Below are 72,089 nucleotides of genomic sequence, written 5' to 3' on the forward strand. Positions count from 1 at the left end.
GGTTATTTATCTGCTGGATGCTGGCCTAAATTATAATTCCAAGGCTGAATGTTTGAATACTTTCACATTAAGGGATCTTGGTCTCTGCTGGTAGTTCTGGTTATCCTCTTAAACATGGTACTGCTACATAAGCCTTCAAGTTACTAAGTTCAACCATGTATTTTAGTTTTTAGAATGTGTGAGGGTTCTCTGAATGTAGACTTAATCAGTTTTTGCAGTCAGCATTTTCAACCTATCAGCATATGAAATGCTGGTAATTTTCTGGGACTCTTTTCCTTAACTTTATAGTCCTTTGAAAGATCAAAGTTGTATTTTTCTTAAGAGTGAGCTTGGGAAGTCCAACTTGTTTGGTAGAAGAGGCCCCAAAATAATTTACCTAGTTTACTTTTCCTGAGGGTTCTGTTCCAATTCACCCTGCTCAATTTGTTAGCGTTTAAGAATTTCTTCAAAAATAGTTCTTCCTGTGTTTCAGACTACTGTATGAAAGTAGATAAGAATGGTTGTGGAGGGAAAACTGTGGCTCATTGCTAATCTATAGGCATTCTGATTTTCATAAGCCTATAGAAATTCTCTGTTGGCCTGAGCCTCCACTTCTCATTGATTGTGCCTTATGCTGTTCTTTCCTACCAGTGAAGTGCTTGTAAAAGGTAATGTGTGCATTTTCTGCCTCTGCTGAACAATTTAACTTCCATGTGATTTTTGCACAAAGTGACTACCTCTTCCAATTTGTCTGTCTTACCCTGCCTGCTTTTGTAAGTTTCACTTTCTCATTTTACTGCTTTAGATGCTGCCAGTTGGCAGTGAATGAAAATACTACTGGTCTGGTTTTTTTTTTACTACATCCCTACAAAAAGCTAACCTCAACTCTTCTCCTTTTATTACTAACCTTTTCAGTTGGTTTCTGAAGTCCTATTTTGTTTTTGCAGCTACTGAATAAAATCTGATGGTATCGCACCCTTTAAAAAAATTGCCAACTGATTAATTCAGGTGCATAGCTTCAGTTCTTAAAGGCTTGAATCCAGTGCGTTTGATCAGTGAGTTGATGAGATAGACCAATCTGATACTACTGCTACAGGTGCCAGTCTGCTAACCGTACTGTAGATTCTTAAACTGAACATCCCTTAGTCTTTCATAAAACTTTCACAGACTCCCTGCATCAGCTTTGATTTTGTGATTTCTGCATTGATGGTACTGAAATCAAGCCTTTGCTGGAAGGTGGAAACTTAATCGTTTTAAAGTAACTCATTTGAAAAGTGTTAGGAACCAGGATACTTCTATCTCCATAAAATCTTTCATAAAATGTGGTTTATATAATAGTGTAATGTGACAATGTATGTAACCTTATTTAATTATATAAAATATACCTAAATATTCCCTTACAGTATTTTCACTGATTCAGCATATCTCCCTGTGAAACTGAGTGGAGGTTCACATGCTTATAAGGTACTGAACCTTCTAGCTCCATCATGGACATCAGAGCATTGTTTGAATAGCTTAGTTCTCAATCTGAGGTCTAATGCTTTGCACTTTTGGTTTTGCTTCTGTTGTGTGGCAAGCTACAGGCCTTTTAGTGATTTTACAACTCGTAAACATTTACAGAACAGCTGTTGAACTTCAGTTGGATCATAGAAATTGTAGTAATAGGTCTTTCAGTTCAGGTTTAGCACAATAAGACACTCCACACTGACTATTAATGGAATTGATTAACCATTTTATACAATTAAGTTGATCTTTGTGCTTTCCATTTCAAGGCTTGATCTCTGAAATGATTTTCAGTGAAAAGTGTCGATTTGATGCATAGGTTAACTTACTAGATATCGCCTTCACCTGCAGTGTACTGAATGTGCACTGAAGCTAGTGGCAGTAGTGCAGACCAACACCATTGCAAGCATTGTGTGACTTTTTGGGGGTAGCAATTTGGGATGAATGTATAATTCACACTGCAATATGTAGTTTCGTTTTTGCACCCCATTTAATGCGTGCAGTTGTGTAAAATATGACATAGAGATGTGGATAATTGCTTAACTTACTGTATGTAGCGTTTTTCTGGACATCACAGGTAATGGGAATTCCTCTCCAGCACCACCAATGTGCAGCATCCACCTGGATGATGCAATGGCAGCCATAGTGCGTCAGAATGCTCACTATACACCAGCTATCAGAGGGGAGAAGAGCAGAGTCATGAAGCCAATTCATAGATGGGGATTGTTAGACTATGGACAATGGGAAATTTGGCCAGGGTAACACCCCGGCTCTTTTTGAGAAACTCCCTGGGATTTTTAATGACCACAGAGTCAGGACCTCGGTTTTATATCTCATCTAAAGGACGGTACCTTTTTACAGTATAGTGTCCCCGTCACTGTACTGGGGCATCAGGACCCACACAGACCGCAGGGTGAGAGCATCCTGCTGGTTCTACTAACTACTTCCAGAAGCAACCTTAGTTTCCCCCCCCCCGCCCCGAGGAGGTCTCCCATCCAGGTACTGACCAGGCTTACACCTGCTTAGCTTCAGTGGGTTGCCAGTTGAGTTGCAGGGTGATATGGCTACTGGTTATCGGCAACCAGGGTATCGGCAATGACTATAATGGACCCATAACATAATATTGGCACATTTCAGGTGGATATAGACTTCAGGTGGATATAAAAGGTTGTAAATTGACCATTAGACTTAATTTCTCAATGGTTGCTTTTCATGAGTGTTAGCTGTGATTCGGTGTTGATCATTTTTTAAGGTTTACCCAACTTAACTTAATTGTGCACCATGATCTTGTTGCCAGTCAGTGGTCAGTTGATGTTGTGCGTCTTCAGCTAGTTGGCTGCTTTTAATGCAGTCTTAGCAAGGAACACAACTCAAAAACCCTTGATAAGCTAAAGCCATAGGTGAGTTTTGCCCACATTTCCTGTAATTGTTAGCATGTTTTTGTTAAAGTATAGTTTATTATAAATAATGGGTTGAGCTGCTTTGAAATCTACATTCCTACAACTAGTAAATGCAGCTTCTTTTCTGTTGTGATTGGGAAGTTTGAATTTACTTTGCTAATGAGCAGAAATCAGGTAATGGTTTTCCATTTTTGCAGATAAAATGTAATCTAATGGTTGTATAGGGCAATGATGTATTGTTTGAAAGGCAAAGCTGACATCTATACAACAGGACATTCAAGAGTCTAAATTTCCATCTTGGACCTCCAGGAATCCAGTTTCTTCATCCCTGATGTGAACTGGGGAGGTATTCCAAAAACCAGCATCTCATGGCTTTTACCAGCTGCCAAAGGAACAAGCAATAGGTATACATTGTTCCTAAGTAATGAAATATTGAGTAACTTGCTCTGAGGTAGAAAGCCTTGGTTGGCGAAAGGCAGTTTTGTAGGGGAAAGTGGTTGGGTGGCAGAGTAGAGCGTCTGTTCTGAAAATGTAATTTGAGATTTTACTTAAGCAGGTTAAAGTCAATCTGAAGTGTTTAAAAGATTGGTATCTTAATACAACATTTTGCACACTGCAAAAATAGAGAGCTTGTTTAGAACACTTACTGAGAACTTAACATAAGAATGAGTTAATCATACCTTATGTAGCAGCGGACATATCCAAGGACTATGGACAGTTCCATTTACAAGACTGGATTACTTTAAAAGAAAATTCTGCTAATGAGGGTGAGCTTCCACCCTGTCCCCTCTGATAGTCCCAGGCAGTTGACTAGTCATGATCCATTCTCAGAACTCAGAAGCCTGGGTCATAAAGCTCAGTGTGTGATCGGGCAAGTAAATTTAAAGAAGTTCTGATTCTCAGGAGTAATGTTCTACATTACTTTAGTAAAAAGCCAATAAAGTTTAGCATTGCACCCTATTGTTGGTCTTTCCATACAGGTGGCTACATTGTGTGTACTGGATATGGATTTTTCTAGCTGTAGCATGTGCAGTTTTAAACTACCAAAAAGCTGAACACATTTGTTTTAATTCAGTTTGGTTTAATAGGTCTCTTTTATATCTATATTGCAAGACTGCTTATCTTGTTTAATTGATGGTCATTTTATTTACAAAATTCTGGAATTAACTGTAGAAATGCCTTGTTTTTATTACATTTTGCTTATCAAAACTTTTTCATTTGTCCTGCATAATTTACTGAAATCATCAATACATACCTTAAATAGCTTAGTTTTCAGTTTGGTCAGTGAGTTACCTGATGCTGATTTAACAGTAACTAGAAATCCCGACTTTAAGGTTTAAAACTGATCATTAGAACAATTTAAGGGTTTTAACACTGAAAAATGTCTTGAGGGAAACTAAAATTCCTAATGTAAAGTTTTATTCTTGGTCTAGAACTTCAAACCCAAGAAATATACATTGCTTAATTCAGCTGTCATGATTCTGCTGACTTAATGTGTACTTTCAGTACAGAAAGTAAAATTCTCAGTTGACCCCATGTGAAAAAGGTCGTTCTTTCATCAAGAACAAAAGCATGCTGAATAAAAAGCCTTAATCTAATGCTTCCTTGAGTTAGCATTGTTTTTATAACTTTTAGTGTAATTAAATGTATCTTTTAAAAAGTTCATGTACTTTCTATTGACAAGAGCTTTATCACATCTTGGCTGTTTTTTCAGTAGATTGTAGGTTTGATCTTGATTAAGGATTATTAAATTTGCTTGGGGTAAATGGGCAAGAGGACTTAGATCTTAAAATATAAAAAGTTGCCCCTAAGGTATTAAATGAATATCCTGAAGCTTTCTGTTGTAAGTGAAATTTCTCACAAAGAAAATGTCATTTCTGGGGTTATTGATCAGTCCTTTTCATCACAGAATAAACCTTTATTTCTTGATTTTAATCATTTATCAGATTGTATTCATTTTATCACGCATTACTAGTTTGCTTTGTCCTTGACAAATTCATATTTTAATTGCATTTGTGCTGAAAAATCTGAAGTGGCTTATTTGAGAAACAAATCTAACTAGCAGTAGGACTGAAGTGTAAACATACAGTACATACCTCAAGTTTCTCTTCATGTGGATAAGGTTAAGAGATTAAATATTGCTCCATTACTTGTATAAGTTCGCGTTTTAGTTTTTGTTAGGGCAATATGCATGATTGTCTGGTTTACATTCCAGTGTGAAAGCTTGTTTTTGGTTTTATAATTAGTTATTTCTGGTTGTCTTTGCTATAAAGCACACTTTAAGAAAAGTGTTATGTATTTATAGTAGTATAGTTACTGTACAAAAGTATTACTATTGCCATAAATACTAGCTGTGGTGACCTGAAACCAGTGCTTCTTTAAACCACCCTGCAGTTTTATTGGGTTTGCAGCATTGGAATGCTTTCTTATATCTTAGTATATTTAAATTGAGTTTTTCCCAGTATTTATAAATTTCATGGTAATTCACACTAGTCTTTTCATCTAACTTTGCCGCCTACTAGAGTTTAGAGTCCTTCCCTCTCCTTTTTGATGTTAACAAAGGCCCTTTTTTGTAATCACAGTATGAACCTAATGTCTAATTGCCCATTCCTGCTATTTTCTATACTTGTATTCTACTTGATTTCCCTTGAAAGGCAGGGGTGTTAAACTGCAATGCCTTTTTTTTAATTTAAATTTTCATAGGGGAAATAGAGCTTGAAGGGTTTGCTTCATAGACTTGCTCAGATAGCTTTAACTTTAAATTGGCTAATTCATTATAAAATTCCAGCATGAGTTAATATTAAAGACCAGGTTCTATTTTGCTCAAATACTTGGAATGCATGTATTTACTTTTAAATGATTTTGTGGTATTCCTAGTATTTTTTTCTGTTGCAGTTACTTTTTTTAATATAGTATTGTAACAAGTTATCGTTGAGTAATTAAAGAAAAGGGGTTAAAAGTCTTTTGTCTCTTAATGTTTGTTCTCTTTCGGGTGAGATGTTGCTGCTGGAAGTGCTGTTAGTGGGGTCAGCAGGGGGCACTCACCCTGTGGTCTATTTGGGTCCTAATGCCACAGTAGAGTGACAGGGATACTAATCTATAAAATGGCACCATCCTTCAGATGAGACGTAAAACCGAGGTCCTAACTGATTATTAAAAATCCCAGGGTGTTTCTCAAAGAGTAGGGGTGTTAACATAGCATCCTGGCTAAAGTTCCCGTTAGCCTTTACCAATCATGGTGGTAATCCCCATTTATGAATTGGCTTCATCACTCTGTTCTCCTCCACACTGATAGCTGGTGTGTGGTATACTGCGCACATTATGGCTGGTGTGTCATCATCCAGGTGGGTGCTGCACATTGGTGGTGGAGGGGGAGTCCCTATTACTTGTGAAGCACTTTGAATGGAGAAAACCACTATATAGTGTAAGCAATTATCCAGACCAACTTAGACTGCTTTGATTTTGACTCTGAAGTAATCCGTAAAGTAGTTTAAGAAGTGGAGTTGGATTATCAAACCAGTGCCTCAGGTATTTCTGTACCCTTGGGCCCTTTGTCAAGTGTGTGTATGGTATTTTGGTTTGTATGGTTTGATTGTGCTTTTCTTTAAAAACAGGTCCACATTTGTTTTTGTTTATAATTACAAATAAACCATTTTCACTTCCATAATTTATGGGTTTAAGTTCAGTTTTTAAAGTTGTATTGAAATCATATTATGGGTCGGTAATGGTTACTGGTATTGAAAATGTTTGAAAATGCCTTTATTGATGCACTACTGCTGATGAGCAGTTATCACTCTCTTACAAAGTTGTTTCCATTTATCCATATGTCTGTTGATTGTACATGGCCTTTTCAGATTAAAATTTGATTTGGTTTTTGGAATTTTAAAGTCTTAAACTTTTGGAGAAAATGACACCACAAAGTTACAAATGAAGTATAAGTTTTCTAGACTGACATGATGTGCGCTTGGCAGCATTTTTCTATGAATTTTGGCTTGTGACTCGGAAGATACTAAATCTCTTAATGTAGGCATTGAAACATTTCTAGATGCCTTAAATACTGTATACAGTAGCTTATTAGAAATTGCTTTGCAAAAGCACCAATTATGTTGGTGTTGGTACTAATCAGATTTTAACTTTGTTGAAAATTCCTATTCCCAGTTAATTCCCATTTCCAGTTAAAATCATATACTGAACTGTAGACATGCATATTTAATCAACAACTATTATCTGTCGAACAACCTGGAGACCTTATTACAACAGGCTGACCGAGCTGAAGGTGAGGCTGTTTAATTTTCTGAATTAGGCCCTCTAGTAAATACTCATAAGTAATGGGATTTGATTAATTTTGGAGAAGCGTGGATTACATTTGTAACCCCTGCATTTAACTCTATCTGTATTACTTCTCTGCTAATGAGTATGAAGTACTCCACAATATTTTAATCAAGAGACCCAGCTATAGTGGCATCAGCGACTGCACTTGTTTAAATAAAGCACATGTTGATTGCTGAAAAGTGGCAGGGTGCTGGAGGAAGTGGGTTGCGTTCCTGTGCTGCTTTCAGATAGCACAGATTGAAGGACTGTACTGTGAAAGCATATTAGCAAGCAATTTAACTTGGTTTCAAATGAACCCGAGTGTAGCACACTTAAATCAGTAGTGCCTCACTGTAGTACCTGTATTCATCAGGGGTTTGAAGTAAATCTGAGCAGAAAGAGTTCTTAAATTAGAAAATGACTTCAGAATTCTGAAATAAGAGCTGTGCAGGTGATGTAGCCACTGTAGTCTCGCCAGGTGGGTTAGACATTGTGGTGTGAAGAGGTGACCCTTTGCGAAATTGGTCAACTTACGAACTCATGCGAATGGGAAGTACATTAGTTCCCATTCTTTACTTTTGCATGAACAATTCAGACTGTGGACGCCATGAGAAGAGAGAGGACACACCCAAATATATATCCATTCCTTTTGACTAATATGGCTTGCATGTGCCCTCTGGTGGACAGTGATAGTGTCTGAGGGAATGTTTCATTTCCATCAAGACGGATTCCTGAGCAGAAAACACTTGAATGGGTTTTTTTTTTTCCTCCAGTGAGCTGCATAATTAAACTTTCACTGTAAACCTGACTGCAGAGAGCCCCTTTTTCTGTTTAAGAGGAAAGGTTTTTGGCTGCGAGATGGTTGATCTGATCCATGTGAGCCTGGGTGCCTGTAATTGGTTTCATCGGGGTTCCCAATTCATTAGAGACATTTAAAAGGGCCAGAAATGCAATGATTCGCAAGAATGGCTACTCGGAATACTTAATGAAAATGTTTCAAAATCTAAATAAGGGAGCTTCAAGTGTTTCAGCATTAATTGATCTGAAAAAGTTTATTGGGCAATCAGTACCTTCATAATTGTAATCAATCTTCATAATTGATTTGAGTGGTATTCCAACTGAATGTTTTTTGGTTTTGCTTCAAACTAAGTGAAACCTAGTTTTCATCTCTGTTCAATTCGAAGTGAATTTAGAACGTTCATTTTTATTTTGCTCAAATTATTCCTTTTTTTAACATTGGGCCAATCATTAAATGAAGCAGGTTACTATAAGGTAGGATTTTATCCAACTGTATAACTGTACTTTCCATCCATACATACGGTGCCTGGGCTGTAGCTAATCTGCTTTATCTTGTAGCAGAGAACTGAACCTTTCTTCTCCTTCAGTTTGATATTAAGTAATCTATGAAGATATTATCCTTTTCCCCACATGCAAAGTTCCCAAGTTATCAGCTATTTTAAACAATTTCTGATTACTCATTTATTTATCATGCTTAACTTACATTCTTAAAACGTAGGAATTACTGAACTTAATTTTCAAAAATCATTCACCTGTACACTGCATGTGACAATCTGCAGTCCAATGTCTTAATTGTGCTTAAATTCTTAATTTAAACCAGTTGGTTTCATAAACTCTTATCTAAAATGTGTAACTTTTTTTAATTTAGTTTTTATTCAGCTGCAAGTAACTGCCTTACAAGGTTTTTGAATTCACTAGTCAACTATAATTAGGCATTTACAATATATATGTGTTATGTACAAATTGTATAAACTTGAGTATTGAACTACTATAAATCCTGTCCTGTAAAGTCTGCCATGACTGTAGGTACAATATAAATGTTTCTTTATAAATCAACACTTTCCAGAATATCTCCAGGGATTTAACTCTTCATATTGCTTCATTTGCTGTGTATACATTTTACATTTAATACACATGATGCAAAATGGAACTGCGTAAAGTTCTTATTTAAACAAATACAATTATTTATTCAGTGTATACAGCTGACTAAAGATGCCATCTTGAATAGATGGCATGAATTGCATGCAGGTGAACATTCAGGTACTGAGGTATTTGTAGCATTCCTTTCTGGGTGCATTTTGTGATTAATATTAAAAGCCTGTCCCTGACCTCAAAATAGGCATTCTGTAGTATTGGAGGATACACTATAACTGATTTCCAGGGGTGTTTCTTTGTATATAAAGAAGTGGAGTTAAAGGAGTTATGTTCAAGAACCATAAACCATGAGTTTTTGCAAATTACTTTGACAAACTTTTTAAGCTTAAAATGGAACAACACATTAGCACTCAATTCCCACCAAGAATCTTCAGTATATTCAGTAGCACTTATTCACTTCAGTAAAACAATTTTTACATAATGCTTTTAAACAGTGGCAATGGCCAAATGGGCTAGTAAGGCATATGGAATTAATAGCAATACACAATATGAAATGTAATGTGTTTACATTAAAAACAATTTGCTAAGATACCCAAGTTAAACTTTTTTACCATTTTTGTGTAATTATGCATTACATCATCCAAAGTCAATTTAATTGGGATTAAGGAAAGACTTTTTTTTGCAATTTGTGAACTTAACTTCAAGCCCTGTTGTGATACAAAATGGAATGGAATGACAAGTGCGTCAGGTCCATCAAAATAAACATCCTTTTTTAATTTGATATTGACTTTTCTTTTGTACACTTTTTAAATTTACATAAGTATGTATAAGTATCTTCTTCGCATTTTCCCACTTATGTGGGGTCTGCTTGTTTGCACCGATTTTTCCCACTTCGTACGTGAGCATACATTAGTATGTATACGTATATGTATATAAGTATATTCTATGTATATTTACATGCATACAGCCACACATACAGTACACAGTGCCTGGTAAGCATTTGGGGTATGCTTGCTTTACCTACTGTAACACACTGACAGGAATATTCAGTTTTGTTTCCCAACTTCATTTTTAGAGCATTTTGATTGGTAGAGTAAGTTTTATGTATGGATATTTAAGTATGCTGCTTATAAACTCCATTTAGCTGTTTTTACGGGGAGACTAGTGACACCTAAGCCTAAAAGTTTTGATTCTCATGTGGGTGTACCAATTTCTCAGTTCCACTCCCACTGTTGCCACAACAAATGGACACTTTCTGATCTAAAGTGCATATAAATCTGGAAACTGTTTTTGATAATCCACTGCTTTTCAGTGAAAGAACTTGGCTTCTTCAGTAAAAGTACATGTGATTAGATTCCACATCTTGGCTCTATGCTTAATTTCTATACACTGCCAAGTGCAGGACTTAATTAAATGTATTTACTATGGCAAACTACTCTTTTTTTTAATGTACCAACAGTTTAAAACCATTAAACTTCCTTCATTGCAAATGTACTCCTACAGCTAATTTTAATTCATGCCTCATTTTTGGTGATTTTATGGAGGTTTTGGATATACCATAGTGTTTTAATCATTTCTTGTGATCAGGTTTCCTAGAAAGTGACGTACTCTATTTCATAATTTAGGCAATTTTAATTTGTGCAGTTTTGCTTTTTTAGACCTCAAGCATATGATTTAGGATCCTACTTGCTTTCACTTCAATGTGCTGTACTTGGGTGCAGTCAGTAATAAGTACATTGGCAGTGTTCAAGATATGCAACTGGGTAAGATGTTACATACTGGGATGAATAAGATCGCATTGATGATGGCCATCAAATTTAGTTGGTTATTCCAGCCACTAATGTATTTAAAAAAGTAAAAGGATGAAATGTGGTTGAACAGTTTAGATTTACATTACCCATGGATAAGGTTCCTTCACATTCACAAGGGTGTTCTGGAATGATGCCACACTTTCCTCCTCCAACAATGTGAGTGAATTTTCTGATGAAAGAATGGCGCTGCTCCTCTTCTACAGAGATCCAGACACTTGTCTATTGCAGAGCATATTGGCCATATTGACCCAATGCTCTATTATGTGATTTTACATGTCTATTTGTCTGCTACCTGTATGACACCATAGTACACTAAAGCTGTTGTGCTATGGTATTGCAGCTTACCTTTCTACTTTTTATCTGATTTTTGCAGTGGGGCTGCTTTTGCTTCTACTGTGCAGTTTTTCATGTCTCTTTAACATCCTGTCCAGTTGACCATCTCTTCATGCTCAAATATTCTTGTCTGCTGAACCAAGTCTCCTGTTTTATGTTTTAGCAGATGAGTTTTTCTTTTCAGAGTTGATATTTTCAGCAGAGACTGCTGTGCTAGTGGTATTTTATGGTGAAGAATAAAAGGTGGAAGTTATTATATTCAGTAAACTATTTTGTAAAAGTTTTTAGCATCAAGTCAGCTAAATGCTGCAGCACATAAATTTAACAATTTATAGGGAACATCTTACAAGCTGATACTATGTATATATTGCTTTTGGGGTTGTTCATGAAATGCACCCTTGGTAAATGCAATGCCAAATGTGTAATGTGTAAATGAATGTGGAGCTTATCTGTTTAACCATTATTGCCTCTCTGGCTTGTTCATTTTGTTCTGATCACACTGTTACTTGTTTGAGGTGATTGCTGTCAGATGTTAAACAGTGTGAATAGTAAAACATTTTTAAGTGTGTAAGCCTGCTTAATGCATAATGACCTGTTTCTCTTATAGCTGTAACAGTGATTACAACTTTCTTGATCTGAGAATTACACTAGGTGCTTCATTGCTTTTGCAGTATTAAGTAAATATTCAATTCAGTTTTTTATATAGTGCTTTTCACAACAAGGTTGCCCCACGGTGCTTAAAATACAATACTTTCCAGCATGAGCTGGGCTGGGTTGTACATAAAGCTTCAGCTTTCTGCATGGGTACTTGTAAGGGTCAGATCAGTACTCCAGTGTTGTTCTGACTTGCCCTATAGGCCTCAGAGGAGATGCACACAGACCTTTGGCTACTGTGGTTAACCTTCACTACATTTTTCTGATGGGTACAGCAATTTGGTGGTCTTGACAAGTTAGTTTTTCCATGGGTATGGATGGACTCCAGAGCTAGAAAATTAAGATTACTTGTCAAATTAGTGCCTTTTTACTCAACACTCCTTTGTAGTGAGGTACCAAGCCGGTATCATGTTGAACTGTATTGTTTTTAGAAAATGCACAATGGAAGCGTCTTTTGCTACAAAGTTTATCCTGTTTCTACATTTTTCATGCAGTTACACTAAACTATTTGTTCTTTACACCATTTGGCAAGATTTCAAGCTAAATATACTTCATGCTAAGTATTTCTGAGAAAATGCTGATCTTGAAATATATGCTAGGTACTCAGACCTAGTTTTTGTTTCTTTAATATAGGTCACAGAGCCTTAACTGTATCCAAGCCAAAGACAACAGTTATAAAATAGTTTTGTCACATGATAATATGTATATTACATAATATGTATATTAATTTTTCTGTTACTTTGTCCCATCTTATTTCGAGTGATTTTGCTAAGGTTTGGGACTGGGCGCCAAACAGTTTTTCCGTTCGATTTTGATGTAGCACAACCTTCTGCTGCAGCGAAATGTTTGGGTTAAATGCTAACCTTCAGAATGACTTTCAAGCCGATTATGCAGTGTGTGCCAAATGCTGTGTTAATAATATCACTGCCTTAAATTGTGTATGAATAAAGGAAGTGTGTGGAAAGCTGTGTGCAGTAATGTACCACCATGCGATAGCAAGTGTCAAATGCTTATTATTCCAGATCACTGGGTTGCTCTTCTGTCACACCATTAAAGCTACAATGCAGTGTCCTTGCTGTGCTCTAGTAGGTTTTTTTTATAAATTTGAAGGATGTACAGATGCAGTCATTTGACTTAAAAAATCCTCCATCTGGCAAAACGAGCCATTTCCTTAAACTTGAGTAAACATTATTGCTTCATCCTGAGCATCTTTTGATTTTAGTATTCTGATATTTTTCTGCCTTTGTAAGCTTGATTTACCAACTTGGAAAGATGACCATTTTTTCTTGTTTAGATATTGTTGGCAGTGACCTTGAAAATTTTTAACCTGGCAATGGTTTACGTTTTGTGCTGGTCTTATAAGCTTGATTCCTTATTGTAAGCCATGTGTTAATAATTGGCAGCCTTTTTGATTTTGATCAAAAAGTGTTTTAGTAGGTAGTCATTGTGAGCTTTAAAACAAATGTGTTGTAGTAATAGTGTTATAGTTCCAACCAGATGTAATCGTGCTTTTAAAGAGCAAATATTATAGTATTCTCCAGAAAGGCTCCTTTTGAAAGTTTGCTAATCTTATGAAAATTGGTTAACTTGTTTATTCTGGTAGTTTTAAATTTTTTTTCCTTGATTTTAATCATTTTACTTGGCCTTTTCTGCTTAATCTGATTGCTTTCATACATGTCTGGGTGAGTGTGTGCTTTTAAAATTCATCTGATAGGATTAGATTGGAATTGGCCTCTACCGGGTTAGCCAAGCTGCATGGACGTGCTCTGAATAGACAATAAAATTGCTTAAAATTGACTGTTGCTTTACTTTTTTTGTCCATCTAACATACAGTACTTTTTGTGTCCATATTGCAGACGGCAACACCAAACTAACATGGCAGTCAGACTGTGTGATGTGGCTTCTCTTCTTAGAAGTGGCTCGTGGGCAGCAGAGCCTTGGACTGGGGTCTGTGGGACTTTTCTTAAATTCTGTAGGCTTTTATTAATCATTTAATGTTCAGGCCATACCAAATACACTATCCTTTAATTTATAACCAAAGTTCAAATTGTCTGAATGTGTATACAGCTTAGTTTTACCAAGACTTAATTTGATATGTAATCATAATTTTAATTTCCATTGTTTTGGTATGGTCTAACTGAATTTCACTGTATAACAGGTAGCCTGCAGTCTATAGTTTTGTACAAATTTTGCAAGGACACATTTCTTAAAGGGTTATTTTAGGGCTGTTTTTCTTTCCCTGTACTGTTTTAAAAGATTTCTCATAAGGAGGCCTCACGTTAACACTAATCAATATTAACAGTTAAAAAAGGATGCTTCTTTTTACACAGCCAGTGTCACATACAAAGGGAGGTTTCAGAAAAGAAGGCCCAAAGAATTTACCATGTTCAAAACCTTGTTTTTTTTTTAGAGCGGGGGTGGAGGTGGGTTAGCATGCAGACTTATGTATCTTAATATTTTTGCACTAACCCTTTAAAAACCGCTGCAACATCTTTTGACTTTTGTTTCTGCCCATTAGGAGCATTGGTACCCATTCACTGATTTATCTGCAAGTCTTGCATATTAACATTAAGAATCAATTCAGAGCAGATGGTTCCATGGATGGGAAATGCTGTAATTTACCAGCACATATACTGCTGCAGCTGTTCACTTGAATTTTGGCTAAGAATATCATTTCTGCCACCTGGACTTGAAAGTAAATGTGCAATTAAGTGTGATTGTTTGTTGTCTTTCCCTGATCCTGCTAATTTCCAAAAAAGAACAGTTTGTTAAACAGTTTCTGCTGCCTGCTTAACTGTACCAGTTAAACTGCACCCCTGCCAGCATTTAACATTTGGAGCTTCTTGGTTCTCGAATTGACAGGAATGTCACACAGCACTTTCTTAATCTTTGTCCTTGTGTGGCTTATTTGCTGGTGTTTGCGTGCTCACCTTCAAACTGAAGACTAGTTAAATTGCCACTTATGTGAAATTGCAGAATTTTCTCTTTTGACATTTAAGGTGAGCTCTAGATAATCTAATTCCTTTTTCCTTATTAACCCCTTAGATGGCAAACGTTGTATGAGAATGTTGCAATAACTTTTCTGTAGTTTCATATTAGGAATTACAGTCAACACTTGAATATGAGCAAATGAACCCAGTCTTGGGGAGAAGCCATGCCCTGCATGTATCTTATAGACAATGTGTTCTGTGAGCCCTGCATGTGCTGTCAGGTGAGGTAATTGTCTGTGGGCCAGAAAGGAGCTGTGCCAAGTATGTCAAGGTCATAAAAGGGGGATCTGTGATTTTACTGGTAAGGTTTACTCTTTCAAGGTAATGGGTGTCCAGCTTTTTGCCCCACAATTTACTATGTAAATTCTTTGCCATTTTAAAAACAAGTTAACTAGTGGTTTTTGGATATTTTACCTGTTATTTTTATAATGTATTCCTTGATGTTTTTAACTTGACATGTTTCAACAGGTGGGATATGAATAACTGAATAAAAGCATAATACAGCATTTTAGTGCACTTATAGCCTACTTTTAGATAACTATTGGGCATTATTTTAAATCAGATTTTTGTTTCTTGCACAGAATGCCAGGTATTTTTAAAACTTTAAACTAGTTTGGAATTACAGGAATTGTAAGAACTATAGTGAGATCTCTGTAAAGGTGGAAACTTTTTAAAACGAAAATGGTAAAAAGAGCACAGAGGACTATCCAGAATTGTGCACAATCTGGTGTTAAGCCTTTACTGTATCTTTTCTAATGCAAAATATCTTCAACATGAAGAAATCTGTTTTTGAAAGTCCAGAAGGAGGGTATCTTTCCTCTACAGTAATGTGTTCTAAAATAATGCATTTTAATGAAGTTCACACAACCTTAATTTGCATAAATTTCTGCAAATACAATTAAATTGCCACTGATATAACTGCTTAATTGACGACGAGCATCCTTATTTAACTGTACAATTAGATTTAAAAAGTTGCTAACATCGATTTTAAAGCATTAGGCCTGACCTTTTTTTTCTTTTTTAGCAGGTAATTGCTGCCATGGAAACACAGCTGTCCAATGGACCCTCGTGTAACAACACCACCAATGGCCCCACCACAATTTCAAACAACTGCTCCTCGCCAGTAGAATCAGGAAGCATAGAGGACAGTAAAACTAACTTGATAGTCAACTACCTTCCTCAGAATATGACACAGGAAGAGCTGAAGAGTTTGTTTGGAAGTGTGGGTGAAATAGAGTCCTGTAAATTAGTACGAGACAAAATAACAGGTACTGTATGAAAAATCACTTTTTGTTAAAGTATGGCTCAATTTGAAATATGGGTTGCACATTGTCATTTTCAACTATTTTCAAAGTCTTGTTGTGTAGGAAATAGCAGATTTCTGGGGCATCTTAATCCTTTTTGAAGGTTTTATCACTTGGTTTCATTTCAAGTTTTTTTCAGGGATATCAAGGGCAACCTCATGTTACATCTTGGCCCTTTTAGTGGTTTGCTGTTATGTGGTCACCCTCAGTACTGTTATGCAATCACAGCCTCAAAATAGCACCTACATGTTTCTTATGATAGTTTGTGGTGATTCACATTCTGAACTTTTTGAATATCACGTTTATTAGCATCTTTAAAAAATAACCAGGACTCTCTAGTCTTCATATGCTCATGGTTTTCTGACTTTATTTGTAGATCTTTTGTAAAAAGATTTTGTCTTGATCTCTTTGATCTATGGTGTCATGAATTATGGAACTCATCTTTTTACCCCCCAATTAAAGCATAAGGCTTGCAATTTAAGATGGTTACTGAGGCAAAAAGACGTTTTAACAGAGCAAAATACTCTAATTATATGCCATTTCTAAGTGAAAACTATAATAAAACTTACCCAGCAGCGAGACCAATTTGTTATACTCCATTAAATACTCATTTATTTGTTAAATATCAGTGGTTTTAATTTGTATTTTTTAAACTACTTGTTCTAATCATTTTACCATGCCCTGAGCAAAATTGTAAATTTAACCCAAGGGGAATTTGCAGTGCTATGTGACAATCCTTATTTTTATGGTCTATGCCAGTGGGTTCTTGAGTACTTTTAGTGGGCACTGTTGGGTCCTTTCTTGGTTTTGGACTTCACTACAGTTCGTCCACACTAGATTGTCACAAGTCCCACAATAGGATGATTGAGGAGGAAATTGGGATTTGTGCCTGGGATGGTGGTCACCCATAATTGGCGAACAATATCTGTTATGAATGAAACGGACACCTGATGTTTTCAAAGATTTAGGATACTATTGAAATTGCCCTGGGTGTTAAGTGTTCAGAAATCTGTGCTGAACTTCTGGTTCATAACTTTCTAGTAGAGTAGAATTCACCAAGTCTGAAGGATGGGTTTTGAGCACATGGTCAGAACCAGGTACAGTATTTGATAGTACAGTTGTGTGCAAAAGTTTGGGCATTTCAATTAGAAAAGTACATGTTTTGTTCATTTTCTAATTGAAATGAAATTAACACAACCTCTGCAGCGAACAAACTTAAACTTGACATCTTTCTGCAAATTTTAATGCACAATTACTATGTATTTGCTGAATTTAACTGAATAGAAAAAATAAAACTGTAAATGTGGCATGTGCAAAAGTTTGGGCACCCTTCTTGATCAGCTAGGGTCTCGGAACTTAACTTTTTAATCCAAGTCGGGTGATGATTCCAGAGCTTAATAAATTCTCGAATTCTTCGAACCTCTCAGGGTGTTGTGCTTATAGTCAACCATGGGCTACTCTAAGCAGCTGACTGAGGATCAGAAAATAAAGATTAATTGACTCTTACAAAGCAGGGAAAGGCTATAAAAAGATATCTAAATGCTTCCTGCTTGCAATTTCCACTGTCTGAAATGTCATTAAGAAATGGCAGTTAAGGGGGACTGTTGAAGACAAGACCAAGAAAAATCTCCGTTAGAACTGCTCATAGACTGGTCAGGAATGCAAAGCAAAACCCCCAAATCACTGCAAACGAGCTGCAGGAAGGTTTAGCTGGTACAGGAGTAGTGGTGCACTTGTCCATTGTGCAGCATTGCTTGCACAAACATGATCTGTATGGAAGAGTCATCAGAAGGAAACCTTATCTGCAATCTCATAAAAGTCAAAGTCTGAAGTATGCAACACAACACTCGGATAAGCCAGAGGTGTTTTGGAACCAAGTGCTGTGGTTTGCTAAAGTAAAAATTTAACTCTTTGGCAACAATCACCAAAAGTACGTTGGGAGAAAAATAATCATTTGAAGAAAAGAACACCTTGCCAACTGCTTTGGGGTTGTGTGGCAGTCAGTGGCACAGGAAACATTGTGCGGGTAGAGGGAAGAATGGATTCTACTAAATATCAACAAATCCTGAAAGCTAATGTCCTACAGTTGGTGAAGAAACTGAAGCTGAAAAGGTTAGACATTACAAGACAGTGATCCAAAACATACCTAAAAATCAACCATGAAATACTTAAAGAAACAAAAGATTAAAGTTTTGAAATGGCTTTCACAGTCCCCAGACTTGAATATTATATTTGCACATGCCATTTTTACCGTTTTTATTTTTTCAATCTGCACATGTAATTTGATCGGGGGTGCCCAAACTTTTGCATACAACTGTACAGAAGCAAATGTGAGCAACTTGGTTCGATCCGTAGCATCTGTTAGCAGTGGGTGATTTAAAATAGTTTAGGTGCATTAGACGATATTAAAATGTTACCCGTGTTCCAATATGGAATGCTGTCTTATAGGTGGATATGAAGTATGGCTCTTCAGAAATTTTTTGGTTTGGTTTCACACTGTGGTGATGGAATGTGAAACTGCTTGACCTTTTTATATGTAATGCATTTGTCAGTAGCATTGATTACTGTATTTTTTTTTTGTTTTGATTTTTTCATTCACTGAGGAAAAACAGTTCTTACCCATATGGAACCAAGGGTGTACATAAGTACCAATGGTTAGAAATAGTTCAGTAATTCTACCCTACACATGAGCTACCATTGCAAAACACCCCTGACCATGTGATTTGCAACTGTTTATATTATGCATTGTCTGCATGCTGTATTTTTTTTCCATGTGCCATCACAGTTGTAAGCCAGAGAAGGGAAGCAGGCTGATTGTGTCCCATGTGAAATACTTCTGGATCTGTTGCTGGATGAAACAATCGTGCTTGAGAGTAGATAACTTTTTATTGCATGACCTTCCTTTCAATTTGATGTCTTAAATTGAGATCGGGAACTAGTGACTTGTGGTAAAGTAGACTGTAGTGATTATCTGATCCATGAAAATAAACATCTTTTATTGATGAGGTTTTAAAACTGGCCTGATTCAAACTCAAACAGTGTACTCCACTAGGTTGTTTACCTTGACCTAGTTTTTGTTAAACAGATTGATTTTATTAAATATCTGGCAATCTCTTAAACATTTTGCTGTTTTTGTTTTAACAACACGGAGTGAACATTGTGGACTTCGAAAGCATGAATGAAAAGCATGTTCAATGTTCTGGGCATTAGTATTTTTTTTAGACATGCAAATCCTAGCTTTTTTAATTGCAGGTTCCTGGAGCTTGAAAGGTGTTGAATTTTTTTTTGGGGGGGATTATGAATTTACTGCTTTTGTTTAGATCCAAGTGTCTGCATCATTTATATGATGACCTAAGGACTACCCTAGAGCCCTAGGTGAGCCAACACTTGGAATATTACCTTGCACTTAAGTACAGTGTTTGCAGAAGTATTTAAATCATTGCATGTTTTCTGTTTTGTTGCTTTTAAAGCTTATGACACTTAGGAACTCTGCCCCTAGATACATTCAAAGCAAAAAAGTTAGTGATAAAATGCAAAAGTAATGTTTGAAAACATTCAACCATTTGCTGTGGGGAAAACCTAAATTTAGGTGCACAATTACTTTAACAAAGCATACTAAGATGAATGGCCTGTGTGTACAGTGATGGTGATTCACATGCTTTCAGAATAAATATACCCATCACTGTAAGGTCCCTTAGTCCTGTAGTGAATTTCAAGGATTCTGCTGTAGACTAAAGAGCTTTTGGGGATAATGGTGTGTAAAGGTACAGATCAGAAGAGCAGTATAAAGCATTTCAAAGACCCTTATGTCTTTGAGCACTGTGAAATCCTTCATTAGGAAAAGGAAGGTACTCGCACTGCCTGGGACATGGGGGGGGGGGGGGGGGAGGAACCACATCACTAGGGATGCATCTTCTGTATAAGGTCAACTGGCTTAGAGAGAGTTTAGCGGCTCAGACAGGACAAAATATCCTATTTGTTCCACAAAGGTGGCTTATCAAAAAAGGCTGTGGAAACTTTGTGGGGGGGGGGTTTACAAAAAGCATTTAATTGGTACTGCAAACATTGCAAAAGGTTTTGTGGTCATGGACAAAATTGGAAGTTTACTCTAAATGCAAAGCGTTTCATCTAATGCAAACCCAACAGCTTACTCTGTCAACACAATTCTTGTCGTTAAGTGTTGCGTTTGCAGCATTGTTCTGCAACCTACTGTCCTTGAGTGGCGCCCAAACTGATTGGGTCAATCCCATTGAGATTCTTTAAAAAAGACTTGTCAACTACTGTCCACAAGCAATCACCAAGCAGCTTGAGAGAACTTGAGCGAATTGGCAACTTTGCTCACTTCTAGGTAAGAAGGTTGTGGCTGTAATTTTTGCCAGTGTTCCTTTCACCAAGTCATTTTTTTCTTGTTCTTGCTGACATTTTGATTTAAGAAGGTAAATTTGGTTAAGTAGAAAGTTTAAATTTAAGTTTTAAGAAATGTATGCATCATTGTGTAATTTCACTGACACCATAATTGTCTGAATAACCATTTAGAAAATGTTATCCCGTACTTCAGTTTTTATTAGAAGGGTTTACTGCTGATATTTGCTGTAAGACCTATTAGTTGTTGGAAACTAACATCTCTTGCCCCACAATCTTTGTATCCCTCTTCTGACCAGATTACTTTGCTCTCCACTTCCCAGAAATAACCAGTTTCCAATACACTGGATGTACAGTATGTGTAACATTTAGATGTCTTTGTTTCATTTTTAAGACTCATTTCCTCAAAGATGTCTAACTTCAAAGTTGAATTTCAGCCCTTTATTTACTTTTGATTTAGTGTTCTTTGTTCATTTTAACTGACGATTGTTCTTGCATCTGTGTAAGGCTGCCCTTAGTGAACCTTTTTGTTTCCAGAGAAATTTTCAAGTATGTGGGTTAAAAAATAAACCTCCCATACTATAAATGAAATAGTTTGACATTTAAAAAAGAGACTTTAAGAGACCTGAAGGGGTATGGTGGCATTTATGTAAAATTGTAGGTGGGAACACAGTGCTCATTGTACTGTAATTTTTCTGTCCTTTGCTTATCACAGTCACCGTAAGTATTCCATAGTTAATTCAGTTTTTGGTATATCATTCAATATGGGGTAAGTCTTTCCATATTTTAGGTGGTTATAAACATGAGGAATCCCTTACACTTATAGCCTCTTTAGCAGCTAGTAGCAAATTGATCCAAGGATCTCACCCAGCTGTTTCTTGACGGAAGCCAAGGTATTGGCTACAGCAACATGACTAGCCGGGATGCTGTATACTTAGTCCTTTTTGTAAAACGCCATTTGTTCTTGGTTTCAAGTACACTTCACAATTTTCTTATCCTCCATTTTGTGTTTCACCCTTTTCATGCATTGGGTTGAAATTAATCTGTACCTTTGAGGATGTTGAATGCAGTCCCCTGTGGCTTAAACGATTTTTCTTAAATCACTTGGCAAGCGAACATGTAGGTGAGCTGAGTTGAAATGAGCAACTTTTGCTGGTGTCAAATTACCCCGGACCTTAACGAAAACACTTACCGAAACAAAGTGCAGGCTTATCTGAAATGTTTGAAGTTTCTAGTCTTAATGCTAGTGGCGAGTTTGATTTTGACCATTGCAGATTCATTCTTCCATTGCAAAGTAGGTTTCATTTCCTGAGAGCTTTAGGCTTTTGCATCACTCAAAGCAACATGAATATTGAAATATGGCGATGCTTGTACAGTAGGAAGGGAACTTTTTTCCCCTATAGAAATTAATTTTATACAAATTATTTTTTTACACATGGTATCTTAAAGTTGACACCAGTATATCAGAATTTAAATATTTTCTGACCCGTTAAAAGGTAAAAAAAGACTAATTTGTAATGCATCCACAGTGGGCCAAGGAAAGTACTGTTTAATCTGAGTTTTTTTCACTGTGCTGTATTGGTTCACATTTGTAATGATCCTTTTCATAACCCTAGATAAGATGGGTTTTTAGTTTTCACTAAAATGCACTTTATTGTATGCTTAAGCTTTGCTGTTCGTTTTGTGGACTTTGATAGTGTAGCATTGACATCTTTAATTTGCGGTATGTACTTTGAAAGTTAGGCATACTTTTATGGAATGTTTTTAGCTGGTGCCTGGTGAGGTATTAATGAACATTAAAATTTACATACTTGTTTGTGGGACTGTGGATTAGCAGGTACCCTTGATATGTTTTACTTTATAAAGGTGCTATCCTGTAGCTGCTTGCTTTGGGTTTTTCGTGCTGTTTCTGCAGTAGAGCAGGGTCAGCATTATGTCAACTTGTGCATTTAAGTAATAACTATAAGCCAAGTATTGTACAAGCATAAGTTTCATTATTTAAAAAGAAAATGGCAATCCAAGGGAAACATTGAATGGCTACTTTTGAAAGCAAAAGTGGCCAGTAATGGTCCTAGAGAGCTGGCCATTTGTCTGCAGGTTTCTAGCAGTGGTGTGTGCAGAACTGGAAGAAGTTAAAGAATTAACCAGGTGGTTAAGCTCTTAAGAGCTATAGGAATGAAAACCCACAGACCAACCAGGATCAGGATTGGACACCTCTGCCCTAAAGTAATGCATTGTGAGCTTCTGACATTCAAGGTTTAAGTGGAAACATCATCCCCTCACAAATATTACTGCTAGGAGAATAACCTTTATTAGAGTAGTAAAGTGATTTTGATTTTTTTCATTGCTTTTCTGCTGAAATAATCACCTAATGCCCTAGGTAAGCCAGCACTTGTTAAATTGCACCATCTAAAGAAGTGCTGGCTAGCTTTGATTGGCTTAAGATTGTGATTTTAAGATTTTGCAATGACCCTGTTATGGATTGGCATCCTATCCATCGGCAATTTTGTGCTCCGGGTCCCATCTACAACTCTTTCTTAAACACGAAGCTGGAGTTCAATTAATTTTACACTACCAAATGCAAATTACAGAAACATGTAAGTGTTCTAGTTGACGCAGGAAAAGCTTATTTTACCACCCCTTATGTATTTTGATTCCATCCTGCTTTGCATCACCGCTGTCACTAGCTTACAGACCATCTTTAAGAAAGTGTCCTTATACCTTTTGTCGAGTAAGTTTGATTTAGATCAGTACTGTAAAGGCACTAATTTTTATTAATTTTAACCTGGTTTCTTTTGAGATCATGCATTAAATGCCAGCTCAAACAAGAATTAAACTGCAGTTTGAATGTATAAAGACTTTGATGGACATACCCTGTAGGAAAGTTCTATTTTTTCCCCCCATAACACTTGGTACAATGTAATGCTGAAACAAATGTCACGTAAAAAACAAATGGCTTATGCATGTTATGTCACTTGCACATCTCCATTTAAATCATTGCATATTTTGTTGACATCTTCTGTAGCTGTTATGGTGAGACTATGCAGCAACATTCAAATAAAGCATTACTGAAATGTAATTGAAATGCCCACTCTTTAGTGCTACAGTATCTGCAGACCACTCGTAGGAAGCACATAGGAGATGGTAAATCCAGGAAGAACAAGCAGTTTGCAAGTTTTATAGCAAGGCAGCCTCTAATAATGGAGAAGTAGGCAGGCAGTTGTTGGCGGCCTCAGTTGTATGTGGAGGCAAGCAGTCTGAAGCTGCAGCAGCATAATGGTTTCAAACCCCATGTCTAAGCACAATCCAGATTGAATAAGTGATACTTGACCATATGTATGGCCCTTTTAAAATAGAATAAGTAACCAAATGAAATTTTCCAATGCAGATGAGACCTCAATGTTGTAATCGATGCACTTAAGTTCCCTAGTTGGACCACACATGTCGGCGCAAGGCCTTGCTTTCATACATTCTTGTATGAGATGGGTTCCTCATATGTACTTTGTACCTAATAAAATACTTTCCCATTTACTTTTACACTGCTTTCCCATTTGTATGCTGGCACTTCTTATTGCCTTTTTCCTCCTGTAAATTAAGTTAATTTGCTTGCTACAAGCATTAAGCAAATGGCTAGTATAGAATGGTATTTTAAAATTCTTTGAAAAGTTGCCAAGCTTTACTGTGCCAAAAATGAATTAATAATTTATGCTGTACAGTCTAGAATAACCTGGTAAATTGTAGTGTAATTTAATTTTCATAGTGTGCCTCAAGCAAATGCTTTGCATTTATTGTGCCCATCTACTCTTGTATAATCTTGTAAGCTAGTGTTTTAAATTATAGAACAATTTTGTTCCCTTTGGACTGTTTTTAACATGGGACATTTTGAAATATGCACTGGTACACAGTGCTTGGAAAATCATAGGTTGTGTATATTACTGAATAGTCACAATGTGCATGTTGTTCAGCAGTGTTTGTACAGATCAGTGGCCAGTTGCATATCCACTGCCCAGTTGTTCAATGGCATTTAATTTACAGAGCAGTTCTGAAGGTGGGGTAAAATTATAAACTTGGAAATCTTATAGTTAAAACTTGAAAAGGTATTGCACTGTGAAAATTTAAATGCACAGTGCTTTCCTGTATGACTTTTTTCTTTGCTTGGAACTGTAGAGATGCAAAGAGTCAAAGTGCAGTCTAGTGAACGTTTGAGATGAGGTTTAATTTGTGATGAAAGGTCATTTCCAGAGAACACTGGAAGAAGATGCACACATCCCGCACGGTGTCCTGAAACTGTTTTATAGTCAATGAACAGCCATGGCCACCATCACCAATGTATTGCAATCATAGAAAATATTTCCACTTGTGGCATAGTGGCTTTTCCTAATGTTATCCTGTTTTTCAGTCATTACTGTGATGTGCACACCATTTGTCATGTACAGCAGGTGTCCATTTTAAAATGCGCTCAAGCCAGGTCAAGGGTAATAACCCGAGGCCAGTGTCGCATTTCTACAGATGCTGTTTTTTAACGTTTATTTTTTTTAATTAGTTCTAGCTTTTGTCACTTTTCAAGTCCTGCAGTATCACAGGAGTGGTATAATTTCCCAAAATTTGAGGGAAGTGAGTTCTGATCTAAAACTTCAAATTGCTTTTTGTAAGATTATGTATGAGAAGTTTAAGGTGTTTGTTAAATTTCTCATTTAAACGTGTTACATTTCCAGCATCTCAGTGCAGCTCTTCATTTACAAGAATTTTCCATCTGTTAAATCTATAGCACAGCCTTGATGTGTTAAGTCTTGAAAATGTATTAAGGAATGCAAGTTAAGTTTAATTAGCACTTTTGCTACGGTATCAAAAGGCATTGAAATGTCTTCTGGCTGCACAAAGTAAAACTGGTAATTTTAGGAGTTAAACCAATAAAATCTGAAATCCAGACATGCATCAAATCCATTGCAACAGGATGTCGGAGTTTTCTTGTTAAATATGGCCTCTAAATCGAAGGAGAGAGCTTGCTTTGCCTGTGCATCACAACAGTTTGCCATAACTGTGGTTCAAGTTGAGCCAGATGCTCTCTTACATATTCTAAAAACCGCATGATCCAGCTTCTGTAGGAAAATCATCTTATGAGATCTCGTTGTACAAGATAAAGGCAGAGTACAGGTGTCTAAAGCTTTAAAATGTGTATTGTAGAAAGCTTATATACGTTTGCCTTTACAATATGTGGTATATAATTTGTATGATAAAGCCGAGACTAGAAGCAACGCAAGATCGACATTTGGGTAATGGCACCTTTTGCGTTTTTCAATGAGGTTTTTTTTAAGTGAAGGTTGTAAAGCAGTTGGAGCCGTAATTGAAATAGCTTTTTGAGGTTGATTTTAAAGTGCAGAAGCGTCGTTTTGGAACGTAAGCTTACAGAAGCAAACTTCTTTAGCCGGAAATTGGAATTAACTCCATAATTCAAACTTTCTATTTTCTTCAGAAATTTGCATTTGTTTGAGAAACCGATTTCATTTTGGCTGTTTAACATAAACATTACCAAGACTTGGTTTTTGTAACCTGAGTATGGTTAATGAAATGGTTTGAAATGATAAAACATGATAATGTTTTGTTCTTTAAGATTGTGGTCCACCTGTACATACTCTTTAGTGAAGACTTGTTTCATTCTTTTGATTTTAATTTATGGTTTAATTGTAAGTTTTCTTGTTTGTGCTTCAGCCTTTTAAATTTAGTATAAAGTTTTTAGGGTTTATTCTGGCAATTTAGTTTATCCTAGGTCAAATGTAATGTTTATATTTGTTGACTCTGAATGTATTATGTTTGTAATAATGCCTCTTTACAGGCCTTAAAGATTTGTATTGATATAAATAAAACCTAAGCATGCATTTTTGTTTGGTATAAAATTTCCATGCAGGAGTTTTATGAAAAGGGTTCTAATTTTTCCTCTGCTGAAATGCATTGAAAATAAGGCTTATACTGCCTTTTTCCCCCCACTTTTTTAAACAATTAAGCTGTCGTTTTTTGATTAAGGTAACCTTTAAGCACATTTAAATTTCTCAGGTTTAAGTAGTTACCCTTGTTTAATGATTGGATTGTTATTCCTCAATGTAAACAGACATTGAAGGTCTTTTGTGTGTACTGTATATGAACTCGTATACAAGTCTTAAATGTATGAATGCTGTTTGAATTTTATTTTAGTATGACAGTGGTGTCTAATTGTGGTCTTGTAGCACTGGTTTATTGATGGTTTTCAAATACTACTTAAAGAAGCAGCATCTAAAGAACTGTGAGAATCTGTATTACTGTCTTAACTGCATCAAATAACTACTTGAGCTAAAATGAACACCTGGTGATTGCATACCCCTTTAGCATGAAGTGTGACCAGAAGATTAAAGTATATCCTATTTTTATGTGCTAGGATTAGAGATTAATAGGCTAAAAATTGAATAACCCTTTTAGTACCATTTTACTTAAAGATAACATTTAAAGAAAAGACTAAACTCATGTTTCAAGACAATATAAAATATGCAACAGTTTTTTGCTTGGGGGCACCATACCTTGTATTAGGGGCTGAGAAAGGAATGGTTTTACTTTGTCCAAAGATGAACAATAGTCGTACAAAAATTCAGCCTGCAGAAACCACCTACTTCATGTTTCTTGGTAAAAAAGTGATTGCCATCTTACAAAGCGATGCATGCAAAGGTACTGTTTATTATTAGTCAAATGGTGCTTTTAATGTGAAATCTTATTCAAATTCAAAGATTTGGAAATGGTAAGCTCATGGTAGTGCATTTTTATGTTGCTTATTAGACTTTGTTCACAAGTACTGCTTAATACTAGAATTCGAATGCTATTTGAATGTCTGAATTTCTATTTGATAAAGTTTATGAAGTTGCAATTTCATAAAAGGACTAAAATGTTACACTAAAGGTTTTTATAGCGTTTGTGAAGTGGCACAATTGAGTGTTTTGTGAATGATGGTCACTCAGCCCAGGTTTTGGATATTTTATTCATTTGAACAAATTTTGTATATTGAATCTGTAATGATAATCATCTGAAAAATCTTAAGGATTTCAACAGTGGAAAAATGCCTCTGGTTTTGAAGATTTTTATTGGCATGTTTTGTAAAAATATGAAGCATTTTAGTTATAAGCTAAACAATAGGTTTTCCTTCTCAAATTGCATAATTAGATTTAATTTTAAGCTTGACACATTTTTGAACAATGGAATATGTATACCATAGGAAGATAATCTAAATGGATGTCCTGCTTGTTTTCGTGATCATCAATTCAGTTAAATAAAAATCGACCCACAGTTATTCCAGTGAATTCCAGATTATTATGAAATGCAAATGTAACATGACTCATCCAATAACTCCTCTCCTTTTCTCTTTATATTTCCAACCAAGTACCTTCAAGAATCATGACTTGTATTGGAATTGTTTTGTTCCTCTAAACAGTTTTAGATATGTAATAGAACATTTAACTAGCCTCAAATGGTTGTGAAAATTAATCCATTGAAACACATTCAAATGTAAGTTTCTGAAAAAATAGAATCCTAGAGTTCCCAGACCCCCCAACAAATTTGTCGCCAAGATCATAAACGAAAGTTAACAATCTGGTCATGCTTCTGCCATGGTGCATGTTCACATTAATAGGAAATTTCTAGTATCCTATTATAAATATCTTATCCCATCATAGGAAAAGTATAACACGTTTGTGTTATAAAGGTGTTGGACCTTTTTTCTAAATTAGTGTCCTAAAGCTGAAGAGGCTGGTAATACATTCAAGTAGATCTGAAATACAGCAGGCTTGGGGTTCCTGTTTCAGAAACTAGTCACATCTTCAATTTCCTGTAAAATTTACATTAACAGATTTAGTTCTTGGGGAAAATTCTGCATTTCATTTGAAAGTGGGCCAATATTAAAGAACTCGGTCTAAAATTTTGTTCTATTTGCAGGGCAGAGCCTAGGGTATGGATTTGTGAACTATGTGGACCCTAAAGATGCTGAAAAAGCCATCAATACATTAAATGGCCTGAGACTTCAGACCAAAACAATAAAGGTAAGCCGAGTGCAGATTAATTTGAAAATAGTTGCCTTGTTAGACAAGTTAAACTACCTAGGTACCCGAGAAACTTACTTCAGCACATTTGACATGTTTTGTTATAATAAAATATCCACATTTTAAGTTGCAAAGGCTTTTACATCTGCAATACAGGTAGTATATTACTTTGTGCTTAAAATGCTAAACTATTTCGTGTTGAAATTTGAAGCAGTCCCCAGAAAATGTAGCCATCTTTTTTTTGCCCCACTATCACTTCAGTGAACTCCTTAGTTGAAGACATAATGTGTTTACTGCAGAACAATTTCATAGAGTTTTATTAACTTAAGATCAGGTTTGTATTGAAGTTCAGTTTTATAATTGGAGACATTAAATACGAGTATTGAAGCCAGTTGCATTTGTTTTGTATTTAATGTTTCACTGAATTTGATAAGAACTGTACTTGAGCTGCTTTTATGCATAAAATCGGATATGACAATATTAAAGGCTTATTTGTTCGCAGCAAAAATGGACTATTTTACAGAGGCTTCCATAGTGCAGAAGAAATAGTTTCTTAAGGTTCAGTATGTTAAAAGTATTATAAGGTGCAGTTAGCAGACTGGAATAAGTTAGCCAGAGACCCCCTGTTACTTTTTTCTGGCAAATAGCATCTCCTGCAGCTTGCCAGTTGCCTGCAGGCATAAAAGTAACACTACGTTCCTCTGTTCAAAGCTCTCTCTCCTGTCAGACAGTGGAACTGTGATCTCTCAAATGACAAATGAGTCTGTAGGTGGGTGTGTTGGAAGACATGCTCCTCCAGTTTCAAATTTTATAAACGGGTGATTTTCCATACATACAAGTCAGAAATAAACTATCCAGTAGTTGCTGGATTTGTGCAAGGTCCAGTCTTGTGCTTTTTCTAGAAATTCCATGGCTGGTGTACTTGAAGTTGAGAAATGAAACTATGCATCATTTCATTGTATGTTTTGCTTCATTTGAACTTTTTAACTTCCTGGAGGCTTTTTCCAGACCCTTAGTAATGCTAAATAGCTAAATTAGCTTTTGTAGATTGTTTTTATTTTCGCTGTGAGCTTTAGTGTCTCTTGGCAGGTCTTCACACAAGACAACACAATTATGAGTCTAGTAAGTCTGTTAGTCTACCATAATTAGATGTGCATTTTCTTAAAATTTGAATAGCTTGTCAGTGCCATTTCTTTGTTCTTTTAGGTGATTCTGCAGTAACATTGCATGGCTCCTTAATCTTTGTCAGGGTTTTCAGTGTGTCCTTGATCAGTCAACAGTAGATATAACCAATAACAGCCACTTGCTTTTGGATTCAGGTTCATTATCTTGGCATTGGCAACTTACTTTTCTGTAATATGGATCCCTCGGTTGTGTGTACTCTGACATGTCTCGTGTAGAGGAAAAAAAAAATCTTAAAATTGGTGGAACACTGTTCTGAAGATAGTACAAAAAGTGAGGCTAAAAGGAGATTATAAAGCAAGGTCCAAGTGGATAAATATGAAGACTGTGTCAGACCCGTGAAGTTTCAAAACTGGCAAAAAAAACAATGAAAGTAGTCTGGGTTCAGTGCATTTCCTAGAGAATCCCATTATAGTTAGAATAGATTGTAGCTTGTAAGAATTTCTTTGCTTTAGTTTCTGAAGATATTTTGTCTGATGTATGATATGCTGTGGGGACACAAAGGGTTCTTCTTTAAAGGTGGTAATTGGCATTCATTTAGTTTGAACTGTAGATAGTTTAGGAGTGCATGTTGATTCCTGACATACTGCCAGTTCTAGTGTTATTCATCAGCCAGCCAGGATTCTCCAGGCAATAGTACCATTGACCAAGCCTTGCTAGGGTTTCTATGAACCTTGGGCACGGTTTCTTTGATTTTCTTTGCAAATGACAACTTTCTCAGCATCTTTTCTTAAGTCCACAGTGTCAGAGCAGTTTCACTCCATCGGTCTCGTTTCACTCTGTCATGGGCACTGCAGGGCTTTCAGAACGATTTGGGAATGAGTACCATTGCGTTTTTTGGATGAAAATGGTGCTTGGTTCTCATTGTTGCAGTGCAGGCATGAGCTTCGTAGCCGTATAATCAATTAGTTCTAATGTTCTGTAAAATTGGTCAACTCATTTTTAACCTTAAAGTACTTGCAGTTGTTAGGTTACAGTCACTGTGGGGTTTTCAGAAGCGGAAGAGGAAATTATGTACTACAGTCGTCATTGGTATAAGAATACTTGATTTCAACAATTAAGACTTGCTGTAGGATCATACAATATGATAGAAATCACTTTTGAGCAAGTTTAAAAGTTGACTTACTTGCTTACATAAACAATGACCCATTAATTCCTCCTTCCCATTGTGGTCGTGCTACCCTTCATTGACTACCCTTATTTTATCTTGGTAAAAGACTTATTCTTTACAAGGTCTTGAACAAAATTTAATTTGAGTTGCAAATTAGACTTGCAATATGAATAGGTGCTAAATATCCCCTTGCTACAGTTGAGAAGTTAAATTGAAACAATTGAAGTCATGGTTTGCTTCCATATTCTTTATTAATAAAACAGCTAGGTAATTTGTCATTAAGTTCACAAGCTGTTTCAGCATCTTTACATGAATGTGAAATGTATCAGTTTTACTGAAGTATTTAGCTTTTCTGCATAAATTGGATGTCTTCGGTTTTCAGAAAACTGTGCTTGGCCATAGCCTACTTTTAACTGTCACCAGAATTTGTCATTTGCAATAATCAGAGCTGCTCTTTTAAGACTGCCATGTGGGGTTTGTATATACGTCTGGCAAGTTGTCAAACCAAATTAGTTTACCTGATGTATGTTTGCTATATTGAGAACCAGTACAAAATAAGGGATAAGGTTAATTCTTAAATGCCATCCAAAAGGATTGTCTGCTTTCACCCAAAAAAAACTGATAATGGATTTTGTGACCATTTAAAATCCTGAAAGGTATCAAAAGGTTAATCAGGGGACTGTTTCGGGACCATCAGTGAGACTAGGATTTGAGGATATGGGTAAAAATTGAGTGTGTATTGTACTGTAAACAGCAGAGATTTGTATGAATGCAAGCAGGGTGGTCTTGTTTGGTTTGTAAACTGTTAGTGACCATTTAATTTGTACCCTCTCTATCATGCCTTAAAAGGTGAAAACCATTTACTTGCTGTACTCAATATAAAGCTGTTTTGTCTTATTTGATTAACACGTTCACTGCAGATGTTGCATTCATGTATCTGACTATATAAACCTCTAATTAGCTGCCTGTAAATTTGTGTTTACTGTAGGAAGAGATTATAATCGGGACTTTCATGAACTGAATGAGTGGTCATTTAGAACAAAGGGCATCATACTACACATTCTCAAGCTGCTTGTCAGAAGTGTAAATAAACCTGCAAGGTGGTAAAAAGCACTTTGCAAATATTAGCATCAAGTGAAGTGTGAAGGTGAGGTAAAAAACAATTTCACCTTGGCTTTCTTCCCTCCAGTCCAGATACTTAGGGGGAAGGGTGTTTATTGATCTGGTTACAGCTAAAGGGATCTTGGAGGTTTAATTAAAGCAAGTGAAATGTATTGATACTATCAATCAGAAGGGATTGTTCAGAAGGCCACTGTGCGGAACCATTTAGCAATCTTGACACTGCAATTAAATTATCTCTGCACTGCATTTTGTAGATAAAATAAGGCAGTGTTGTAGACCTGAATCCATCAAACAGCAAGGTATCTTTAGCCAGTTAGAAAATAAGAATCTCAAGCTGCAGGAGCCTGGAACAAACCAGAAGGTGCTGCATAATATTTTCATTTTTCTCTGGTACTTCCAACATGTAAGCTTACATTTTGTATTTTCTCAGATTTTGTGCTTTTCTGAAAGAATCATTTGACGAGAAACAGTGTTATAGGAGACCGCTTTGTCAACCCCTTTTCAATGTCAAAAGATTACATTAAAGCAAGAGAGCATTAATGAAAACCCAGTATGTCTTTTTTTTTTTTTTACAGAGCTGTACAGCTGCAAAGCATATGTATTGTGTGGTATATGAGCTTGGGGTGCTTCAACATTAAATGTCTGCCTTTCAGAATAAGAAGTAGAATTCATTATGTACCTGTAGAAAATGATTTTGCTGCCTCATCAGTAGATACTTTGTAAACTGGTAATGGTTTGAAAGTCAATCCAAGTGTTTTTTGTGTAACTCTGAGACCACAAGCAGAGGGTGTGTAGTACAAATTGAAGCTGAATTCAGGACTGAGCAGAAGAGGTGCTTAATGCAAAGGGCTGTGGGTGTATAGCACAAAATTAGTTCACAATGTATGCTGAAACAGCAGGACTTTTCTGAGGTCTTGATAGGGTTCTTTGGTCATGATGTTGCTAACAGCTGGGAGTACAGAATATTCTGTTCTTGCATATCCTCGTACCGAGTTAAACCATCTTTGGACTTGAATCCTGTGGAGCCATCCAGCCCTTGTCCCAAAGACCCCAGTGTCTCCTGATATTCAGTGCAAAGTTGGAATGAATTATTCTGGTCTGTAACTTGTAGCAGCTTTCAGCTTAGCTATACAAAATCCATAATGTGAAGCTGGCAAATGATATTTTAGAATTGGTAAATACGTTAACCTGGTGAAACAGGAAACCTAAACAAATGAACATTGCAGAAGGCAGGCTTTTGGTTTTTAAGTCCTATGCAGTTCTGATCTAGTAGTGAGGCGGTCAGTCACAACTGTTAAAGCTGTTAAGGTATTTGGTAAGCTGATGCCTTTTTTAGTTTTATTACATTTAGTTATGTTACCCCAACTATAACAATCCATTAATCAAAAATAAGCTTTTCTGTATTGGTTTGGATACAGTATATAACTGAGGCTAAGGTTTGTCACAGAGCAATTTATATTGTTTGGATGATCTGATCAGATGTACTGTATGCAAGTTAAAATAAAACCACTAAAAGATTGAGAGATGATTTTGTGTTGGACTATATTTTAGACATCAGATTTATTGAACTGTCTGATTCCAACTGATTATGGGCAGTTCATGTTTGCTGTAAAGATGAATTGGGCGGAATAATGATTGTGGTGGTTTCAAATTGAAATGAAGAGATTTGCTAAACTGCAGTTTAACGGTTAATAGTTTGAGAACTAGGGCGTTCTGGGGAGGTGTGATCTCAGCATGGCTCCTGTACAGTGGAAAAAAGACCAAAGTGGGAAAAGGCAGTAAGTTCTGTAGTTTTAGCTTTGTTGACTTGCTTGACTGTTTTGTTACACTGGAGTTGCCACTGCTTTTATCTCCAGTTTTGTTACTATATAGTGCTGAACAGATGCATCAAGAACAGTTTTTAATCCAGGAATTTTAAATCCAGATTCATTTCAATCTTTCTATGCATGGATGGTTGAGCAGAATTTCTAGTTTTAAACTGCAAAAAGATTGTCAAGATAGAATATTGTGTATGCTAGCAGGATTTAGTATAATACTGTTGTAGACCTGCATTCCACATTTGTTTTTAAAATACCCAGTTTACATCCTTATTTTGAAGAAAATTAATTTAATTCTGCAGTGTATTGACTAATTACTAATTTTGAGAATTCACACCAATCATGCAATGCATATTTCTCTTATACTGTATAAAGAGCATTGGGGTAAAAATCCAGGTTTGTTTTACAGTATGCAGTTCCTGCCTTTTCATGTGGGCTTTATAAGGTCAACTTCATGTCCTGCGAGGAACTGCATTTTCATTTTCCGTTGTCTTTTTTTTGTCATCCTATTAGTGTCCACAAATAAATGAGGACACTTGTATTTGAACGTCCTCTTTTGTGTAATTTAATTTCAATGCCTGGCCTTCCTGAATAAACATACTTCCTGGCAGCATAAATGCTGATTTGTGGTCTACCACATGAACTCCAGAAATAAAGTATTTTTTTAACTACCTAGGTAATAGGTTTAATTTTCTTTCACGTGTGAATCAGATTGAGGATTTTGACCATATTGGCTGGTCTGCCGATGACCAGGCAACTGTTCAGTTTAGTGAATGCGTACGCATCAAATATGGAAGTTTACGTCCATGTGCATTCTACTAACATCCGCCCCCACAATTATTTGCTGAATAGAAGTGTAACACTAGGGTAATTTAGTAAAAAATAAGCGAAAAATCCAAGGGTTTATTTTCATTGTAAAAATGTAATATTTTTAGATTATAACCTGTAGATGCAGTAGGTTAAAAGGCTTAGGATCTGAGTGAATTAAATACAGGGTGTGCCATCTTCATACAAGAGAGATTAGAGATTAGAACAGAGGTCCCTTTAACAGGCTCTCCCATGACTGGGAGGCTCTCTTCTCCAGGGTGTTGCTGCCAATAGTGTGAAGGAATAAATGGAAGGGAGTGGGCTTCTTAGACGATAGGGGGACCCCATCCCCTTTGTGAAATGTTGGATCTCTGGGGTTCCCTCCACTACTTCTAAAGGGTGTCATGAACAATGCATGCTGAAAGGGGCAGTTCCTTTGGCAGCAGCCTGCTACATTGGCTGCTCTCGCTAGCTCCCAAGATGGTCATCACCCAGACAAGTGAACCAACTGAGAACACAAACATAAAAACAGGCCAGCATAACATGATTGTAAATAATTCCCCTCATCTGTTTTGACTGACAAAGGCAAAAGCACAAGTGTCGTAAGTGTTGCTTTTTTTTAGAAATGGCTATTTATGGGTTTGAAAACTGTCTAAAGTAGTTTCTTTCACCTCAGTCTATGAAAGCTGAGATGATCTGCTGTTGAAAATATTTAAGGCTTTACCCTTTATACCTTTTGATGAAGTTTTCACCGCACAGGTGCAAAATGTGATCATTTTTTACTGTTTTCTAGAGAGATAGAACCTTTTTTTAATAGCTTATCTTGTAAATCCATAATTTGTTGTTGTTGGACAGTGTGTTTTAAAGTACAAAATTCAGTTTTCTGCTCAGTGCAAATGGTCACTGCAGTGTGACAGTCTGTTGCCATGTATCACAGCCAGTTCTTTCCTGGTCATTCCTGGCAATCGTTTGGCTTATTTTGCTTTTCTGCTCCCAGTTCTTCAGAAAGTGGCACAGTCTGGGCTTAGGCCAGTTGTCTCCGAGCTGTAGATTCTATCCAGCAGTCTAGGATGAAACCTCTCAAGGTTTATCTTGGCACAGTGTAGGATTTGAGATCTGTTTGGCAGTGAAGATGTTCAACTTCTTGTTGAAGTTGCCTTCTAAATTGCTGTAGAAATTAGTGGTGGATTTAAAAACTCGCACTGTACTCGGATCAAGCATGCAAAAGTTGTAGAAGGAAATGCAAACTATTCCTAAACAATTATTTGAAGCGGTAATCAATTATTTTTTAAAAACAATGCATCTGGTCTTTCGGTTCTGAATTTCCCAATCGTGACTTAGTCATTGCTGAAGAGCGATATTCTAAATGTATAAAAAATGTAGCATATGAAAGATGCTAAGGGTTTTCATTTGCTAATGACTTTATCTACAGTCTTTTAAGTCCCCATTTTGTGATCGGTAAGCACTAAAAATGAACCTTGTAATTTCTTCTGCTGTAGGTGTCCTATGCCCGTCCAAGCTCAGCTTCCATAAGAGATGCAAATCTGTACGTCAGTGGACTGCCAAAAACTATGACTCAGAAAGAACTAGAGCAGCTTTTTTCTCAGTATGGACGCATCATTACCTCTCGTATTCTGGTGGACCAAATGACTGGTGAGTAGGCAGCACGGTGCCGTCTTTTTCACTTTCTCCGATTGGCAGCTAGAGTAAAATTCTGCTTTCCAATGAAGTATTCTTGCCTCCAGAATATATCAAAGGTTGTGATATGTAGTTTTGAAAATGCAATTTTCTGCTGGAAATGTTCATAAATATGCATAGATGGAAATAGATTGCAGAATGTGGAGCCAGACTTGGTAATTCCCACCCCCCTGAAGGTACGGGTTTAATGCCTGTTTCACGGCGAGTAATAAAATAAATCTACAGCTGCTATAATCTCCATTTCCAAGCTGCTGTGTGAAAATGGAGTCCCGGTGCTCCTTATAAAATGCTAATAAACAGAATCTCTTTATAGAAAGAATGAATTTTTTGCAGAAATGTACAGTATGTTCTCCGAGGCGAGGATTATGGACAAGGCTCAGACTGGTAATTGCTGCTAAGGCAATTTTCAGGTTGTTTTATTTGAGAAAGGCATGCCTGTAGGCTAGGTTTCTCACGCTGCGTTATGTTGTTGGAGGAATGTTGAATTCTGCCTTTATTTAAAATGATTCCTCAGGTTTTCTAAGTGTACCTGCGTGGAGTGTCAAATTCAGCCCATACATATTAGCTGTTGAAAAATGTTCTTGGATAGTACTGCTTGGGCCATGGTTAAAAATGTTTTAGTTTAGAATTTCATGGCTTTTTATGTATAGCTGTAAAATACAAGCTATAATGCTTGTATATTGCTTACACCATAGCAATTATATGCAGGAAAAAATGGCATCATAAGTCACTAGGCAGAATTTCTGCATTCATTTTAATTTGGCTCTTCAATCTTTCACACTTTTTCACTGGGGATATCTGTTAACATTGGAATTGGATTAGAAGCTGGACTTGACATTCTCTGATTGCTCATGCAAGCAAAAAATAAAAGGGTTCTCCAACTTTTTTTTCCCCCCTGTTAAGATGAGCAAAACATTTTTACTCCAGGTGTATTTTTAAGCACTTTTGGTTAGATTTATTGTTGTGATACATGTACACTGTATGATGTAATTTGAAGCATACAGTGCCATGAAGGTACTGTAAATACTTCCTTCTGGTATTTTTGTTGAAATACAAATGTAAACATTTTGTGAATGTTTGATGAAAACTTGATCAAACTGGACACTTAAGGGTGGGAGGTGAAATTAAAAACCCAGAATGCTGATGGCATAACTAACCCCCACCAAATAATACTGTTTGAATGCTGTTGAGCCTTTTACAGTCTTTGGATAAGTCTACCAACTTTGCACACCAGTGTGGTTCACTTTTCACATCTTTGCAAATTTGCTTAAGGCCTACTGAGCTGTTTTGGTAACTGAGAATAAGTTTTCAAACTTATTTATGCACTTGGATATACCCACAGTTACTCTATAGAAACATTTTGGCTTATTTTTAGCCATTTTCTAAAGAGCTGTGATGCTTTGCTCTTCTGTGCTGAGCCCCGTTTGTTGCTTATACAATGAAGCTGGCTTGTAGCAAGTCTAAGTATTCTTATTCAAATAATATGTATTAATCACTGTATGACTGCATTGAATTTGTCATGAAAGGATACTGGTGAAAATATTACCTAGTTGTAATTTTCAGATATGTTGCACAGATTAATTTATCCCCATGTTTTCCAAGGAGATGCAAATCAAGTTGTATAAATACATTAAATTTCTATAGTACTGTGCAAAAGTCTGTGATACCATCGAGATTTCTAGTATGCACATCAAGAATGTGTTCAAAACAACCCATATAGTAGTGCTTTCTACTTTTTTGGTTTAGGAGTACAGCTTAGTTTGGGTGAAAAGTAACCGGAACTTAAGTAACATTTCACACTAGAATAAGTTAAATGAAAATTTAATTACTACTCTAGTCTATATATGAGCGGCAAAATGATTCATATTATAAACAATAGGACAGTAGTCTTAAGGTTTTTGCACTGCAGTGTTTAATCTTACCTTTTTTGACTTTTTGAATCTTACCCCCCCCGAGTGCATAATTACTGTTATTTTTTTAAGACCTAATCATTTGTTTAATTTCAGCTGTCCTGTACACGAAGATGTAAATGCTGCTCTATCCTTGCATTGGTTTTGTGTTGGAACATCCAAACTCCAAATCAAATGCTCATGCTGTGGTTTCTAATTTGGTTTCTTTTTTCACAACAAAATTAATCTGGACCACAGGCTGACCTACTGATCCTAGCCATTTCTGTTGGCATCTGTGGAATAAAAGGAGGAAAGACTAGATATGCTGACCCCACCCTTCCAGTCCCAGTGGTACTGGAGAGTCCTGTGACTCTACTACAGGCTCTCCACTGTATTTTAACTAGAGCAGCCTGAATTTGAAATGGCAGTTTCCAATCTTTTATCATTACAGGAGAACCTTTTTGCTTGGTAGAATATCTGAAAGCTCTGACAGTATAGCTTTGTTCAATTGTTTTACAACATTTTCTCAGCAAAGGTTTTTTCCTAATTATGAATGGGCAGCAATGAACATTTTTACCCCCAGCACAAATGTAAAACGCATTTGACTGTTTTTTGGTAACATCGTTTAAGGAAACTTTATAAAAATATTTTTTAAAATGGCATTTTGTACACCCCATAAACAATTTTGAATTAGCTTAGCTTTTTGGTCAGACAGTGCATTGAAATTCCAAATTAACATCTTCCCACCTCTTCTGGTGGATTTTATTTCTTAGGGGTCTCCAGAGGGGTTGGTTTCATTCGATTTGATCGAAGAATTGAAGCAGAAGAGGCCATTAAGGGTCTTAATGGTCAGAAGCCGCCAGGTGCCACAGAACCAATCACGGTCAAGTTTGCAAACAACCCAAGCCAGAAAACCAGCCAGGCTTTGCTCTCACAGCTGTACCAGTCCCCAAATAGAAGGTACCCAGGACCCCTGGCACAGCAGGCTCAGCGGTTCAGGTAAGGCCTTGTGCTACTCTTATAGTGCCACATGTGATGGTTAAATGTATTTCAATATGACCACTCTAAATCAAACCTGATGTCATACTGGATGTTAGCAGCCTTTTTCTTCCAGACCAGAAGTGAAAAGCTTGTTCTTCATAATGCTATGAAGTGCTCCTCTCCAGACCACATTCCTAGTACTGTTTTGAATAACAGTATTGTATGTTTTTTTCCAGTAATATAGCTCAGTAGTTCAGCTACCTTTTCATTAAGAAGTTTAAAATGAGGCATTTTTCTCCACTGAAATATAATTTGTATAAGGAAGAGGGGAATGTATTTAAACAGTTTCAATTTGAAACATGTAGTAGGAGGGTAAAGTGCTGTTAAGGATGGTTCAAAAGTTCAATTTTAAATCGGGAATCGAACTTAACAACTCAAAACCTTTTAAGGTTAGTGCAATAGGCAGCTGTTTTTTCTCTGGTTAATAAACCATTTGACAATGTTTAATCATGAATGTTACACGTGTATTATGCCTTTACTTTTTAAGAGAATAAAAATTCTAAAACATTATGGCAACAGACTATACAATTTATGCATGCATGGATCTAGGCCATGGATCTCCAGCCCTGTTTCTGGGGGGGAACCTAAACTTGACTTTCCAAAAAATTTAAAATGCTTATGGTTAGCTTAGATGTGCTTTGGAAGATAAGTTACTTGTGTAAGGAATTTTTAAAGTAGGTGAATTTAAATTACTTAGTAATAGGTGTCATGTCTGTATAGTCAGTGGAAAGACACTGCCTTTTAAAGGAATAAGGAATTCATAGATTACGTTTCAAAGTCATCTGCTATCTCAACACGGTTTTGGATTTTTCCCAAATGTGCTACGGTTCAAAATTCATTTAGAAATTGATTTGTAAAATCTGCTGAAAAGGGGCCATTTAACGCTGTGGTCAGAACCAGTGAACTCTACCCATATGATATAGCCCTAGGAATATTTTGCAGATGTGCATAGCATCATTAAAGTGCAGCCACTGAGTATGTAGTGAACAATATTAAAAATGTACAATACATTGATTGACTAATTGGTACTTGAATCCCAGAACACATTGCAAAAATTGTACAATTTGTTTTTGTGAAATGGTATACTAGAAAAGGGTATCAGAACTGCTTATTCATATGTAACTTATTTCATGAAAATTCAAAATAGTTACCTTATCATACTGATTTTAAGTACTCCCAGATGTGTATTTCTTTTGCATGAGGTTTATAATCCTTGATAGCTAGTTATGTTATGGTGGGAGCAAGATTGTAAAAACAGCTTTTGCTTGGTTTTTATAATCAGATTTTAAAATCCACAGCTCTGAATGTTGCTTTTAGTTTTTCAAAACATGAATTAACTTATTTTGTAATGCACATCATGCATTCAAAGTCTGTGCTAAGCCTAAGATTATTTTTGTATATGTGCTTTCAACTGCCAAGTAGTGGACTGAAAACATACAGTAAATCCACTTGTCCAGAAAATTGTAATTGGCTGCTATAGCAGTTGCTCAAAGTGTGGTGTTCAAATAGACTGAAGACCAGGAGAGACCAGCCAGGTTGTGTGGGATGAGGTAGAATTGCATGGCACCTTGCTTCATTAGTTTGGTTGGATAACAAAAATGTTATAGCCCTGCTGGTTCTGATGCACTTAAGCACATTAACATTGGAGGAAATACTGTATACTATAAAACTTTTGAAAGGTCATCCTGTTCATCAGAAAGTAAAAGAATGGAAGGCTTGTATTTTGGAATGGAAGGCTTGTTTAGGCAACAAAACCTAAACTGATGAGAGAGCCATTTTACTAGTTGTAGAATTGTTCTATTGTATTAGTTTGACTAATAAAATGCAATGTTACATAACAGTAAAGACATTTATAGCTGGCTGCAAAGCAGGTTAATTTAATTCTTGAAATCTGGTTCTAAGAGCCTCTAATACAATGTTATCGATGTGCTGTATTGTACTCATAGGTATTACCTTTAAGTTTCACTAGAATATACCTTAAAATTGGAGAGTCATGCTTCTAAAGACTCCATTGCATTCTTTTGAAGATTTTGCTGCTGTTCTGACTTGAAAATAGGCCATAATTTTAGAACTCAGTATACCACTAATGACCATTTATTGAATTACAACAGCAGCACAGATTTAAGTAAACTATAAATGGTTTCAAACCTCCTGGGGGGTTAAGTGTTGTCACCCAAGCTTGCTCACTTAGTATGTCTAGATGGTTACATAACTGGAATGCTTCTTATGAGGCTCCAAGATGTTTTCTAGGTAAGTCTTCAAAGATGTGGATGGTTTTAGTAATCAACTGGAGAAAGTTAATCTGATATCCAGCTAACAAATTAGGTTGATAAACTGCTCACTTTGGAATAAAAAGCAGAACACACTTGGTGCTCCAGACTATGGGTTTCAAGTCCTTTGCTGTAAATTCTTCACCCTTTGAGTTCAGTTGTATTCCTGGTGTGATTTTGTTATTACTGTCTTTTTGTTTTGTTGTAGGTTGGACAATCTTCTTAACATGGCTTATGGAGTGAAGAGGTAATTACAAAATCCTGCTTTTGTGTGATACCTGAATGTTTGAAAGCGAAGTGTCAGGCATAAAGGAACAAGTACTGTAGAGGCTAATTCCACCCTAAAAAATAGAAAATTGGCTGTGGAGTTTGAAGTATAATGCAGATGGATGAACTGGTAGCCAAACTGCTACATTTCACTGTTAAATGCAGCTCACACTGACACAGCTGCCCAGTTTAAGATAACTTTGTCCATCCAAACTGGTGATGCCAAAGACAAATTTCTACCCCCTAAAACTGTAGCAAAATAAATACACATTAAAAACATCAGTTGCCCTTTCAGGTAGGACTTTTGATCCTTTATTGCACCTATGATTTCAGTCAATTTAAAACTGTACAGTGTGGAAATAAAGTAGTAGTTTATTTAATGTTTCATTTCCAGCATCTAAATCTATAAAATCTGTCAATCTTGCACTTAAGATAGTGCAAGATGTATTCTTCTTTCTAAATGGCTTCCCCTTTTTTGGAGGGAGGAGTCAAGATACTGCATGAACTATTAAAGACAAACGTAAAAAGCATGTATATTTTTATAAGGCATTGCAAAAATGTATGAACATGGTTTCTCTACCATAAGGCTGTAATTATAATGCCTAATTATCTAAACGGCTCTCAAAGGTGTTTAGTTTATAACATTTGGATCCATGAATACTCAACTAAATATAACATGATGCTCTGGTAATACTAACATCTAGAAGGTTAAACAAGGCAGAAAATATAAGGTATCTGAACGTGACAAATTTCTTAAAGTATAAGATGACTTCTTGAGAAATGCACTCTGCTTGACCTCGATTTAGTAAAGCAAATAAGATTCCTATATAGATATGAATTACTCTTGTAAGGTATAGAAATTGAACTTGTTGGATGTTTATCTTAAAACCTAGAACTAATAACCCAGAGCTTATAGAAGAACTGGGCAAAGCACTAACTTTTGTGAATCGTGGAAAATTGATAGCTGATTAGTGCATCACTGGATAATATCGATCAGTTCTATCATAAACCTTTTGCCAAAATCTAGACAATCTTAGTTTTTTTTTGCAATTAACTCCCTAAAATGAACATGGCAATTTAAAATAGTGGCCTGGTATTAAGTCGACCAGCTGTCAAAACTTTAAGGCTTATTCCTCTGGACAAAAAAAAACTTTGCTAGACATTTGTTCACTTATTGTACTGCTTAAACCATTTCATCTGCATAACTTGATGTTACAGAATACATTGTGTGGTGCCAGCTGCATCCAGAAATGAATGTCACATTCCTTCATTTTTAGAACGCATTTTAAACTGGCTTGAAATTCGCTCTTATGCATTTAGGTCTATTTATATTAGCACTCAGATCCCACAGTGCAATTGTAACTGTACACGTGCAAACCCATTTACTATAAGGCTAAAAGCAATAGAAATATTTCAAATCAGTTAATTTTATGTACTTAAACATCTCTTGTAGCCCATTCTAACTGGGTTCAAGTGTTTTCTTGTTACATTTGACATTTTGGACAAGAAAGATAATTGAACTTGAGCAAGATAGCTCTGCCAGAAGAAATCATGATGACAAAGCTTCTAGTATTTGTACATTTCTGAGACTAGATCTATGCTTTATCACTTCTGTCTCCTTCATTCCTGTAGTTTGGTTACCAGCCTTTAGAAAGCCATTCAATTAATCTACTAAAACATGATTATACTTCTATGTCCATTAAATTAGAGGTCTGAAGTGTTATTCTCATTAAGTGGCCCAAATATTAAGCTTGAGAACATTAAATGGATTTCAATTTTGAAAGACTGATTGCTAGTTCTGGGTGCCATCCAGATTAAGTTAATTTCTTGGCAACATTGCAGAGAGTAAAAGCATTATGTATCCCTTTAGCAGTCACTCCCTTCAATATTAGCTTCTTTTGTGGGTCTGTGAATTTGGCCTCTACAAACAGCACAAACAATAACTGCCAGTGCTTTAATTTGTGCTGTTAAAAGTAGCATTTGTGCTGCTTTCATTTGAGATACAAGGAATTTTTTAGAAGATGTCACTCAGCTCCTGCATTCTTTTGATGGCACAGGAGTACCAAACCAGTCTGTACCATTCAAACCTGCCATTAAAAGTAGCTTTTGTGCTGTTTTGCATTCTGGAAGTAGGGTTTTATTTTTGCATTGGGGAGATAAGGTGTCACTTAACCTGTGAAGTTAGTGTGTCCAGATGACCTTTGTCCAATTGAAACTGGCATTTATACTGCTTTGATTTGAGATCTTAGCAGCCTGTCCAACCTAATACCTTTATTTATTGTCAGTTGGTGTTTTCTACCATTGTATACCCTTTCAGTATGTAGCTTTCTGCAATTACCTTTTTTCTTTGAGATCTTATTCTCAAGCTCTTTTTAATATGTACTGTACAAAATGTTTGTTTCTGATGTGTGCTTCAAAGAAGTAGTTGGCACCATCATGAAGCATGATGGACATTTTATATATATATAGGGCAGAAAGGTATCAGCTCTGCAATAAGCTGTCTGGTTCCACAACTTTAATTTCATGATTCAGTGATCTACAAGCTCTAAGACGGCAGGAACTTAATAGCAGTGACTTTTGTGCAGTGCGGCCAGGCATTTCCGTTGCGGTTATAGATGTACTGTAGATAGTGCTTCAGGACTGTCAGGATGATAAAATCAAGATACACAGGCATAAGTGCCCACAGAAATATAAAATGAACTATTGGCTATCTCAGAAGCAAAACAGTGCTTTTAAAAGTACTCACATAGCAGAAACTTAAAGTACCTGGTTTGGATCTCCTTCCCAGTTATATGGGAGCCGAATGACATGAATGCAAAAAAAAAGCAGCATGAATGCTACTTTATAATGGCACAAAAATGAAATGGAAATACTTTTTTTGTAAGGAAGCCTACTTTACTTTTTATGTCTATTTAATATTGAAAAGCTATCTGGTATGATCATACAATGTGACTGGGTGTGCTTTTAACTTTATTCTACAAAGCTTATGGCTAAGGTGTGCTTGTTAAGATCAATTTAGATTAAAAAATATTTTTAAAAATGTGCTGTTTCTGATTTTCCCGATTTACCATTAACCACCCTGAAACTGGAAAGTCGCATTAATGCATGTACCTAAGAATTTGTTCGTACAGGCCTTTCATTAAACATTTGCAGGTTGGTGTAGGTTCACTAGTTTTTGTTTAGATTCCCTATATATTTGCTTTCCAGCAAAATAAGCTATATAGATGGAAATAACGTGTTTAACAAGACTGTCCAAGGGCATTGCATTGATAGAGCAGTTTTAGCAATCACAAATAGAACAGTACATAAAATACACATGTGACGCAAACTCAACTGGAACTGTCAGTGAAGGTTTCTTGAAACTTGCTTCTTTGGCCTGATATGTAATGGGTAAAAAAATGTTACTCGCGCTGTGGTTGGCAGAAGCTGAGAAGAATCCAATTCTTGATGACTTGCAGGCAGATCCTTTAATTTTAGTTTGGGGAAAAAATTGTTGCCTAGAGCAACTGTTGGATATTAGAAGAAACCAGCATACGCGTATGATCACTTGTGACTTTCCTCATACAGTAGTAAATAATCTAGAGTTGCTATCCGTCAAGGGTTGTTTCATCAGAATGGCACCTCGTAGTTTCCAAACAACATTCTGAACCACAGAAGCCTTCCCTGGTGACGTGTAGGATTCCTTCTGGTACTGTCGGGAGGTGTTTACATGAAACAGTAATTTGTCCATGTTGAATTGATCAGTGACCATACTTGGATGGAAGCCAGACATGACTCCAGTGGGTTAATCAAGGTTCTAAATCGTATCTCCGAGACATTGATTAGGTTTGTACTTTTTCAAGACAATCTCACAGACCTTAGCAAGAGTTTATCAAGCATGGAAAGGCATTTTCTAACGTGAAACATCTCATTTAATGAAACAGTGTTGCAAAGAATGTGAATAGCCAATATTGAAATTGTCTGATCTTTTGCTTTATGTGCATTTCCTAAGTAAAGTTACATTTTTTTTAACTTAGTCATTGAAATTGATTAATGTGGTAATCTACATTAGAAAATGTTTTTCTTCTAGAGATTATCTTGAAGGATACGTTTCTTCCAGTTTAGGTTTTGTTATACAAATTACTATTGTTTTAAAAAGATGGTGTAGCAATTCTTTATCTTCATTGTTGAACTAGTACAACATGGTTAATTATTTTACCTTCTTTTTGCTGGGATTCTCTGCCCACTCTGTACAGAACATGTTAGTTGTGCAGCAAGAAATTTGTCTAATCTTGGAAGCTAAGCAATGTTGAGTGTGCACAGTGCGAGACTGTCATTAACAGTGTTCATTTCTCGACTGGGGCCTTTCTGCACATGATGCTGCCAGATCTTGATGTCAATGCCAAACGGCATTAAGGCCACCTCATAGAGGGTTTGTAATCCTCCCCCCTGCCTTTGCCTTTGAAGGGCTGTCTTCACTATTTTTGTACATATTTCAGTAACAGGACTCTTCTCTCCTCTTTTTACCACCTTTCCTCACTTCTGAAACTGAAACACTGTATTTGGTTTTCATTATTTGCAGTCATCTTTACATGCTCATCAGGTTTTTGTTTTTAAAGAGTTGCTTTTTGGGTAATAAGTGATGTTTAGTTCCCATACTGTTGTGCTGTATCAAAATCTATTAATTGCTGTGTGTCCTGGAAAATGAGTTACCTAGGTATGTAGCTTGACTGCTTTGCAAAGCAGTTTAAGTCATTGAATCATTTAACAGTAACTTCTTAAAGCAGCTTTATCTTTAATGATTCAACTGTCACAGCCAGGTTCACAGCGCAGTATAATCAGTTTTTCAGTACTTTTTTTTTTTTTTACAGTGGTTACACTAGGTTTGTTCTTTTGTATTGCAGCAGGTTTTCTCCCATGACCATTGACGGAGTAACCAGCCTGGCCGGAATCAACATCCCAGGACATGCAGGGACAGGGTGGTGCATCTTTGTTTATAACCTGGCTCCTGATGCTGACGAGAGCATCCTGTGGCAGATGTTTGGACCTTTTGGCGCTGTAACCAACGTGAAAGTCATCCGCGACTTCAACACAAACAAGTGCAAGGGTTTTGGATTTGTCACCATGACAAACTATGACGAAGCTGCAATGGCCATTGCCAGCCTGAATGGATATCGGCTCGGGGACAGAGTATTGCAAGTTTCATTTAAAACCAACAAAACGCACAAAGCCTAATGTCTCCTCAGTTTTCTTTATACAAAAAATATAAAGGTTAACGTAAACTTTATACATTAGTAAAGAGTCTTTGTAAGTCAGTGTTATGAAGGGAAACAAATGAATATTTAGCGTCCAACAAGTGTGATTTTTTTTTTATTGCTAGTCTTTGACTCAACTTCTTAAATATCCTTTATGTTTAAATAGAGAAAATTCAGCAGGTTTTTTACCTGACATGTTGCATTCTGATGCCTTCTTTAAAGAAGGACCTTTTAAAATGTTTCAGCTAAAGTATTTTTTTGTTACATATCTGCTTTGAAAGAGTAAGTCTTGTAAGGCTTTGTGTAGTGATTTACTTTGTGTTTTTTCTGTGTCTTCATTTGCCTTTGGTGCTTTTGCCCTTAAGTGAGTAACAGAAGATATTTTCAATTCAGACTCATTTTTGTTTACATATTTATTTTGTAAAGCTATTTTTGGTTGTTGTATTTTGAGTAGGGATATGGGTGGGCTGCATAATATTGCTTATTGTAAGATTACTGGAAAACACTTTTCTTAAAGCAGTACCTTGCCAAAGAGCTAAGAACCTCTTTGATGTGGGTTTAAAAAAATCTATTTTTATAAAAAAGAAAAATTTGGAGAAACTTTTTACTGGACCTGGAACAAATATTTTGACTTGGATACTTTGAGAAATATCTTCATATGACACCTTGTGAGCTTTTGAACCTTACCAGGAAGTTTGCAATGATTGGGATTTCTGGAGAGATTTATGCTGTAAACGATTACCTTTTGAGATCTTTGTATTAACTTAAGATTCTAGAATAAGTGGCAGTGTTGGTTTCATTTGTATAATCATCATTGGAATGTCAGATCATCCTGGTTGTAATGTGACAAGCAGCTCACATTCAGTTATTTTGAAATACAGATCTTTAAAAAAAAATTACCAAGGTTACTTTAGCAAAAAAAGCATGCAAATTATAAAGTGAAAATACTTAAAAGGTTTTTTGGGGAAAATAAATCAGTTCTTCCTAATGAATTCCCTTCAGATGGAGCTCACGGTGTTTAGTGATGTACTTGCTATATTGTTAAAGACCTGTTTTGTCTGTGTATTAAAGAAATGAAAGTGGTTTGTACCTGCTTTGTACAAATAAGAGGAACGCCTGCTTAAGTGGCAGAAAATTTCGTATACGTTTTGAATGAAACATTGGAAGGATTACACCTGAGCTTAGAGCTATGTAAATAAGTGTTTTTTGTTTAATTTAAGTATATGCTTAAGTTATTGGACTTACCAATATTTTTGTGTTTGTATAAATTTTTAGTTGGGGGTGTCCCATATTTGGTTTTACTTTTGGTTTTCTGTAGGTTTACACTGTCCATTTAAGTATACAGTATTTGATTTGTCTCATGGGCCAGATTTTACAGTGCATTGACTTTGTTGGTTGTTTGGTCTGTAGATAGTCTTGCTTCCGCTATTAAAAGAAATCTATAGTGACATTGCTTATTTTCTTTTGTTTGATATATAATATATAAATGTGGTAAAGTTATAAACCACAGTTTTGAACAAATCTCCTGCCATTTTTCATACAAGTCCTCTATATATATGTATGCTGTTACAATTTACTTTAAAAGGTGTATAATGCTTAAACCACTTTGGGGGAATAATGATGCCGTTTTCTGACCATATCAAAAAAAAAAAAAGAATGCAAGTGGTTTCCTGAGTAACATCTTGCTTTTCAAATATTGAACAAATAAAGGCTGGCGGACTAGCCTAGATGCACTGATAATTGTAATGTCCTGCTTTGTATAAACTGATCAGTACTCATGCTTCCCTTATAATAAGCAGTGTGCTATGCATTGTATATTTATATTTGCATCTTTTTTTAAAACTAGAAATCAAAACTTCAGTATAGTTGACAAGAGTATATATATATGCTGTGATACACATGCTGCTGTGAGTAAGCACATTTTTCATGCTAGACCGCTCAATGCTCTTTACCAGTAAGTTACATTTATGAGATGGCATAAAGTCTTTTCCTGTATCCTTTTTATATGTATTTTTCCGAGTACAACTTGCATCTTGTAAGGAAAGCAAAAACTTGAATGTAAGGTCGTGCAGCTTCTGAAAGCATTGATGGGAAGGCATAAAAATTAGGCTCTACTCCGCCGTGTTTATCAGAACACTTAATGTGAGGTTGGTATTTATTTGAAGTTGTATATGGATTCAGTTCACATCTGTTGGGATAAAATTTCTTCTGTTAAGTATTTAAAAGGATGTACATGTTATTTTCTTTGTGTTTGGATACTTTGTATTTTTTTTCATGTTCAGTACATCAATAAACAAGTTGAAGGGAAAAGCAGCTTTTTAAGTTTTTAATTTGACTAAATCTTTGTTGTGCAAGAGCAACCATCAATCCAGTATACTTTTAATATCCATTTGAACTTTCGTTGACTTAAGTTGTTGGCAAAGTTTTTCTAAAAATAATCATTTGCCTTAAAGATGAAAGTACGTTATGAAGAAGCTTTCTGATCATACTGTAGTTTTAAAAAAAATCAATTGAGGATGTTTGTGATTGCAGTCTGAAGTGTTATCAAGTTTGGCATAATCTTGCTGAATAAGGATTGCCTTTCCCTTTGTATTGCCATGAGTTCTGCAAAAAAATTGAGGAAAAAGTAATTGTAAAATTGTGTGGGAGATTCTGCCTGTGATTCATGACTGCCTTCTATGTACTGTACCTTAGATACCTTGGTGGTGTGAAAATTGAAATCCATCTTTCCATCTTTCCAATCACGTTTTTATTGATTTTGAGAATAGGACATTGTGTATAGGAGACAAATATAAATGAAATTTATATTATATTCCAAATACAAATTGGATCAATACCAAAGTGTCTGCCATAACATGCACAAGTTATTAAATGAGTTCATTATAATCGTCTATAAATATATTGGGTCCAGAAGGAAATATTAAAATAACAGCAGATGTGGTGCAGCTTTTAAATTGCCCTTTCTACTTTGAAAAGCAGGAGGTATTTTAAGCAAATATTAATAGCCTCCTCTGGATAACATTGGATTTCTGCAAGCAGCAAGAACAGTTGGAATGGGAAGTGGAGTGTACTTCACCATTGTGTATAGTAGCAAATTGTTGTGTATGTTGAACTGAAGTTCTGTTTCCCCCTCAGTTTGCAATAAGGTCGAGACCTCAGGAATCTCCCACCCTGGGAAGCTGATGCAAGTCTGCACCTTAAGCCAAACACCTACTGGTTATTATTGTCTTCTCGATGATTGAAGAGGTCCTAATGTTAATATTGGTGATTATATCGCATGTATAAATATACTTCATACTTTTTTCTGCTACACAGTACTGTATTTAATACTGTGTGTATATATAGAGGTTAATTTTCTTATTTTAACCTTTCTATAAAATGAGTACTTAGTAATTCAAAACTGCTTGTTTTAATATATGGATGTAATGCATTGCTACTTGCTAATTCTCATTTTTTTCAGAAAATAAGATCATTTATTACCTGGGTTAAAGGTAGCTTCAACACTTTATATTCAACATGGAAGTGCTTCATAGTTACTACACACAGTTGCAGTACTTGGTTATAAAGGCATTTCTGAATAGTCACTGCAGCCTCTAGTCAGATCAAGAAAGCAAATCCGTCTTGGAGTTGACTTAGTGTATGCAAATTTAAAGTAAAAAGTGGATTTTAATGATTTTTAAGCACTAAAATATAAAAAACCTCTTGGTAAAAGTCACTGGCCTATGGTATCAAGAGCTGCCCTTGGCCCAGCTTGTAAAATGTGTTTAGATGCAAAAGGATGTGGTGTGTATCTCTTACCTAGCTCAGCTGAGATGTTCTGGATGGAAAATTCTCCATACTGTATGAGTGACATTTAGACATGACAGGAGATGAATATCACACGCCTTAATGTCTTTTTCATTAAAAACGTTAGTGTCAAGTATTAGTATTTATAAAGTTAATGTTTAGACTGTGCAGACCCCATAGTTGCTGACAGAAATTCCATGAAGCTGTCATTTTAGTTCTGTCAATTTGGAAAATAGTTTCTCTTTACTTTGTCGATCAAGTGTCAAAAGTATTGTCTTACAACTTACAAAAACATGTACTATTCGGAAGAGTTCTAGCTTAAGAAAATCCTAAAGTTCAATTTTTTTATTAAACTTTGAATTGTCAGCCTTCAAAATTCTTGTGTAGTGTACTTGGACAGTTCTCTTAGCAAATACAATTTACTTCTAGTATTTTAGGTTTGCTTGTATTAAGTTAGGTGAAGCATTGTAGCTTGTCTAGGCTAAGGAATTGTGTACAAGTGAGAAGTGAGTTTTGTTATTTTTGGTATTCTTATATCAATTTGTTTTTGAGCTGTATTTTGTAGAGATTTTTGAGGCTAAAAATGAAATGACATTTTACGATAAAGACCAGAAGTATTTATTAAGACTAGGGATATGCCAATGTTTCTGCTAATTCTAGTCGCAGTTGAAATGAAAGGGTGAAAGATGGGTTAAAATGTGGCTTATGATGCTAATCTCAGTCTTTTTAATGCTCTGTAAATGAATTTTCATCCTCCGTTCAAGTGGAAGCTGTTTTTTGTGAAAACATAGAAAGGTGTTGTCCTTGAGTGTTAAGATAACAATGGAATGAAATGGATGTCCTCTTCAGCTCTATAGATGAAAATCAGAACTCTGAATATAGTACAGGTTCTGTCTCAGTGGGTGTATAGTAGCATTTATTGTAGGTCTGTGCTCTGCTAATCAAATTGTTTGGGATTCAGGTACCCACTGTGGATACTGCGGTTCTATCCTTAAGCATGGCACATGACTTCTGTTTCTTCAATCTACCCATCCATTTTTTAAGCACTTCATTCAGTTCAGGGACATGGGGGAGCTCGAGTCCTGGCACGCAACTGGCATTATGTAGTACTGTATATACCTTGGACAGGACACCAGTCCATCACAGGACACACACACCAGGACCACTTTACCCAAAAGCCATTCTATCAGTATTTTTGAAGTGTGGGAGGAAACTAAGGAGCCCTGTGAAAATCCATGCAAACATGGGGAGACAAACTCCACACACAGCACTCTTGAGTTCCCTAACGCTACAAGATGGCAATGCTAACCACTGTGCCACCCTCAATCTACCCAGCTAAATTACATGCTTATATTGCTGGAGATAACCCTATGATGGACTAATTGTCCAGGTACGATTGCAAAGTGTTAGTACTGTATATTTGTTTTGCTATTGGAGGTAGGGTAATTTTCAATTCTGATTAGCCGTTCATCTTAAGCTGAGGATTTGCATTTACTTTATACTCTACGGGCTACAGTAGGAGAATAAATTGTTAAAAGTTTCTGCTAAAGATTCAGGTCAATTATTTTGTTAGAAACTCAAAACATGCAGTACAACTCAGGCAGCTTAATATAATTGTTTCCTTTAGGTTTTTACTACTCTCATAATTAGCATAGAAAGGAAAATGCACTGATGAATAGCATCTTGATTGTGCTCTTTCAAAGTACCATGACACTGAAAGAAATTACAGTTTATAGTTTCCACATATGGAATGATTAACAGGCACTTTATACTGTACTGAGTTATTGCATTTGTGAGGTACAGTACCTGTTTATTTCCACGCTAGAAATGTCAGTTAGCTTTTCAAAAAGATCCGTTCTGGAATTAATGGTTTGAGTGTAAGGAACGGAGCTATTTTCTCCTTTTGTGCAGTGTTAACACTCCGAGGATTTTTTGGTTTCATTCTGTTTCCAACAGTTTGAGCCCTGCAAGACAAGTGATTTTGTTTAGTATTGATAGTCTGGAAATTCATTACTTTCCTGGCAAACAAAGCACAACCTGCAGTAAACATTTTTACCCTGTTATTGGAGGCAATTAGCTATAACTGGCACAGCTGCTAGGTGATACAGGCTCCAGCCGAGATTATAAAAGGCCCTGTCTGCTTCATTTAGGCTTTGCAGGCTTGTTTTAAGGCTGCACAGAAAATAAGACCAAAAAAAAAAGAAAAGCTGTTGTTTGAGCGAAACTAGTACTTTGACTTGTCAGCTTCAATCCAGTGAAAATAGGATATTTTGCTTGAGGGGTGCCATGTTTCCACTGTGTCCAGGGCTAGAAATTCTACCATTCGTCTTGGCATATTTTAACCACGAGGGAGTGAAGATTTGAGCTACTACATTTTGAAAGGAGTAAATCCAAGATAAATTGTTCAGTTCAGCATTTAAAATGTGCTAAATCCTTAAATAGCCATTACCAATAGGTTTTTTTCTCTCTGCCTGCAGAGGTGGCTGGTGAACTTAGACAAATTGAGGTTTGGTATATATACTGTAGGTGTGACACAGCTCCCTTTGTAGTCTCCTTGTAAACACGATGTAGCAGCACATATAAGCTTAATGAGTTCACTTTTGTTTTTTGGGACTTAAGGATGAAATTATATCGCATGCTTACTAATGCACAGTGAACCTGGAATATCTACCTTTGTATATTTTGCCTCCTTGCTGTTATCTGCTTTTGTTCTGATGTTCTGCAGCCCTCATTAGGATTGCTTTCATGTCTGCTACAGAAGCACAGCAAGAGAATCCATGGCACCATTGTTCTGACTCTTGAGTAAATGGAATCTAGAAGGGTAAAGGCTTTGGGTAAACTACTAGATTAGTGTCAAGGTAAAGACTTTTCTTTAGCCCATTGGATCATCAGACCAGAACTTATCCCAATTACTGTAACGTTAATGGAAAGTACTTAACTCCCCTTAGTTCCTAGTCCTTCTCTGGGTTACCCCCAGTGGTGCAAGTATCCATTTATGCATCCCCATTAGATTAATGTACTTTTCTCAAGGGTACAAAAACAGGAGTCTTTTCAACGGTCTCAATCCATATACACCACTTCGCTTTCCCTGGTGTGGATAACTATTTTGCAGTTAACTTTGAAATACCAGTTTATTCCAAATACAGTGGTAATAACATTTGAGGTGAATTGTATCATCTGATCAAAGAATCGACCTAGTTAGAAAGCAATTCACTAATTGAATTAGGGGTGATTTTCAGGAAGGCGAGGGTGCAAATCCAAATGGAATTTAGCCAGCTGAGCTAACGCTCTTACTTTTAGAGTCAGTGCCATGGGATCCTTAAACCTGAGTAGTTAGGACTTTGTCTCCTTGAAGGATAGCATGTTCTAAAACACGTTGGATTCTGACCCAATACTGAGATAGTGGTTTTGAATTTCTGGTACAGGCAGTAAGAGTGCCACCAAATAGCAGCAGCCTTGTTTTCCTTGGGAGTTTACCTACCGTATCACAGAATTGACCAAACTGAGCTTTGCTTAGCTTACAAGATCAGGCTATACTCCCCACTACACTCCATACATTTTTTCCTATTACGAGCACTTTGTTACTGTGTGGGGAGACTCTAAACTTCTCATTAGGGCAAGCAGCTGTTCATTTGATAAGGACTTAGGGGTAATGGGAAAGGAAAAGTGAGAGATGTATGGTCACTTATGCTGCAGAAGCAATGTTTTCTCTGTAGGATTTATGGTCCATTCTACAAATCTCATCTTGTGTGACCATTTCTATTGATCTCCAATTAATGTTAAGTAACTATTTGCTCATCCCCACACGACTATAGCTCCCACATGATGTTTGATGCTGCTGTGGCCCGGGACTTTGGAGCCAACATTCCAGGAAGCATGATAATGTGATTCTTTGGTTGTATGAAAATCTGGCCTAGTTTCTCCTTGGGTATTGTGTACTTGTTTGCAATAACTAACATTTTAGCTATCTGGGAATATAAGGTTTCTGCCACAACACTTGAGACCAACAACTATTACATTAGACAGGTGCTGCTGGCACTTTCAGGTATGAACTGAGTGCTTCCATGATGGGGGTTGCGTAAGGCACATACAAAGAATTAGAGCAGGCTGTACCTCACACCCCCACACTTACAGTGAGCTTTGGTATAATATTTGCTGGTCAGGTCTATGCTGAGTAGGAAAACGTGTTTTTACTGTCTGTTGATCTCCCTAAGGAGCCTTGGATGTTGAAGAAATGTAAAATTTATATTGGTTATTACTGACATATATACTTACATGTGGGTTGGGGTTACTAGCTGATGTTGTACAGATTTGATTTAAGATGTTTTCCCATTATCATTTGATAATTGTAGTGTAGTAATAAATTGTTAAATATACCCAAGAATAATAATTTTTAAAGAGAACGTAGAAGTTGGTAGAATTACTGTTATTTACCAATTTCTTCTTCATCTTCAATGATAAAACGTTTATCATGAGGCTAGGATCAAAAAAAGTGCAAGATGAAGCTAACTGTTTTTCACATTTCAACCATACAAATATAGCCTTGAAATTTTTCTCCCACAAAAATAAAATGTAGCATTCATAGTAGTTCACATTTTTTATGTCAAGACTAAGCAGCATTTTTTTCTTATAGTAACATTCAGCACAGAATCAGAATCTTTTGAATTGTTGAGTTTTGGACTTAAGATGTATGCTTTATGTTAGATCTGTCTTTTGTATTCAGTTCTTTAATTGTCATTCCAGAGGATTTTTAGTTTTCCTGTTTGTGCAACTGGTTTATAGAAAAGAATGTCTCTAGCCATCTAGTCTAATAACACTAAAGAAATCTCACCCAGTTAAAGCTGTGTAATTTGGATGGCCAACACAACAGTGGTGTTACTGTACATCACCAAATGATCAAATCCTGTGATCATATTATTCTCACGGTATTAGAATAATTAATTTGTCCGTGTAAAATACAAATTCAGTATGCACTAATTTCCTTCTGTCCCATACTAAGAACAGGACCTGCTGCTAGTTTGTAACACAATTGTAAAACATTCCTGTTCCTAGCATTTATAAATTTAGACTACAATTTGCCCTAGCTTCTTTGCAATTTTTTTAAGTCTTCTTGTTTTCCCCTTAGATCCCATCAATGGATGTAATCTGTTTATATCAGGTTTCCAAAACCTTCCTTCCTGCTAGATCTACTGTCAGTAAGAATACCTGGATATCCTGGTACAGCTTAATGGAATTAAGGTTATTTAACAAACATTTGAAAGCTAACTCTACATGCTATGGGATCTACAGAGCAAGAAGGGACAGATGGGTTACCAATGCACATTTCCATGAAAGACTGAGGGTGGGGTACACTTTTTTTTGTCCTGAAATGATGTTTGAGGGTTTTATTGGTAAGCTGGAGTGGTGGTGTGAAGTTTTTATGGGGAAACCATGTTAAATAGCACTTGCTGGGTCTAAATTGGGCAGAGGGGAATAGAATTAGATTCTAGGCTCCAAAAAACAGCTTTTTTTATCGAAAATGAAGTTTCACTGAGGAAAAAAACCTGTCAGACTTGTATTATATCTAAGAAAGCGAATTTTCTCCATCTCTTCAGAGATCTCTATTTCTTTGTTTTTTTTGCAGTCCTATGCATGCAATTTTACCCTTATATATTTTTAGCAGTATCTGTTTACTTTAAAGCCTTTAAAGTAAATACTAGCATCTTATTACAGTAAATCACTTTCATATAAACCTCATGCATTAGCCACCATGCTATTTTAAGGGTCATGTTGTAAAATTAAAAACACTGCCTTCATGTTACATAATCAGTTAACAAAAGCTGTTTTTCAGAAAATAGTGTATTGTATACAAAATGTGCATTTTATTTTGTGTATATTTATCAGAGGTAGTGCAAATCTACTCATAGAAGGTACACATAGCTGAATTCACTAAAAGGTTGTCATGTTTTTTTCATGCTGCTACTGTATATTATGAGTTATGTACAGCTAATACCACCAGCACATTGCGTAGATCATGAAAGATGAGCCTCAAGTCAAGTCATTGTCACTCAAGTCATTGTGTTTTTTTCTATTGGAATTGCCAATTATTTTATTATACTGTATACCCACTCAATTTGGAATTATCAGTCAGCTCCTTAACATTAAATGAGTAATGTTAGTGACTGCTAATGCGTGCAAATGACATCACCAAATTCATGTCAGTGAAGTGTTTTGGATGCGAATTGTGTTCACTAAACAGTACTAACTTCACCATGTGTCTCGGCATGTGGTAAAACTCAGGATTGCTGAAACCAGGTGGTAGCTATAAATTGACAATATAAATAGTGCAGTGTGTAGGAAAGATGGAGGTGGCACTCTGTCATTGAGCTGGAAGGAGAGCACAAGAAAGAGCTGAAGGCTGCACAGGAAAGTAAGAAAAAAGGCTGAGGGAGATATTCTAGATCAAACAGACATTATTTGGTCTTTGTGAGAAGGGCTTTAGGACCCTATGTTAATTTAGCACAGACGTTATACTCCAATTAAATAAGAATCTAGAGCCATCCAAGAGCTATGCAGTGTCAGAGGCATAGTAGTTTGCCCAGCATCTGCAATTTAACTTTGGTTTCATTCAGACAAGTATGTCAGTAATTGGTAGAGTATGACAGCCCACATATTCTCTTTGTAAATTGTTTTTAAAATGAATTGGAAGCATCTTATCCAAGAGGGGTACAGTATATTCCCCTTTATACTGTATGTGAAGGTAATAATTATAAAAAACTTTATTTTATATAGTGCCTTTAAAGGTGGCTTCTCAAAGCGCTTGTAGGTAGGCTTTTCTAATTAATTTTGGGGCTACAGGTTGCACCCATATAGCACTGTCATCATACTTTAATGTGGAATGCAATGTTAATTTCTAATAAAATCTTATTTGTTGTATACGTATACAACTTAAGGGAGTATGAAAGTGAGATCCATTCAGTGAGTACTCTGCCTCAAATGTCAGAAACATTTCAACTTTGGTCCAATAAATGAATGTGCAAAGTGTGAGTAATGACATTAAGTGGAAACACAAAATAAACGCATCACCTTATCAAATTACATTTAGCAAAGGGGCTTTCAGAAAACATCAAATTTAAATGGCTAACTCATAAGTGAATGAGGAATTAGACAAACGGAGAGAATCTATGCTAAATTACAAAATTGCTTAGCGTTGCAAATATAATGGATTAATGTTCGACTGACAATTACATTTAGTTTTTACTGTAGCACAAAAGACTGCTACAGTAAAGCAAGGAATAATATATCTCAACAAGAAACTAATATCGATACTATATAAAATATGCATTACCGTCTTTTACAAAATATAAGCTCCTATTCCTAGGTTTGACAGTGCTGCGTGGTTGGAATCAATATCCCCTAACACATGCAAAAGTCAATCATTTTGTGAAAGGCAACATTTATGTCATGGAGAGTATCTGTCACTCTAACATAATATATCCCTGTGAGTTTTAACTGGATATTCAATACCCTCTGCAAACTGGGAATTTGTTGCCATTGCCCTTCAACTTGCTAGAAGCCTGTAGTAGGCACAGTGTAACATTTCAAGAAACTTTTTTTCCATGTGTTAATATATCTGTTCTCTACAAACTATGTGCCATATTATGCATGGTAACAAAATACAATTTACATCTTTCATTTTAATTGTGCACATAATTTGTTTAGTGAATACAGGAGAGACTGCTAAATGTTTCCATGCAGTGTGGTTTCCCTCTACTGTGCAGTAATATGAATGGAGTTTTGCTATTGTTTAGTGAATGAGGATTTAACTGTCTGTATAATGGGTTGTTTTACCGGTGAATCTCACTGCCATTGCCTGGCCCTCATCTATTATTCATACTTTTAAACTTGGCGTATGGTGTTGTTTCTATAGAAATAAGTAAAAGCCTACAGTAAATAAGTCTGCAGATAAGTATTGGAACCACTGGATTTTCATGTCAAAAGGCATCTGAGGATGTCAGTACATCCTGTAGCCTAAATTGTGTATTGTGATGTGCTACAGTATGTGCAGTTTTCTCCTTACTCTTCAGCTCATTTAATACAGTAGCAGTACACAAACGGAATTGTACAAAAATACTCCATAGAGAGTTTTAAGGTTTTCACTTTAATTAGGTGTGGGGTGTGTTTGCATTACTGAATACCATGGCCATGCAAGTCTTTTCCTTGAAATTGTCCACAATATTGCAATATATAGTAGATATTTTAATATCATATTCTGAATCAGGCTTCTTTTTATGGGTTCCATAAAAGGGAAGAAGCTTCCTGTCTTTGTGTAACTTTCAGGAATTTATACTGTATATGCAGTGATTTCACCACTAAAACTCAGTGATCTGTCTTTGAAATTAGTGATTGGTCTCTTTAACATAAACGTGGCTTATCTCAAAGCTTTTAAATAAAGAGAATCACAAATTTGACCCAAACCGATATTTCGTTTTAATGAAAATGGAAAAGGTGAGTCTTATGGTAAAATTCCTAAGTGGATGAAGGTTCTGAGGACTTGACCCTCGCTCACTATAATGTCATATTCTACCTCCATGTTTTTTACATCCTGTGAGTGACCAGTTAATAAAGTATATATATGTACATGTATATACCCAACACTTCTACATTATAATAAGCAAGCCTCACATAACATTAAATACAGTACATAATACAATGGCATGAACAAGCAGCATCAAACGTGAAGTAATCTGATGCAAACATGCAGTATGGTGATCTCAACTGTACCATTCCTCATCAGCCTACTTTTAAATTTAATTTGAACTATTTGCACTTTAACTAGGAGGAGTTCTCCCTCTCGTGCTCCTTGTACAGTCGAGCAAATTTAGTTGAGTAGTTAAGGCCAGCTTTAAAATCCTTTTATAACCAGCTCAGGAGCTGGCTATACTGACAGCTGTGCAGGTGAGAGCAATAATGCCTTGCAGTCACAGAGAGTGGGTCAGGAACAAGGAATCTAGAGCAAAGGTTTGAAATACAGTAGTAGTGGAAGTAGATTAAAAACTGGGAAAATGTTTTAATTTTACACAGTAGGTTCTCTTGCTGCTTTTCTCTCTGCTTCATTGGTCACTGGCTGTTTTGTGTTTTGCATCATATCTTTTAAGTTTTAGCTTTTTTAAAAATGGTAATGAGCTGTGCAAACGGATGTTGTGGCCAATTAATCTGCGTGCACAACATTTTTCACCCAAATTAAAACAGTTGGGCAACAAGGACTCCGAAAACAAAAGATTAAATAGCACCATTGAGTCTTCTGGTTGTTGCATTACCACAATTTAATATGGTACAGAAAGTATTGTACTTGGTCTCCATCTTCTATCCATCCATCATTCCATTTTTTAACTGCTTCATCCAATTCAGGGTCATGGGGAAGCCAGTGCCTATCCCAGCAAGCAACGGGTGCAAGAGAGGGAACACCCTGGACAGAATGCCAGTCCATTGAAGGGTACACCCAGACATGCACACACGAACAGCGGGGGCGGTTTTCCCTGAAGCCTACCAGAATGTCTTTGGACTTTGGGAGGAAACTGGAGCACCCAGAGGAAGCCTATGTGAATACAGGGGGAACATACAAACTCCATTCAGATAGCACCCAGGAACAAAATTGAACCCAGGGCTGTGATACAGCAATGCTAAAACATCACCACTGTGCCTTCTCCTCCCTCTTCCACATTCTGTGTTCCTCCGAACACGCCAGACACACAGTAGATGGATGTGTAAAATCTAATCTAATCAAAAATCTGCTCTTGCAAAGTGCAATCATTTTCTGCATGGCAAAATTGAGCTGAACCGCTTCTGCTTTAACTACCAAACAGCCTGACAGAACCTGAATTCCAAAATCAATTATATCAATTTTACAGAAAGGATTTATTTAGACCAGTTGCATTATAAAGGCTGCTGACATAAGCAACAAAGCAGGATCTATCGCTCTAACAATAGCTGTGAATCATTCGGAGAATAGGAAGCACAGAACAGGTTTTGGGAAACAAGTTTTCTGTCTGATGGCTATTTTAATCATGTTGAGTTCCATCCATATAAAATTTACAGAACAACCCAATTGTATATTATTGAGGTACTGTATGTAAAAACACTGCTCCTAAAAAATACATGAAGTTTGATGTGAAGTGGTTACTGTGATATAACCTTATAGCTCACTGGCTTTATTCACCTGCTTGTACTGTATGTTGTGGGGCTTTGGTGGACTAGGGGGTGCCTTAAATAAGAAAGATTAAAGAACAAATCATGTTAGTGATGGTACTATCAACAGCCACTATTATCATTGTGTTTTTTTGTATGCTTCAGTAAGTGTGCTGGTGTACTGTAGGTGTCCAATCCAATAAAACCCTCTAACTATACCCTGATAGGTTGTTTGTGTTGCAGATTGTTTGACATTGCACATTTGTATGATATTAAAACGGATAATTTCCTATTCTGTAACTTCTACAACTTATACTCTTTGACCTGCTGACTTTAAATATAACCGTTCCAGCTTCAAACTTGAGCAGTTGGGTTTGTGTATCCTATAGATATCGTAGAAACTGATAATGCCTTGGAATAAGAAAATAATAATAAAAGAATGACTTTTGTTTAATCAGACAAATCAGCTAAAATCTCATTTTCATTTAAAAGTATTGTCTTGCCAAAACAATTATGCATTTGTTGCACAGAATCAAGCAATGAAAGAAAATCAGTAGCATAAAAGCACGTTATAAAACAGGATGTGGAAGTGATAAGTGCAGATGTCAGGTTTAAAATATTTAATCATCTGACTGAAAGTGCCCTTAAATACAGAGGAGGTGCATTTCAGTTATCTCTGCAAAATGCTCCAGTCATTGTCTGTGGCCAAAATGAAATTATTTGTATCCAAAAGCTTCAGCTTTTCTTTGAAGGTTGAATCTGATGCATCTTAATGGTGATGATGTAATGGTGCAGAGAAATATATTTTCAGTACCAGAAGATGTTTTTGCAATTGATGACATATCTATCAAATTAAACCAGTGAAGGATTTGTCTACTGTACCATAGGGCCAATCAAAGAGAAAGGATGATTGTTTTTATAAGGGTAATAGTACTATTTATCTTTTATATCTAATGAAAAGACCTTAATGTAGTCAATATTTTCACTGTCTACAGTGAAATCATCATGCAAGAATTAATTATTACAGTAAAGGTACAGGAAGTATTTTGATTGTTTTTTTCTAGATTTTGAAAAGTACAGTAAGTATGCGAAAAGTCAAATTCCTAATACAAGAAGTTGTATATGGCCACTAAAGTGATCTTATCTTATGTGTGACAGAGCTCTCTGTTATGCCCTAAAGCTCTGGAACTCATAAGATAAGATCACCTTCTCTAAACTCCTTCAAATGTAGACTCAAAACCTTCTTTAGAAGGGCCTTTACTTGTTCTATTTACCCCTCTGCTCCTGCTGTACACAGTACCCATCTACTGTCTCCTCTCATTGTGTATTTTCACTGTGCATATCTTGTGTATTTTTTTTGTTTTGTAAAGCTCTTCAAGAAGCCATCTTTAAAGGTACTACAGGTATATCAAATAAACTACATTATATTATAATAAATTATTAATTCACAAAGTTAAACTGGAGAGTTATTTGACTTGCTTAAAAGAACTTAGTCTGAAGGTATACTACTGTAAATACAAAGAGAAAATATTTTCTTGTCTCGGATATATAATAAATTAGATAAATGTAAGATTTTTAGGAGGTTATTTTTAGTTGTCTGCTTTTTGGCAACAACATTACCTAACAAGTATGTATAAAATAAACATTTATAATTCAACTTTAAGAAATTAAAATGCTAATTGTCCCAGGTACAATTTAAGGAGGAAAACTGCTGTTGGTTTTTTTTTCTACCTTCCTCACCCTCACGTTTGTGATGTTGACTTGATAAATAAAACATAAGCAAAACCAGAACTGCTGAGATCAAGAGATACTTGTAAACAGATTTGCATGTGTTTGCTTGTTACTTTTATTTCTGAAAATCTGAATTTTCTATTACCTGCCATTTGTAACCACCTCCTTCATGATTGCATTTCAGTCTTATCTCTCATTGTCAATGAAATATCAGATTGCCAGGTTTTCTAATTGGGGAAATAAAAACACAATTTAAAAGGGAAATTGCTGAATGCTAAAGGTAACTAGATTTGGAAATAGAACTGTTTTTAGGCTGAAACTACACTATTACTGTAAGAGTAAATGTTTAAAATGTCTTCTTCAGTATTGAAAGGAATGACTCATCCCTTTTAATAGTCTATTCGGTTTATAACCCAGTGACTGCTAGCAGCAATTTAGTCTCTTTCTGTTGTACAAGCATGGAACTTCATGTAGATCAAGAAAGTCATTGAAATCGGTGTGAACATATGCTGTCCACATTTCTCTTTTTTTAGTTGGTTCTGTGACATACTGTATACAGTGGATATAAAAAGTCTACACACCCTTATTGAAATTGCAGGTTTTTGTGATGTAAAGCCAGAAATCAAGATAAATCATGTCAGATATTTTTCCATCTTTAATGTGACCTTGCAACCAACAAAATTCAAGAGAAAAACAAATAATTATTAGGGAAAAATAATTGAAATTAAAAAAACCCACAACACCCTGGTTGCGTAAGTGTGCACACCCTTTTATAATGGGGGCTGTAACTGTGTTCAAAATTAACTAATCACATTCAAAATCTATGGGATCTTATTGTTGAAAGGTACTGATCAGGAGAGGGGTATAAAAGACTATCAAAGGCATTGGATATACCCTGGAGCACTGTAAAGACCATCATCAATAAGTGGAGAAAATGTGGCACAGGGACATTCACAAGATCAGGACAACCCTCCAAAGTTGATGACAGGACAAGGAGAAAACTTATCAGGGAGGCTACCAAGAGGCCTACAGCAACATTGAAGGAGCTGCAGGAATTTCTGGCAGGTATTGGTCACTACTTGCATTCGATAACAATCTCCCGTATTCTGCACACACCTGGTAGGGTGGCAAGACGGAAGCCATTTCTCACAAAAAAGAACATCCAAACCCGTCTAAATTTTGCAAAAATAAAAATTAATTCACCCTAAAACATGTAGGGAAATGTCTTATGGTCTGATGAGACAAAAGGTGAACTTTTTGGCCTTAATTCTAAAAGATATGTTTGGTGCAAAGACAACACAGCTCATCATCCAAAGAACACCATACCTACTGTGAAGCATGGTGGTGGAAGCATCATGCTTTGGGAGTGCTTCTCTTCAGCTGGGACAGGGGCTCTAATCAAGATAGATGGGATAATGACTAGCTCCAAATATCAAGATATTTTGGCACAAAACCTGCGGGCCTCTGTCAGGAAGATGAAGAGGAATTTCACCTTCCAAACATGATAATGACCCAAAACGCACATCCAAGTCAACCAAGGAATGGCTTCAGAAAAATAAGATCAAGGTCTTGGAATGGCCCAGTCAGAGCCCAGACCTCAAATCCGTAGAAAACCTGTGGAATGACCTAAAGAGGGCTGTGTACAGGAGATCCCCTGGCAATTTGGTGGAGCTTGAACTTTTTTGCAAGGAAGAGTGGGATAAAATTGCAAAGTCCAGGTGTGCAAAGTTGATAGAGACTTTTTCACAAACATTTACTACTGTAATAAATACAAAAGGTGCTTCCACAAAGTATTAGTTGAGGGGGGAGGAGTGTGTGTGCACACTTATGCAACCAGGGTGTTGTGGTTTTTTTTATTTAAATTATTTTTTCCTAATTATCTACAGTATTTGTTTATCTCTTGAATTTTATTACATTACATTAAAGATGGAAAAATGTCTGATATGATTAATCTTGATTTCTGCCTTTACATCACAAAAACCTGCAATTTCAATAAGGGTGTGTAGACTTTTTATATCCATTGTAGCTCCCCCTCTAAAATATGTCTCTCATAAAATTGTCTGTACTTGTCTGTAAGAGTGATACCATAAAGTTGTCATGTTTTTGACATGATAACTGTCACTCATGTCGAAATACTCCTTGGGTCAGGTTGACTCCTTTGGGGAAAACTTACAATGACTACAAAATCATCTTCTCTGACTCTTTCCTGTACTAAAAGATACTCAGCTTTCAACAAAATACACAGTGACCTCACACATCTGAGAACTTTAGTACGTCTAAAAAAATTGAGAATGACACTGAGGAAAGAAAGTAGCTGGTAGCACAATTTCTTCCAAAATATTTTAATATCTTTCCTTATTTAAGGATAAATCAACAAGCATCTTTTCCACTCCTTGTGTTGTATTACTGCCAATTTATTCAATATATCATTTGTCTTTTACAACATATAGCTTATATGGGAATAATATTCATTTTATAGTGTCTGTGATAATGGTGCTTCTTTGCTTTCTTCATAAAATAAGGGGTAACAAATGATCTGTGAGTCTTTCAGGAAATGTTAAATTATGGCATAAGCTTAATATTACAGTTTATATTTTTTTCTGTCATTGTAATTCATTAAAATAGATCTTAACTATATGATTATAGTTGTAGCATAGGTCAAAACAAATCTGTAATTTGAATGTATGGTTCATTCGGACTGTTTTCCTATATTTTCTCTAAGACTGTAATTGTTTTGTGTGTACTTGTATATACTGTATGTAATGCAAGGCCCTCTGTATATGCCTCTCATAGCATGGAGAATAATTAAGTTGAAACCTTTTAGTTATCAAATATCTCTATAATGAAAATTGTGGTAATTAATTTAAAAGTTCTCCATGGTGTTATCCTCTGTGATCTTCACTTCCTTGATGTTTTTCAGATAGTTATGTGACACGGATGTCACATTTTTTCCTAATTTGCAGAAATTAGTATTTCCATATGCTTCAACTCTTGAATGTAACATCATCAGAATGTAAATTGTTGAGCTAGTTTGCTGAAGACATACATTTCAAATGTCGTTTTGCGGTGACCCTTGCACCTCGTTTTAAAAACCCATCTAATTTCTGTCCATTTTTCCCTGTGATTAGACATTTCCAGGACATTAGCATCGAACTAGAGTTCTGAACTGTATATATTGCTTTAAATTGTGGTGTTTGAAGCTGCTATAACCAAGATTGTTTTTTGTGTAATCTCACTTTTTTTTTAATATCAAATTAGCTTTTGATAAGGTGTCATTTTAATTTGCACCTCTTTTATATTTGCATAAAATTTGATGGATGCATTTTACACTAGTTGTAGCGCAAGATAATTTTAGACCATTTTAATTTTAGATTATTTTGGCAAAGTACAGGCCTCATAGCAATACTTTAGTGGTTCCTTTGATCACTGGGAGGTGGCACCAGGAGCTGTTTTCTCCATGCCCATTGCTTACATAGTAGTACACTATGGATGAAAATTTTAAAAAAGCAAAGATTAAGGTTTCTAGTACATATCTTTATACCATCTCAGTGATGCCAGTCTAGCTGATCTTATAGTTCTTTGGTGAAATCAGACCTTACTTCTTTACTAAACCATTTTTTAGACTACATATACTGTATATGCACAACCCAGTGCTTTCTAAACCTGTTCTTCATCCACAAACCATAAAGCACTCTTTCTCACCAACCACAATTGTTGATGCTACCATCACCTGATCATTGACTTTTAAATCTACATTGATTTGCAGTGCATATAAAACAATACCAGTATAGCACATTGTAGCGTATTTCTTTGTAACGTACGAAATGCATTTGCAGGGGTGGTTAGCACAGACACAGGTTTGCAGCAAATCAAAGATCTGCCACAAACCTGTGATTTTTACATTTATATGTGCTTTAGTGCCTACAGCATCTGTTTTTTTTTTATGGGAATCCGATTTTTCATTCAAATTGGAACTGGGATTAGGAATTGGGGTTAGTTGGCCAATTGACCACGGCTGTCTTGACTCCCAGTGAAACAGAGAGACCTGCGACTTCCTGGATGAACTCGACAGCTTGACAGTGACATCAGTTAGAGACACATGTCCAATCAGAACTAATACTCCTGAACCTCAATGTGGAGGTTTAAGTGTGTCAAAATAAGCAGTACATAGATTAATAAGAGCTGCCATTCCTCATTCTCCCTACAGTGATATAGGGTTTATTTGTGTGCAGAGACATAAAAAAGCAATCTATTCTAAACAGGATGGGTACATAAAAATAAAAGGGGGGTCTCTAAAAATGGATTTAGAATCTAACAGGATTTAATCAGACTGGATGCTGGCCTAAAAGCTGTATTTCAGCCAGTCATGCATTTCCAGTGCATTTGTCCTCACACAGGTGATTTAAGATAACATGTGCAGTAAGTTGTATACATTATTTTTTTTAAACAAACTGCCTTCTGAATTTAACAAAATTATCAAATACTTTCCAGTACATAGTGAATATCCTGATAACTACTGTATATATACTGTATATATGTTTATTGGTAGAGAGAATAATAAGTTGACCCATCCTTAAAATCAGAATTGTTTAAGCCTTTTGAAAATGAATAATCTTCATTTATTGTGTGAGTTCACTTCAATAACAGACAGTTTAGAAATCCTGGGCATTTAGCCAGCAGGCCACAGGGGAGAGAAGAATGAACAGTCTATTGATGTATCTCAGAAAAGAAGCAACTTTTCACACAAAGAGGTGTAAGCATAAGGACTTAGCCACCAAACACTATAGAGCAGATCAGGGAGTAAAACAGCACAAAAGAGATCCCAAGATAATGCAGCCTATTCACCCTTCTTTTATTTTTTAGTAGCAATTGCTTTTGACACAGAAAAACAGAATAATTGAAAAACCATGCTATCTTCATGACTGTATTCTGAGTTGAGTACCAGATGTTTGCCATGTACATTTATGAGATAAATATAGACAAATATAACTCCAGAATATAACTAAACAGGAAACACTGTTTTGCAATAACAACAATAAAAATAAGCATTGTATTTATATATCACATTTCATCCTAAATATCACAAAGAGTTTGTAATGGTACAGACAGGACAGAAAAGACAAATACTGAGATTTATTTTTCACCAACTGATCAAGGCTACATGAATTGTACAGAGCTTTTATGAACTTAGGTATTTTATTATATTGTCATCACTATGCTACACAGTGAATAAATAAAAAAAATATATAATACTGGACTCCACATACAGATAGTTCAGCAGACAGGATTTGAATTTAAACTTAGATTAAAAAGGAGACAATATTAGGAATAAGTATTTTTAAGAAAACATTTTTAAATTTCATCCATTTAAAAAAATGTGAAAATTACATTATATGAGAACCCTTAGGAAACCTTATAACAGAGACAGTAAGATGGCATATAGGTCATATATGTCTTTTAAAAAATAAAAGTCGAGTGGTAGAGTGCAGTATACAGTTCACTTATGAGATCTGTTTACTCTTTCACTGATTTTTATTATTGCTTATCACAGTCCATGATGCTTTGAGCTCAATTTCTAGTTTAAATTCTGAAGGGCTGCTTAATAAACCTGACACTGAAAACTGCTGGAGCCACTTCAAGCTTGGTTTTTCACAGGAGGTTAGCCAAGACTTTTTTTTATTCTTTTCATGTACAACAAGGAAGTCTGCTAGCAGAGAAAGAAGGTACTGTGCTATTTTACCTTTCAGATAATATTATTTGGTAAACTTTTCCCAGTCAGGTTTCACAACTGTCACTTAAAATTCTATTTCTAGAAAAGGTTGTTTTTTTTTTACCCTAAAAAGTAGTTTTCTAAAAAGAATATGCCTAAATGTCATGACAAAATTAACAGTCCTAAAAGTAAGTGTCATTAAAATAGAGAAAAATGAATCTGAACTGACAAAACCACTTTCACCAGCTGTAATTTCCTTCCTGTCTGCTAGGTAACATCCTTTTTGTTAAATATTTCATGAATGATGTCAAGTAAATTAAATGCAATGATTTGCTTTCTTTTTTCTTTCACTTCAGAGATATCAACAAAACAGACTATGTATGTCACAAGTGCAACTGATTTTACTGTATAAAAACAAGAAAGTAAACGCATAAATCAAGAAAAACATTCCTGCTGATATTTTTTAACATACTTTTGTCATATTTAATGGCATTTTATGGTGTGTAGTTCAAATGCTGAGAACAACACCTACTCATTCTTTATCTTCTGAGTTTCCCAAATTGAATAATCTTTTTCTTCAAGGCAAATACAGTACCCGATGTTGTACATTTTCAGTTACTTTTTTCGGCAGAGGAAAACATCTTCAGAGAGAAGATGTAGGTTGAATATGATAAGGGCTTTCAACGGCTAATTTACAAATGGTGCCTAAAAACACATATAAAACACTAGTGATTTCAAGTTAGACAAAAGCAGATTCTTAAAATCCTATTAAAATAAGAGACAACTGTTCTTGATTGTGTGTGTTTGAGGTGGAACTGTAGGTAACCATCTTTCAATATTTTTGTCTATTTATAGATATGTATTTTTGATACTTGATGTCCAAGTAAATTACAGGTGAGGTACAGTATAAAAAACATTAAAGTGAATATGTTCAACTAAAAATTTTCAAACCAAACACCTTTTTAGAGAAAGAAAACACAAACTAAAAAACTAAAATACAGTTATTGCATACAGTATTCACCCACTTTCTATGTCAAGCTTCAATTACTTAAGGTTCACAAAATAACACCATTAGTTGAATGGTCTTTGTTGACGTGCAGCAATCGTAGTTGACATACAGTAGCTTCAGAATAAATACACTTGCTTCTGTACAATCTCTCAGTGAGTTAGTAAATTGCCAGAAAAGATTCAACTGTGAAAACCAAGGAACTTTCAAAACAGCTCAGGGATAAAGTTGTAGAAAGCACGTATTAAGAGGTGAGTTTAAAATGTTCAAGGACTCAATATATTTAAGCACGGTGAAGTCAATCATTTAGAAGTGTGAGGTGTATCAGATTACCCAGATGCTGCTTTGAGCAGTTGGGTAAGGAGGTGGCTGGTAATGGATGCCACTGTGAGGCCAGTGGTGACTTTGAAAGAGCTACAGAGCCAAATGACAGAGATGGGAGAAAATATTCAACAATAGTGCAGTCACTTCACAAAGTTGGTCTGTATGGCAAAAATGGCAAACCAATCTCAAATTCCATACTGAGTTTGCATAAAAGTATCTAAGTGTTACTTCAAATTAGTGGCAGAAGTTGTTGTGTAAAGACGACCAATTCTGATCTTTTTATTCTACATGCAAATTAGTGTGTCTGGTACAAACTCCATACAATTCATTTTCCGGTCAACACCATCCCTCCTGGATGGAGCAATGTACAGTACAGGCAAATCTTAAAAGAAGACTTCAATAAACTAGAACAAATATTCACTGGACAGTGCACAAAAGTGTAAGACCAAAGCTACTGTACACTTTAGTGGTTTAACAAGAAAAAAGTCAATGTGTTTGTGACATACACTGGCTTTGATATGGGGGCTTTGGGTTTTTGAGCACATAACATCTCACAATGACCATAAGTGTAAAGTGAAGGACTCTACAGCAGTCTCCCCAGATTACTTCCTTAACCCAAAGACCATTACTATTTGTGAGTCCTTTCTATACACTAATACACACTAACTACCCCAATGTAAGAATGTACACTCATGCCCTTAAAGGGGAACCTGCAACACTATTTTTATATTTCAGGGTTAGAAATTTCAAACTAGGAATGAAAGTAAAATGTACACAGTAATGTGGAAAACCTCCAATTTACATCACAAAACAGATTAAATTTCCAGGTATGCGTAGCACCTAATCTTGTGATTCAGACTAGTGCAAGAAAACCTCTGGTGAGGTGAAGCATGAATACACACATTTCCTACAGTATATATCCTAGCATTTTGTTGGTCTGTTTATTTGCTTCCCCACATTGTCTCGAAGATATAAATGACATGTCAAAATAAGCACTTAAGTCTTTTTCGCTCCTAACTCCACCTTTCCCATGCTGTATGTATTTATGTTTTTATGTACGTCTTATTTAATCCAATAAATATATTGCTCTCAACTTCGAGACGGTTTTGCTGACAAATACAAATTCTATGTTAACGCTGCATGCAGATAACATTGGAACATTTTTGCGTTGAAAAGTCTGCTGCGCAATATGTACTTATTCGCTCGTACAGTACATTTCATTACATTAATCATTACAGTGATTAGTGAGCAGAAAGGGCAACTGTCGCAATTTGTGCTAACTCTCACTCCCGCACAGGTGTTTGTGACAACATGGAGACTATAAAGTACTTTCACACAGCAGTTCAAAGTCCACAGAAAAGTCACTGTGCATGAAAATATGGTGATGGGTCACAAAAATCCACTTTAAGTGCCAAGAAGTGTGGATCTGCTTTTCCCTGCACTTCAAACAAGGTTAGCAAGAAGGCTAAACTATAGGAAGATCCAAAGAAAAAACTAAGGGCCTGACAGATAGCTAGATCTTCTAGACTACCAAAAAGGATTACTGTATGTACTGTATTGAGGTGGTAAATAAAATCAATCAGGCCCATCCACTTCACAATGGTAAACCTTGATGATTGCTAAGCATTAAATATAGAAAAAGACGTAACACCACACAACAGAGATTGAAAAAATTCACTCACTCTAAAGATTGGATAGACGACAGGAACCTCCATCACTTATAGGAGTACCAGCAACAGTTGGATTCTGGACCTACAGTACAGTATGTGCCTATAATTGAGACATGAAAAGGCTTTGTTAATTTTTATACTTAGAAGACAGTATGAAAGGAGAGCTGCCATACAGGAGCATCCCATACCAAGTATTCAGGCAAGATGTTGATGCCCAGTTGATAATACCAATCTGGAGATAAAACCTCTCTGGACAATATATCACTGCTCATCGGGTTATACTAGAGTGATATGGCAGGGTCCTGTTTGACTGATATGATATACAGTACTAGACTGCATTGATCAAAATACTTCAATTGATCAAAAATTTCTTCATCAGTTTTAGCATACTCAAACTGACTTGATGTTCATTTTAAATTGCAAAGTAGGCTTTCCTTGCAATGAAAAAAGAAATGTTGTCAAAGCAAGTTCAGTACCTTAAGACATACTGTACATTAATTAATTGTCAGTTTATCATTGGATACTTTGCAGCTCTGTGTCTGATATTTCTAACTCTATTACATTTTTCATTTTTCTAGATTGGCTTCAGGTTTTTTTACAGGTACAGTATGGGCACTAGTATTTCTGTTAATACATTTTGCACTGTCTTGTGAGGGCAAAGGT

At 36.0% G+C, this 72,089-nt stretch overlaps 1 protein-coding gene across 1 annotated transcript; it reads left to right on the forward strand.

Annotated features, from left to right (window-relative positions):
* Positions 1–13,756: 13,756 nt before the first annotated feature.
* On the forward strand, positions 13,757–49,342 carry elavl2 (ELAV like RNA binding protein 2). Its single transcript, XM_088922317.1, has 7 exons — positions 13,757–13,831; positions 15,899–16,142; positions 28,491–28,594; positions 36,133–36,286; positions 38,994–39,219; positions 41,740–41,778; positions 46,682–49,342. The coding sequence occupies exons 1-7, from the start codon at positions 13,760–13,762 to the stop codon at positions 47,010–47,012; spliced, it is 1,170 nt and encodes a 389-aa protein (XP_088778443.1). The 5' UTR covers positions 13,757–13,759; the 3' UTR covers positions 47,013–49,342.
* Positions 49,343–72,089: the final 22,747 nt, after the last annotated feature.

This window comes from Atractosteus spatula, chromosome 1 (assembly GCF_055471065.1).
Source record: "Atractosteus spatula isolate fAtrSpa1 chromosome 1, fAtrSpa1.hap1, whole genome shotgun sequence".
NCBI classification, from domain to species: Eukaryota; Metazoa; Chordata; class Actinopteri; order Semionotiformes; family Lepisosteidae; genus Atractosteus; species Atractosteus spatula.

What these genes read in the sequence shown, in the direction of transcription:
- elavl2 (XM_088922317.1), top strand. Translation starts at nt 13,760, where the DNA reads ATGGCAGTCAGACTGTGTGATGTGGCTTCTCTTCTTAGAAGTGGCTCG. An exon ending in CAGCAGAGCCTTGGACTGGG is followed by an intron (nt 13,832 to 15,898) that starts GTCTGTGGGACT and finishes TTTCTTTTTTAG; the next exon opens with CAGGTAATTGCTGCCATGGA. An exon ending in AGTACGAGACAAAATAACAG is followed by an intron (nt 16,143 to 28,490) that starts GTACTGTATGAA and finishes TTCTATTTGCAG; the next exon opens with GGCAGAGCCTAGGGTATGGA.